The 72,089-nt window shown below is 33.2% G+C and overlaps 2 protein-coding genes, 1 long non-coding RNA gene, 1 other non-coding gene and 1 pseudogene across 8 annotated transcripts; 4 read left to right on the top strand and 1 right to left on the bottom strand.

The window, feature by feature from the left end:
• The first annotated feature begins 15,673 nt into the window (after positions 1–15,673).
• On the top strand, positions 15,674–16,950 carry LOC115991300 (annotated as a pseudogene).
• Positions 16,951–27,764: 10,814 nt separating this feature from the next.
• On the top strand, positions 27,765–29,393 carry LOC115991299 (LOB domain-containing protein 24-like). Its single transcript, XM_031115007.1, has 2 exons — positions 27,765–27,920; positions 29,037–29,393. Exons 1-2 carry the CDS (start codon positions 27,765–27,767, stop codon positions 29,391–29,393), a joined length of 513 nt encoding a protein of 170 aa, XP_030970867.1.
• Positions 29,394–53,396: 24,003 nt separating this feature from the next.
• Positions 53,397–53,468, top strand: TRNAK-UUU. Its single transcript has one exon. It is a non-coding gene; the product is annotated as a tRNA-Lys (tRNA).
• A 4,175-nt stretch (positions 53,469–57,643) lies between these two features.
• LOC115988632 (LOB domain-containing protein 24-like) lies at positions 57,644–59,381 on the top strand. Its single transcript, XM_031112212.1, has 2 exons — positions 57,644–57,826; positions 58,962–59,381. Exons 1-2 carry the CDS (start codon positions 57,671–57,673, stop codon positions 59,319–59,321), a joined length of 516 nt encoding a protein of 171 aa, XP_030968072.1. The 5' UTR covers positions 57,644–57,670; the 3' UTR covers positions 59,322–59,381.
• A 4,425-nt stretch (positions 59,382–63,806) lies between these two features.
• On the bottom strand, positions 63,807–68,903 carry LOC115988781. Of its 5 annotated transcripts, none has more exons than XR_004091642.1 (4): positions 68,632–68,903; positions 68,495–68,551; positions 67,868–68,378; positions 63,807–64,146 (listed from the first exon to the last, which is right to left on the bottom strand). It is a non-coding gene; the product is annotated as an uncharacterized LOC115988781 (long non-coding RNA). The 5 variants fall into 5 exon arrangements; XR_004091640.1 differs by lacking the exon at positions 63,807–64,146 and adding an exon at positions 65,684–66,129; XR_004091641.1 differs by lacking the exon at positions 63,807–64,146 and adding an exon at positions 67,477–67,788.
• Between the last annotated feature and the right edge of the window lie 3,186 nt (positions 68,904–72,089).

Here is a 72,089-nt window from a genome sequence, read left to right as displayed (position 1 = left end):
TAGACCTTCCAAGCCTAATCTACCCAGTGCACCTAAGCCCTCCAAGCTTCTTGCTCCAACGAGGTTGCGCTGAACCTTTTTCTTTTCTAGCTTCCCGGATTCCGCTACTAGACCGTAGCATCAACCAATGAAGATTGGTTCCTTCCTAACTGCTTCCTAGTAATCCAAACAGCTCTCTCACAGTAATGATAATGGTGAGAATCAGGTTTGGTATAATGCCTCTCAAAGATTTGACAATGGAGAGGAAGAGAGTTGAGGAATTTGAAGAGACTCTAATGTATAGATTGTGGGTGAATCAATCTTGTTTTTCTTTAGGGTTTCTCTCTCAAAATTCTCTCTGGAAGCTCTCTTACAATCGTGGGTAAAAGGGGTATTTATACTGGAGTGGTAGAGGAATGTGAAACGTCAGGTTTTACAAAACAGGGGTGGCTCGCGGCTTGACCTCGCGGCTTGACTAAGTTGCGAGATCCAGTCGCGAGATAACCGTATGGCCAGTTGTCCTGTTTTGTCCTGTAGTGCTCCAGCTTGCATGACTGTTCACCTTCCAGCATGTTTGGCACGTGTGCTGCGTCTGGCGGCTTGAAGCCGCGAGTCACCCGCGAGGCCCAGCCGCGAGTCTCTGTTTTCTTGCACACTCTTGAGCAATCTTCACTCTAACTCACTCACTACCCTTACATCAAACCCACCTAAATACAAGGTTACTAAATGCTAAATTACAAGCAAATTTGGCACGGAATAAAGCCAATTAGATGGTTGAATAAATTCAACCTTACAATAATATATTATTTAATCTTGGTTTATTTATTAACAATTATATATTATAAAAGAAAGAAAAAAACTTCTTGTACAATTATTATTATTATTTACAATGCATAAAAAAAAACTTATGGAATATAAATTTTTTTTTTTTTTTAAAAGTCACTTGGAATCAAATTTGTTGACGCACTTGGAATTGAATTTGTTCCCCAAAATATGCAGCTCTTTATCTAAGTTAAAAATAAAATCTGCAAAATATGAATTTAATACATTAAAAAAGTTTTATATCCCTAAACTTAAATTTGGGGGTTTCTATTGTAGCAACCACACTATCATTTGTTCTGAGAAATTTAGTTAAAACTCATAACTCTTATCCCATAACTGAAGATTCTCAATTAATAAAATAAATAAAACAGAGTATCAAACATATCAAATTCTATACACATTTAACAAAATTTGCTTCACATTGAATATTTTCTAAATTTTTTAACAAACAGACAATCCTCTTCTACAATAAACCTTAAAATAAGCCAAACTTAAAAATTTGGAATGGTGAATATTATTAGTGGATAGCAATAACCACAAAAATTATCTTTTCAGATTGCCTACAATAATAGGCTAAATGACTATAGTAGATCTTTGTATATAGAGAACAACCTTATTGTTTAAAACTAAATTAAATGAATGGGTTTACAATAGAGTTAGGTATATATCTTGGGCCTACACACATAAACCTAACACCTCTAAAAATATAAACATTCTTGCAAGGACGTCAAACAATGAATTACCCATAATAAGAAAACCACAGCAAAAGAAAAGAAAACTGAAAGTTCAAGTAGTGTAAAAACACCCTTGAACGTTTAGACCCCCAATTTACAAATTAACCAATTCAAGCTTTATGTCAAACAACTAGTGTGCGGAAAATGAACAAAAACTATAATATAGAATTGGAAAAACTATCTAAGCCAAATTAAAATCACAACCCACAGCAAATAATAAAAGGCAAAGATAAAAGGGAAGGAAGATGCAAACACAAAGACAACACGTGATGTGTAATCGAAGAGGAAACCAAAGCCCTCGGCGTAAAACCTCTCCGCCGCCCTCCAAGTGATAAACAATCCACTAGAAAATGTAGTTGAGATACATGGACAGCAATAGACCCTCCAAGCCTAATCTACCCAGTGCACCTAAGCCCTCCAAATTTCTTGCTCCAACGAGGTTGCGCCGAACCTTTTTCTTTTCTAACTTCCCGGATTCCGCTACTTGACCATAGCATCAATCAATGTAGATTGGTTCCTTCCTAATTGCTTCCCAGAACACCAAACAGCCCTCTCACAGTAATGAATATGGTGAGAACAAGGTTTTGGTAAAATGCCTCTCAAGGGTTTGACAATGGAGAGGGAGAGAGTTGAGGAATTTGAAGAGACTCTAATGTATAGATTGTAGGTGAATTAATCTTGTTTTACTCTAGGGTTTCTCTCTCAAAATTCTCTCTGGAAGCTCTCTTTTATATGTGGGTATAAGGGGTATTTATACTGGGGTGAGAAGAGAATGTAAAGCATTAGGTTTTTCAAAACAGGGGTGGCTCGCGGCTTGGCCTCGCGACTTGACTGAGTCGCGAGATCCAGTCGCGAGATAACCGTATGATCAGTTGTCCTGTTTTGTCCTGTAGTGCTCCAGCTAGCATGACTGTTCACCTTCTGGCATGCTTGGCACGTGTGCTGCATCTGGCGGCTTACAGCCGCGAGTTACCCACGAGATCAAGCTGCGAGTCTCTGTTTTCTTGCACACTCTTGAGCAATCAACACTCTATCTCACTCACTACCCTTACAACAAAACCCACCTAAATACAGGGTTACTAAATGCTGAAATACAAGCAAATTTGGCACAGAATAAAGCCAACAAGATGGTTGATTAAATTCAACCTTACAAAAACCATGGCCAAAGAAATAATTGGTGCCATATTAAAGTGTATGGGTTATGCAAAATATATGCAAGAAGTGGAGAGTTGGGACGAAGCAACATACCAAAAGCAATAGAGGTGGAAACTATTGAAATATAAGAAATGTAGCGTGGAAATGTAGCTCATATTGAAGTATACTACGCAGCCACCTTGAAGATTTAGGACGAAGCAACATACCCAAAGCTGTCCAATTCGGACTCTAATTCATGGTGAAGGGATTGGCTTGGGATGGAGGCAGAGAACATATAGAGAGTTGAGAGGAAAGCAACAACCTTTATTCTTAGAGACTCACATCTCTTTATTCACTTGGGACTCTAATTCATGGTGAAGGGATTGGCTTGGGGTGAAGGCAGGAGAACGTATAGAGAGAAGAAGGATTCAATAAACTTATAGAGAGAAGTTTTAACCTATTTGTTGTCAAGCTTGAATTGAATCTGGCCTACTGTTTAGCTTAAAAGCATTTGAGAAAGAGGAGTCTCATGAAGAAAGGTAATTCAAGAATTGTGTAAATTGGCTGGAACAAAAGAAATCATATCATATTATATTTAATAAAAATTGGGCTTAGACGCCGTGGTTGCGCCAAGTGGCTTCACCAAATTGCAGAAATTTTAATAAATTTTTAGATTTTAAGAATAGATATATACATATTTTTTGGATAAATATGACAAATCAAGTAATGAAAGAAAGTAATATTTGATTTACAACTATAACAGTTGTGTTTATCTAAAATGTTATCAACAAAGTCTAAAATCAATAGACTCTTCATCTAATCCTTTTTTTTTTTAATTTAAATTATATTATCACGTGTAACAAAAAAACAATATAGTACACGTAAAAACAAAATACGTACATAGTACACGTTAAAGTTGAAAAAATAATCTTAATTAAAAAAACAAAAAAAAAACCAACAACATAGTACATGTTTCTATGATATATATATATATATATATAAATAAATAAAAATAAAAATAAAAAACGAGATATAGCTACACTTAAAAAGAAAATAGCAAAAAAAAAAACATATAATAATAATACTACACGTAAAAAGAACCTTATTTTTTATAAAAACAAAAACCAACAACATAGTACACATTTATATGATTTTAACTTCTCCTATAATTTCTAAGTTGATAAAAATCATAATTTGATTACAATCCAAATTCTATCATAATTTGATTACAATCCAAGTTCTATCTTAATTTGATTACAATCCAAATTCTTCATCTAATCCTTTATAAAAAAATTCTTAATTAAAAAAAAGGTAAAATTTAAGTTGATAAAAATCATAATTTAATTACAATCAAAATTTTATCTTTATTTGATTTCAATCTAAATTCTTTATCTAATCCTTTATAAAAATTAAAATAAAAATTTACTTAAAAAAAACCTGCAACATAGCACACGTTTGAGTTGAAAAAAAAAATCTTATTAAAAAAAAAAAAGTTGAAAAACAAATCTTAATTAAAAAAAAAAATAGCAACATAGAGCACATTTTTATGATTTAAAAAAAAAAAATCGATATAGCTACACTTAAAAAGAAAACAGCTAATAAAAAAAATATAATAATACACGTAAAAAGAAAATAGCTCTACCAATTAAGTTTGAATTCAAGAGAAATTGAGTTGAACTAAAACTCTACTAAACCTACTCCACTCTACTATTTAAGAATGCTAAAATCAATACATAAAAAACCAAAATTAATTAAGTGAAGAACTACTAAATGAAGGATTTGGCTTCTTCAATGAGAATAGCTATCTTCTTTTTACTTTTTACTTTTTGCATTTTTCTATTAATGTAGTTCAATTATTGCTTAAATTCTATGCTTTTTTAAAAATATTTTACATAATGCAATTCATCTTAATTATTGATGTATTTTTTTGATTTAGTGTTCTTAATTGATTGTGCAGATTATTTCCTCACTTATAGCAATATCAAGATGGCTAGATACAAATGACAACATCAAAATAGTTAGACACGGGTAATTTATATGTAAACTTTTACACATTTACATTGCAATACAATTTTTCTTTTTTCTTTATGTACTTTCATTTATCTATTTTTTAAATTATTTTGATTGTGATACTCTAGAAGGTCTAGATACTTATATTTTTTTTTTGTAATTTATGGAATATTTGTTTCGGTCAAAATATTATCACTGAATCTATTTGGGATGGAGCTCATCTACAATATGAAATTATGAGATTTATGTGAGAAGAGCTATCTTCATTTTTTTTTTAGTTTCTATTTTTCTATTAAAGTAGTTCAATTATTGCTTAAATTATATGATTTAAAAAAAAATTAGATAATGCAATTTATCTTAATTATTGATACTATTTTTTTATTTGGTGTTCTTAATTGATTATACAGATTATCTCCTCCCTTATGGAAACATTAAAGTGGTTATGATTGGTAATTTATAGATAAAATTTTACATTTATATTGTAGTCTAAATACTTACATTTTTTGTAATTTATGGATTTTTTTTTTGGTAGTTTATGGAATTTTTTTTGGCCATATATGCAAGAAATTTATCTATAATTAGAATGGAAAGATTTTTAAGTGCCACACACACACACATAATCAAATTACAATTTTAATACTAAGATCTTTTAAAAATTTAAAACTTGCCATAATTTTTTTAAAATATTTTATAATATCTTTTTTTGCAAAAAAAAAAAAAAAAAATACTTACATAATATACATTTTCCATGTACTTAATTTTAAAAATATTTTTACCATTTTATTTATTATTAAATTTGATTATATTATCAAAAATAATAATAATTTATATATAAGTTTTTTTACTAAACCGTGCATCGCATGGGCATAATACTAGTTTTATATATATATATATATATATATATATACGAATATTAATCATCTTCTCTCATTGCGTTTCTCTTTCTTTTATTTTTCATTATTCCAGCGGTACTCTTTGGCTGCCCTGCTCTTTCTCTAACTACCTCATACGCATGTCTCTATTTATATAACAAAAGCAATGTTTATATATATATATATATATATATATATATATATATATATAAAAGAAAAAAAGAAAAAAGAAAAAAGCAGCAGCCATTATGCTTTACACTTCTTATTAATTCACTTGGGACTCCTGTTCCTTTTTGAAATAGAATACTAAATAAGTGGGCCTCTATAGTGATTCAATTTAGTCGTCTTTGTTTGCTTAATCTATATATATATATATATAAAAGTCTTTGAAACTCTCACAATTTTCTACATCAGTACAATATTTAAATAAAATTATCATTTTATTTAAATAAAATTAGTTTTGTTTAGTCCAGACTTAACAAGGAGTAAAACTCTATCTATCTAACAAGTCCAACTTAAACTCAAATTCATCATTTTTTTTAAAATAAAATTATTTTTATTTAGTTTAAACTTAACAGGGAGTGAAACTCTATCTCTTTAAGAAGTCTAACTTAAATTCAAACTAAAACTTTGATAAAATAAAAATAAAAAATAAAAAAAACTAAATAAATCTTATATTAAGATTATCATAAACGTGGCTTTATTTTGATAAATATAAAGATCATCATCTATTGATAAAGTTCAACTTCTTTGGATAATAGAAGAATTCTACTGCAACTTCTTATATAACAACATTGTAATTAAGATGCATAGCAGGCATCATTATCATTTTTTTTAAACAAAATTATTTTTGTTTAGTCCAAATTTAACAAGGAGTGAAACTCTATCTATCTAACAAATCCAACTTAAATGAAAACTCATCATTTTTTTAAATAAAACCGAAGCCTTGAAACTCTCAATTTTCTACGTCAGCGCAATAGTTAAATAAAATTATTTTTATTTAATTCAAACTTAACATGGAGTGAAACTCTATCTATCTAACATGTCCAACATAAACTCAAACTCATCATTTTTTTAAATATAATTATCTTTGTTTACTCCAAATTTAACAAGGAGTGAAACTCTATCTCTCTAACAAATCCAACTTAAACTCAAACTCATCATTATCATTTTTTTTAAACAAAATTATTTTTGTTTAGTCCAAACTTAACAAGAAGTAAAACTCTAACTCTTTAAAAAGTCTAACTTAAACTTAAACTCAAACGTTGATATAAAAAATAAAAATAATAAAAAACCCTAATTAAATCCTATATTAAGATTATCCTAAACGTGGCTTTATTTGGATAAATATAAAAGTCACCATCTATTGATAAAGTTCAACTTCTTTGGATAATAGAAGAATTCTACTGCAACTTCTTATACAACAACGTTGTAATTAAGATGCTTAGTAGGCATCATTATCATTTTTTTTAAAAAAAATTATTTTTATTTAGTCCAAACTTAATAAGGAGTGAAACTCTATCTTTCTAACAAGTCTAACTTAAACTCAAACTTTGCAAAGTTAATCATGACCACTATAAAAGCAATGCAAACCCCAATACTTTTTTTTTTTTTTAAAACCGAGTAGAGGTATGAGCTTTTTAATGTTATTTTCTTCTCCTCTACTTTGTGTGTGTGTATATATATATATATATATATTATGGTTTTTCATGTATTTTTTTAAAAGTAATTCACGTACATGAACCACCAAACTCTCTTTAGCCATTTTTTACAAGATAAAAAAGTTTACAATAATTAAAATTATTCTTTTGAATGTAACCTATCTTTCTTTTATATTTATCTATTATTTAGTCATATATATTTTTTTTTGTTTTAATAATTTCTAAGTAGTAAACCATCTAATTCTTTAATATTTTTTGGTCTTTCAGAAATTTTAATATCTGAATTTTTTAGTTATTTTTTTGCAATATCTGAAATTGTCTGACAAATTTTTTGTAAGTCATTACACATTCAAGCAATGGCTTCTTCATCAAATTGTAACACAAATTAAATTCATATAAGAGCAAATCATGCAATGATGTAATCTCTTAATCAATTTAAGATATTATAAAATTATTTTAGTCTACCGAACAAATAGGTAGGTTCTCATGTATAGCACGAGTTAGCGACTTGTATTACTAAAATAAAAAGGTTCTAAAAAGAAAAATAAAACATAAATAAATAATAATATGGGTGATGATGTGGAAAATTGTGGAGCAAGTCAACAAATGATAAAAGGTTTCGGTTTTATATATATATATATATATTTATAAAGAGAGAGAGAGAGAGAGATAGAGATTAACCCCCTACAATTGTGACTTGTACAATCAGAGATGGAAGATTCAAGAAACCCCTTATCCATCATTTGGTTCAAGAAAATCTTTAAGATTCCTGAGCATTTCTATGTTTGGTTATGCGATGGTCATATCTATTTTGTAATTGGCTAATCCTTTGACAAAACGCACATTATTTATAATTGGCTAGATCTAAGTTGGGTGTAATACATCAAGAAATATGTTGTTCAAAAATATCAAGTATTAGTATTAAAGACGTGAAGATTGATCTAAAAAACAAGTGAAGAAAACATGTTTCATTAAAGCTTGACAAATAGTTGCTATCGAGACTAAATGGGAAGTTCAACACAAGCTCGATCTATCGAGAATTACGATTTAATAATTTCTAGATCTGAAATTCGGCCCATGCTGTATTATTAGTTTAGGATTTCTTTTCTCACAACTCTAGACATATATAAGACTTATTTTAAGAGCCATCATAAGCGGATACAAAGACCAAGAGTTTTATTTTCATTGTGAGAAGTTACTGCGTTTATATGCCATAGAGTTTTGTAACCAAGTGTTTCTTGATCTTCATTGTTGATGAAGTGAAGAACTTTGCAGCCAACAACAATCATGCAAGTTGCTGGAGTGAGTCACGTATTGGGATCCATGCAAAGGAGTTAGTTATAGATTAGAGATTTGTGCATTAAAGAAAAGAAGGCTACTACAAGATCAAGTTCAATTGGGTATTGAAATAAAGATTCAACTATAGGTTGGTATTTTGGGATAGGCTAGGGTGGTAGTAAGATTCCTCATACTTGTAATAGCTTGATTATTGATTAGTGAATTCTTGGGAGTGGTGACCTCAAATTCATTCGGTGGGATTTTGGCCTCACAAGAGATTTTCCCCATTTGTCAACAAATCACTGAGTTATTTATTTTTAGTTGCATATTAGTTAATTGGTGATTGGTTGGTGCCTCCATGATTTGCATGTAATTTGACTTAATTAATCAACTTGGATAATTGAATTAATTAACCGGGGTCAATCTATCTTAACCCAACCAGTTACAATTACCACAAGAGATCCAGATGCCTTGGGAATGTGGATTCCCACCAAACCTCACTTTTAGCATTGGTACGGGAGAATCCACATTACTCCTAGCATCCAGATTACTAAAAATGTGATGCCTTAGAATCTAGATGCCTATAAATCTAACTATTCTTATGTTTGGTTTAATTGGGAATCTAATAAGATTCATAGGAATGTGAGATTATAATGTTTGGTTTATTCCTAAAAATCTTAACTAAATTATTTACTTTTCCCATTTTGTCCTTAGATTTGTAAATCCAATATAAGTCTTTTTTTTTTTTTTTTCAATCTTCCTCTAAATAAATAATGAAATACAAAATATAAACTAAATAAATAATGAAATACAAAATATAAACTATAAATTATGACAAATTCATTAAAACTATAGTCTAACATTCAAAATGACAAGTACAATACAAACATAACTATTTAAATTCTCAAATGCTTTATTCTTAATAATAATTTTTAAAAGAGTTTAATCCATAACAAAACAACCTGACAATGTTTAGGTCTATAAGGCCATAGAAGTAGCAATAAAAATAAAAGCAGTTTATCAACAATGAAACAAATGCGATCTATTACATATATAATGTATTCACCCCTGCATCTGTGAGAACTTGAATAACATGGTCATACCTAAACAAAACAAAACCAAGATTTGAGATACAAATAGATATATTAACAAATTTCCATGAAAATAGATCCATTAATAATTTGTTGAGCAACACACACACAACAATAAAAGTGAATACCTGGCAACAATGGAGGGTCCCCTTCAAAAAAAAAAAATTCCACATGTAAAACCTAAGTAGAACTTTTTTAATGAATATATCAACAAAGTAGTTTATCCTGTTTATGTTGTTTTGGCGGGAAGAGATAAAGACAAAGGAAAAGATATTGATGATTTGTTTTATACTTTATCTCAATTGTTTAAATGATAAGGAAAAAAGGGTTAAAATTGTCAATTTATAAAAAAAATACAATTTCCTTTAACTTTGGGAATTATAAAAACCCACTTATTTTAAAAGGAATCCACATTCCTACTGAAAGGGGGAATCTAGATTCCCCTAGTATCTAATTCCCTAGTGTGATTTGCAACCAAACATGAAAACTTTTAAAAGTATAATCAAATAAAATATATTCAGCTACAAAATATAATTGATGAACCCTACTTCCAAATAAAACAACAATTTATAGTTATTACCAAAAAAGTTGGATTCTTAATAAGGAAGGAAAATGAGGTAAATGAATTTCATAATGCTCCATCATGCATGCATAGTGAGCTCTACAACAATTGGGTTTAACTTTTGACATCTGTACCAAAAGTGTAATGAACTGATTGAGATATATTCAAGTTTTAAAAAGGTAGTTTACCGTTTTCATATCTCTCAGCTGCAAATGCAAAGTATTCACAGACTTAACAATTGCGGCCTACTAATTTGTATTATTTTTCAAGATCAGCGGATATGATTGAAAAACATTCTTACAGTCATAACTTTTTCCTGCCATGATTACAAAGAGCAATAGCATTATACATCAGAAATGTTTGGGAATCTTCAACCTAATTACCACCATTCACAATCTTCTTATAATAAGTTCATCCAAAACGAGGTAAAGAAAACTGACAATTCATGCAACACAATCATATAGTCCAATACATGTTTGTCACTCTCTCTCTCTCTCTCTCTCTCTCAGTTAAAAATGATTTCATTCAAAAAAAAAATGCTCAATACAAGACTTTCCCATAAACAGTAATCACAGTCAATTGCAAGCAAAGAACTCTAGGAAAGAACAGGAGTGATGTTGCCTAAGACAACCATCCACTAAAACAAACATATTAGCAAGGATTACTTGATAACATGAATTGGACACTCAAAACCATCAAAAGTACTACCATTACGCTCTCACCAAATCGCCACAAAGTAAATGCATAATGGGACAGCCTTCTAGGATTTAAAACTATGATGACGTTGAAACATCCATTGCCAACAGCTTGAAGCTCCTCGGCATGTTTCATTCTTTGTTTGAACTATAGCTTAGAATAAGATTCTTACAGGCGACAATTTGAGACTTGGAGCTTTGATTTTGTTGACTGATGCATTATGTGTCATAGTTGTGGGTAGACTATGGACTACTTTACTTCATTGTAAGAAGGCTCATCGGTTGTAGAGTTTTGTTTTTAAATCTTTTGAGATTTTGTGGGTCCTACCAAAAACCATTCCGGATCTACTTTTTGGATGGTGGAATTGGTTCAGGAAGCACTCATCTAACATTTGGAATTTAATTCCATTGTACTTATTACGGTCTTTGTGGAAGGAACGTAATCGGCGGACTTTTGAGAACTTGGATAGCTCTAGAGATCAGTTGCTTGCACTCTTTAGTAGTTCTCTATTCGACTAGTCTCGAGCTTGGGGACTCACATCTGGTGATTCTCTCCCTTCTTTCCTTTGTTCTCTCCTCTTTTATAATTAGTTTTATTCTTTGCTTTCGTTTCTTTTTGTTTTCATTTGTAATTTTTGATTTGCTTTATGCCATTCTTGCATAAAGTAGCTTTTTGAATATACATCTTTCTTACCTATCAAAAAAAAAAAAGCTTAATAACTGCCACTGTCTTTGGCATAACCCAACATGCTCCAAAAAATAGAATATAAAAGCCACCATATATCTCTTGCCATCTTGCAATGAAGCAAAAGATGATCAACAAATTCCCCACTATTTTTTTTTTAATTTAATATTTACAATGGGAAAAGAGGAATTTGAAACCTGAATATCTCCATTGGAAACACCAGAAGGTGCTAGTTGAGTTACAATACTCTTAGCATATTCCCCACCATTCTTGCACATACAACACCAGCCTACAATCATACATTTCAGTTTTGAAGAAAATCCACTGTAATATTTTATCCAATGCCAGTGCCCGAGTAAAGAATGAAACCTTGTGAGGCACCTTAACACACCAGATATTACTCCAAGGAAAATTAACCCCTATAGAACCCCTCAATCACCATACAAAGAACAGACACAGAACCTTCCTGCTTTTGAAGGTTTCCACAACATTCAATTCTCCCATTGTCCAGAAGGTAAGCTAGAATACAGCTGATCAAAGGAGTAACCACAAACCCCAACTCCCAATCATGAGGTGGCTAGCTAAACTGAAGATTCCAGCTATTAACACTACTCAAGTAAGAGCCTATGGAAACATTCTTGTCTACTACCAATCAAAACAGTTTAGAAAAAGCATCTTTTAAATAGGAGTCCCCAAACCACATGTCATGCCAAAATCAAATCCAAGTACCATCCCCCCATTGGAAGACTATTGATCTAGTAAATGATCCCATCCAACTCTAGTAAATTTCTAGAGACTTGCACCATGTGATCCCGAGGGCTCTTTTGAAGTCCCACAAACACCCCCCCCCCCCAACACACACACACACACACAAAATCTCTCTGAAGTTTTGCTAGTCTATTAGCAATATAGTCATTTATTCTCATGAAAGAAACATCAAGGACAATAATGCAAGGCATCTTGAGAATCTTGTTTCTTAATGTTTTACCTTCATATCAACAACATGCTTATATCATAAAAAGTTTTTAGTGTTCACTTTTTCCAAATAGAAGCTTTTAATGATTCGTAAGCATAAGGCCAAGGGTTTCTATGGTTGCTTTAGATTGCTGCTATTACCATTTTAAGCTCAGACAATCACCCTCCTTTCAATTTAATTGGAATAATAGTATGTGTGTTAATCAAATTATGGGTCAAAAAGACCATTGGAGTTATATTGATCAATACAGCCAAAACCATCTAAGAGCAGACAAGAATTGCTGGGCTGACATTTGGGTTGGGATAGCCAATCATAGTGAAATGATCAAGACAGTCCAACTGTGTCACAAAATGAGTTGTTGAAGCTTTACTCCAATCCCCAATTGGACTTGATCTTGTAGAAGACTTCTTCCTTTGCACGGATCCCAGTACATGACTAACTTCACTACACGAATTCCAATACGTGACTAATTTCACAATAACCTTTTGATTGTTGTAGTTAATTTGCAACAGCTTCACATTGAAATACCAATAAGATCTTCAATGTTGGTTTTAGAGACTTTGCTTGGTCACAGAACACAAAGGCTTACAAGAAATGCAGCAATATATCTTTCTTCTGAAGGAGGAGGTTAGGGTTTCAAAAAGAAATCCTTATAAAGCCTTTTAGGGTTAGGGTTTTCTTTCTCCACCTTGAATGTTCAAATAGTGTATAAAATACCTATGAACATTTAGACCTCCAATTTACAAATTACCAACACAAACTTATAATCAAACAATGTATGTGCGGAATATGATAATAAGCTAAAACAGAATTGGTAAAACAATCTAAACCATAATTAATTACAACCACAACAGTAATTAAAAGGCAGAGATTAAGGGAAGAGAGATGCAAATACAAAGACAACACAGCGATGTGTTATCGAAGAGGAAACCGAAGTCCTTGGCATAAAACCTCTCTGCCGCCCTCCAAGCGGTCAATAATCCACTAGAGAATAAAGTTAGGATACATGAATAGCAGAAGACCCTCCAATCCTAATCTACCTAATGCACCTAAGCCCTCCAAGTTTCTTGCTCCAACAGGATTACGCCAAACCTTGTCTTCTCCAGCTTATCGGGTCCCGAAATCGCCCATTGCATAAACCAAAATGAATTGGTCCCTTCCAAACTGCTCCCAAGCACCAAATAACCTTCTCACAGATATGGGTATGGTGAGATAAGGATTTGGTTAATGTACCTCTCAAGAATGTATCAATGGAGAGGGTGAAAGTAGAGGAATTTGGAGAATCAAAGGATGAAGATTGTGGATAAGTCAATCTTGTTTTTTTCTAGGGTTTCTCTCTTAAAATTCTCTCTAGAACCTCTCTACATTTCGTGAGTATAAAGGTATTTATAGTAGGGTGTGTATGGAATGCGAAGAGTCAGTTACAATCAAACAAGGTGTTTTGACGACTCGAGCTCGCGACTAGAACAAGTCGCGAGTTTGAGTTGTGACTGGAACGAGTTGCGAGTTTAAGTCCCAAAAGCTGGTGTGACCCTTCAAATCCCCATGCATGCATCACACGTGTGCCATTCTGGCGACTTGCTAGTCGCGAGCCAGTCGCGAGGCTCTTCTTGATTGCAGACTCTTAAACTTTTCTTCATACTCTCTCACACACTACCCTTACATGATTCCCACCTAAATACAGGGTTTCTAAATGTTGAATTACAAGCAAATTTGGCACAGAATAAAACCAACAAAATGATTGAATAAATTCAACCTTACTCACCTTTTTATTTAAATAGAAGTTTAATGGGTCTTTTGAATGGTCTCTCCTATATATTCCAATTAGGTTTGCTCTCCTAGTCTTATTAGGTTTACACAAACCAATAAAAAAATAGCCAATTAGAATAAAATGTTGCAGGCTATATCAGAAAACTCGTAGCTCAATAGATCAAGAGGTATCGAGCCAGATATCAAGCTTTATTAAATCTCGATAGATCGACATGTATCAAGGAGGTATCGGGACTTGCAGATTTAGCTTTTCTTGAGTACTTTTCATGTCTTTAATGTAATCACTTGTAATGATCATCTTGAACTCACTTAGATTTACCCAAATACAAGTAAAGTACATTTTTTCATAGAATATGCCAATCACATAAAAATATGAACCTAACAATCTCCCCCTTTGGCAATCCGTGACAAAACCATACGAGTACATTGAATGTCCTAGAGTACATTCTGCTCAAGTTTACAAAAAAATAAGTAAATAAAAATAAGCCTAATCTAAAAGATCTGAAACTTGGAAGTTGCTGCATGAAGAAGGCTCAAAATTTTAACTTGGCATTAACCTATCTATCCTGGAAGGCACTAAACATGATGAATCAAGGTACCATGTGAAAAATAATGACAAGTTAAACAAATAAGCTCAAGAAAACTTTTATTCAAAATGCTATCAAAATAAACAAAAAGAATATCTCAAACATAGCATGTGAACCAAAGTACAAAGATACACATCTTAAAATATATCAATATCAAAGTGTATCAAACTGACCCTCCCCCTAAGTTAGTTACATAAAAAAATTTATACCCCTTTAACATTAAGTTCTCCCCCTAAATCCATTACTCCCCTTGAGGAATGACATTCAAATCTCAAATTTCTCCCCCTTTTTTACATGGTTGTCAAAGGGCATAGAATGCCAAAATACTTGACTAAAGACAAACAAAAAACTAACACAAAGGGACCAAGGAGAACAAGACTATCAGGAACAAAGACTTTCAAACTTAGTAGACTTGCCCCCATCTGAGAGAGAGAGAGAGAGAGAGAGAGAGAGAGAGAGAGAGAGAGAGAGAGAGAGAGAGAGAGAGAGAGAGAGAGAGAGATTGAATATCATTAGGCTAGTCTTACCTCAGGATGAGTGGCATTAGGGCAAATTTAGCTGAACTCAAGTTCAATGCTTAGAACTTATCCAAGCTTGGATTGCCCTCAACACTCATATATGGATGAACTTTGTGTTAATATCTGTCCAATTTACTATTCCAACTAAGCCCCAAGTGTCCATTTAGAAATAGTTTATCTAGCTTTTTGCAGAAAGTACTGTAGATAAAAGATAAATGTTGAATAAAATATGTGACTCACATGGGACCCACAAATAGTAGTAAAAATTAGCAATAAGTTGACTTATAAGTGCTTCCCAAATGGGCACTAAGTTTCTCAAAAGCAATATCTTTGTCGGTATAGTTCCTAGTTACCTTACCTATGAATTGGGACCTGAGGAAAATCATTTTGGATATATTGTTTTTTGAAATCAAGTAATTTAGTTAGGCTGGATATTTTGTAATTGTGCCATCTTTTTCTTTTTTATTGGTATGCATTTCAAAAATAGGTTTCTGTGGGTAATTTACTAGGTTTTATCTTCGAAGAACTTTGGAGATATTTATGATGTTGAGAATTTTGTGAAAAGCTTGGATGGGGTGGTTAAAGTGGCAAAAGATTAGCCTTCTTAAATATCAACAAGAAATATTTCTGTTGTCAAAGTTCCTAATCGGGTGACAAAAGACTACATTGTAGAACCTGTTGAGCCTGTTTATAAGCAAAAGGGCAACATATGGCTTGTTACACACTTCCCTTCAGTGAACATGAGAAAATCAGTAAAAACAAGTTCTACTTCTTCTGTTGCATGCTTGGCCATGCTTGGAACTTTGTAGTTGCAACTAGAGATTCAAGAGGTTGTTGACTCAATGGTTGAGTGTCTAAGAACTTTGAGCCGAAAGCTAGATTGCCAATTTATAGCTGTGGATTTGAGGGTTGATGTGTTAGAGAAGAAGGGTTGCCATGAAAATGGTGATACTGGAAGAAAAAACTTGTTATAGTGCACAAGAGCTTGCTAAATTTTTGAAGAAGACCGAGTTTGACAGAGATACCCGAGTCTATTTGACTAAATCAAGGTGGCAAATCAGCCTTGATGCTCTAAAGGATCTCTTCCCTAAAACATATACAAAGGTGAGGGATCTCTTTTTTTCTTATTCAATCTTCTACTTGTTTATATACTTCAATTTTGTCCAACTGCTTACACCTAATCATTGTGTATAATACACTCAAATGCCCTTCTGCTTCCAAGTAGCCGATATCATTAACATCATAATCCTTAATTTGACTTGAAGTCTGATATTTTTTCTTGTATGGAATATTGCTGGAAAGCATAATACCTGTAGATAAAAAGGCAACATTCTTAGATTCTGAAGGCTCTAAATATGAAAAGGTTATTGACTTCTATGTATGTTCTCAGAGTGATGTTTTTGTACCAGCCATCTCTAGCCTGTTCTATTCTAATGTGGTTGGTAAGAGAATTGCTGCCGGTAGAATACAAACACTTGTTCCAGCCAAAATTAGAGGGTCTTCTCCTTCTGCCTCGGATTTCATCACTCCTTACGTGACTAAGAAGAATCGCTTGGCTTATTCATGTTTTTGCTAGTTACCATGCTAAGAAACCCAAAGAAAGTGCAGGACAGATGCATTGAATCCTTCAAAGAAGGTATTGCTTTACCATTACCTTAATCAAAATTTTCAAGTAAGCAGACTGGACAGTTCAATTATGTTATTTATATGCGATTTGGGTTTGAAGTACCCTATTTTTTTTTCTTTTTTTCTTTTTTTCCTGTTAAGGTCATTTCTAAAATATCTTCATTTATTTTTCTTTTTGATAGATAGGAAGTTTTTAAGCTGTCATAGTCGATATGTTGTGTGATATGATATGTTCACAAGAGTTAACCCTATTTATGTTCTTTGTAGAATTGATGTAACTTTCTCTTGTATTTGTTTGAATAAAAAAGGATTATTTGTAGTCATTGGAGATACTATATTGGTGTATGTATCTTGTCTTTAAGTAGTAGTTTTGTTATCAAAACGTGGATAAAACATACGTATAGTTTCTTAGGTATAGTACATTTGGTTCAAATATATCACTACATTGAAGTTAATTATTCTTGAAAAATATAAAATGATTGTGCTTTATTGGTTAATGCAAAAATGTGTTTGAATTAACTAGACGCTCTAATATATTGCACCAATGAACCGAACCTAAGTTTTACCAATATATTTGCTCATATGGATAGTAGTTTGAAAGGTTGCTAAAAAATATAGTTTTTGACAACTCAAAAAGCTAATTTATCAATTTTATCATTTCATTATACAATACATCCAACATCAATAATTCTATTTTAACATACAACATATTAAAATAATATAAACAATCTTACCAGACATAAAATAATATAACCAATTTCTACCCACGTACACCTACAAACCCCATTCAACAACCACAAAAAGCTCACAAACAGCCGTAGCTACTGCCAAACACCCAAACCCACAACCACAGCCAAACACCCATTTAACAAAACACACAAAAAACAAGAAAATCTCAGGCTTCAAGCCCTTATGAATCACCCCATGCTCATGGAAAAGCTACATAACTGAGTTCCATAGTGACCCACGACAAAACCACCGCACAAACCCAGCCACTCTGAAAATCCACCTCACAACCATGGCAACAAGCGACCCACGACAATGATCAACCTAGCCACATTGAAACCACCACTTGAGCCATTCACGGAACCCAACAACCCACTGCACCGATCAACCCAGCCACACTGAAACCCATCACACAAGCCGCCCACAGCACCAGCCAACCATGACACTGATCCACAACACCTACTGCACCGATCGACCCACTCACGGCACCCAACCACACTAAAAGTCACCACACAAGCCATCGGTGGAATGCCTTCCTTGTCTTGGATCTTGGCCTTGATGTTGTCAATGGTGTCGGAGCTCCCCACCTCCAAGGTGTGAGAGGAGAGAGATGACAAAGGAGAATTGAGGGAGGAGAGAGAAGATAGAGAAGACACTAGTTGAGAAAAAGAGAACACGTGAGAGGGAAAGATAGCATTTTACTGTAGTTGAGTGTAAAAAAAATTTTAAGCATGCCACTTTTGATGTAGTAGGTGTTTTTAATGTGTGAGTTGCTAAAATGAATTTTCAGTTATTTTAGCAATCTTGTTGTGAATGCTCTAAGTGCTTGCTTTAGTATTTAGTTGAATTTGTTAAATTTATGTTATACATTTTGTACACACGTATATGTACTAAAGTAATACCTGAATACTTTATTGAACATAATTAATGTAACAGTTGAATGCCTAAATTGAATATATTGAATGAACTTATAGTTTACCTTAGTCTTGTGCTAGCACAATGAAAAATTTTCTTATAACAAATCACTTGTATTGCAAGATTCTTATTCTAAGCAAATTCATATTAACTTGAATAATTTTCTTTCAAATCCTAGGTTAGGAGAAAATGTCTCATCTTTTCATGATGAAATAAGAAGAGCATATTTACAAAGACGTTTTTATCAACCTCTTGGTCATGGTTTACCTGAAAAAGAAATTAGTAGACCATTGCGTCGATTTAATCCTAACTAGTTTAAAGAATACAAAAATTGGTTGAAACAGATCATAAAAAAGGATGATGCATTTTGTTTATATTGTAACTTATTAAGGCAAGATATTTGCAATTGAAAGGGAGATCAAAAGTATAATGATTGCTTGGTTATGCACATTGAAAAAGATGTAGCTGATGGCATTTATAAGAGCATTCACATCAGTCTCCTCAAATTTTTAGGTAAACTAACCCAAAAAATTCTAATTTTTCTAGTTTAGATAGGATGTTTTGTATGCACACGCATCAAACTCAATACTCTGTTTTTTTTTTTTTTTTTTCTACATTTAAATATTAGTGAAAAAGAAAGTCTAAAAATACAACAAAAGGCTAAATATTTTTATGTGGTGAATTGGAACATAATATTTGATTATTTTATTTTAATCAAATTTAGCTATAGCTCAATTGTTGTGAAAATAATGTGTCATTTTGTTGTGTATTCATATTACTCATAGTTAAATTTTCAAAAAGAACAAATTTTATGGTTCCAAGAAATGTTACTGTTCATCTGTAATAAAATTATTATCAAAATATCAAAACCACACATCATGCTGGTGAGCAACTATTTTTAACACTACGTGTCAAAAACTGTATGAGAGAACATAACATAAAAAATGAGAGAGAGAGAGAGAGAGAGAGAGAGAGAGAGAGAGAGAGAGAGAGAGAGAGAGAGAGAGAGAGAGAGAGAGAGAGAGAGAGAGAGAGAGAAAATTTGATTTTATTGAAGTAGTGAGAGTCAATGACTCACTCCTAGTGAGATAAAACTCAGTGTTAAATTTTTTGGTAGTTTGTTAATATTGATGCGTAAACTTTTTTTTGGGTTTTTATCTATATTTTTAATCTCAATCTAGTTTACTGAGATTGATGTGAATGCTCTAATGAAGCTATCATATAACAATTTCAAAATATAAAAACTCGTAGAAGGAAATTTTAAAACTTCATATATTTATGTTTTTTTTTTTTTGGTGATGTCGATATATTCAAAATTTAATTTAATTTTTTTAATTACAACACTGAAAAAAAAAAAAAAAAAAAAAAAAAAAAAGTTCCTACAGCTACCATTGCTTAAAAAATGGTAAAATTATCTTTTATGAAAACTTCTTCATTTTAGCTCACGTGAACATTGTGAAGGGAAAAATTTTGAACTGTTAAATATATTAGCAATGCGATGTGTTATATTATATTGTATATGCTAAAGTGGATGCGGAAGGGGAAGTATAGAATAGGAACACTGAGAACACGAAGGTTACATGGTTCAACCTTGTATCCACGAAGGAATCCCTTAAGTGCTACATATTTATTATATAAGAGTGTAGTATAAATCCTGTATTACAATGAACCCTAACATGAGTATATATAGGCATCTAAACCCTAAACTACTAGTACAAGCAGGATTGGGCTTGGGCCTATTACATTGGGCTTATATATCTAATATATCACTAACACCCTCCCTCAAACTCAAGGCGGAAGCTCGATAAAGGCTTGAGGTTGGATAAGCATGAGTAGATCACTTGGAGATACCCTGAAGAGCGCCTTTAAAGAAACCACAATGAAGAATGTGCCAATTGACCAATTTTGGAGATTCAAATAAAGAAATGGAGTTCAAAATCAGAATCTGCGTGAAAAATTGAGCAAGATAAGCCTTATCTAAAATTTTAACTTTTGGTCAAAGATCAACGCAAAAGTCAAAGTCAGTGATCAGCCAGAGGTCAACGAGTCTAGGACAATCAACGGGCTACACTATCCAGGTCGAGTCACGGATCAAATTGCAGAGTCGCTAACGTCATACGATGACTTGTTAATGACGTAAACTGAGGCTGATGTGGACATGCTTGTGTGGCTATTGACATGGAGTGATGACGTCAGATGACATCAACAGGGGTTCTTCGGCGCATTGAGGAGAATCCAGAAACCCAGGCAGCATGTGTGAGCGTGTGTTAATGAGATCGACAGTTGGACTTCTCGGGTTTTGCAAATCGACATGCTATGAGGCCAACTGAGTGGCGCGTGTGATTATAATCCTATCTAGGATTCGAGAATTTTGGTGGTGCATGGGGGGAGGAGTGGGAGCCATTGTCCGCGTGTGGTGGCACATGCAGCTGCCGATGGAGGCCGAGTTCTTGGGCTTTGGTCTTGAGAGGTCGTGGAGCACGTCTGTTGTGTTGGTTTCATCAGGTTAAGCCTCGATTTGCACAAATCTAAGAAGGTAAGTCACAATTTGCTTAGTTGTTGGATTTTGACACAGCACAAAGCCATGGTGGCTACGAGATGCTGTGGATGTAAGATCCAGTAGACAAGCATGTGTGACTTTAGATGGTGGTGTGCACGTGAGAATCTTCTTTGCTTGCTAGAGATGTTTGTTTGATGCCAAGAACTAAGTTTGGTTCTAATACCATGTTAAATATGCTACAATGGATGCGAAAGGGGAAGCATAGAATAGGAACACCGAGAACACGAGGGTTACGTGGTTTAGATTTGCCGACTTATATTCACGGAAGAATCCCTTAAGGGCTATACATCTTTTTTGTATAAGAGTGTAGTACAAAAACTCGTATTACAATAAATCCTAACATGAGTATTTATAGGCTTCTAAACCCTAAACTACTAGTACAAGTAGGAGTGGATTTAGGCCTATTACATTGGGTTAATATGTCTAATATATCTCTAACATGAACCCCAAATATAAATTGCTGATGAACCTTTTTGTTATCATTCTGCGTGATGTGAACACATTAAACACGAATTTGGAAAAACAAACCAATCAAAATTCCATGCACGTTTACAATTGGGTTAATGGTCTAAAGGTGTATTTCCTTCTTTTTAAAAAGTGCTGATCTCATTTCCTGGTGCGAATATTAAATATGCTCAATGAGGCGGTCAATCTTACCCAACTGACTCACTTTAATCGGTAACGTCACGACATGCACGTGTTGGGCATAAGAAAATCTTACTTAACAAACTTAGTCCAATGACATTGAATATCATTTTATGAGGTCATGTGAAGTGTTTGCTTTTTTCTGACACTTGGGTTCTTGGGCGCATGTTGAGCATAAGTAAATCTCACTTGACGTTTACCAAAAAATAAAAAAAGAAATCTCACTTGACAAACTTAGTCCAATGACATTAAATTTCAATTTACAAGACAATTTTCCCGAACATCTTTCTCACAACATATAGGATTACACATGTTTTAAGAGATACCTTTTTGTTTTTCTCATGTATTCTCATTCTTTGTTCCCACCTAGTCACCCTATTGTCACTAACTCATTGGCAATTTGGCAGAGGATTCCTCCCCCTATTATAATATAATAAAAATGTTGACCCATTTTAGTGTTTGAGTTGTTAAAAATGGTTTATTGAGGGTTTTAACAACTCCAATGATATTTTTTAAAAAGCTATAAAGCTGCATTTTACACCTCAAATTACAAAAAATAATAATAATAATAATAATAATAATAATGCCCAACATCAATGGTGCCCAAAGCCAATTTTTTTTTCGCAATTTGCTACATTGAACTGCCAAGACTAACCGTTCATTGTGTTGGAAATATTTTAGTGAATAAACAAATTTTGATACAACAAATAATATACTAAATAATTAGTAAGAATATAAAATAAAGATAGTTTAGAACAATCTCACAATACTATAGAATCACGTAGCGAAAACGTTGTCCTTGAAGCTTGATTCATGCCACCCAAAGTAAAACTTGGTGTGACTGGTTCTCTAGGCCAAACAACCTCCCAGAATTAGATTATAGTGTCCACCTTTGTGATGGATGCACTTTCACTCATGAAGGTTCAAGAACAACCCTCTATTGTCTTTCCTTAGAAAAAAAAATATAAATTGTAGAAAAATATGTGGGAGAGAAATATAATAGAATTGTGTATAGTTAAATATATAGTAGTAAAATATAATTTATAGGAAAGGCTATGATGATGGATATAATTTTGGCTATTCATGAGTCATGACAATAATTGGTTACTAATAACCCATAAAATCTCAATGGCTATATTATCCATTATTACCCAATGACTATATTTCTCATAACCGCCCAACGACTATTTTACTTATAAATTCTCAACAATTAGAAAATAAATAATAATAAAAGTATTTGGAACACACACTCACAGCAACACATTGTAGCAAGAAGGGACAATTTAAATATATATATATATATATATATATTACTTTACTACATTTTTGTCTCCACTTCTCATTATTAAAAAAATTTCTCTTTTTTCTTTGTCGTGTGAGGGTCTCTTCTCTTCTTCTTCTTCTTCTTCTTCTTCTTCTTCTTCTCTCTCTCTCTCTCTCTCTCTCTCTCTCTCTCTCTCTCTTTATTTTTTTTTTCATGCCAACTCCTCCCTCTTCTCTCTCAATTGAAACTAATCCTCTCACTCTCTCTTTGTTGGATCTCGATGGGTCTACTCCATCTATTCTTCAACAAATTTTTCCAATGGTTTCACTGGTGGATTGGGTTCATTGGTGTTGACTAGGTTGTGGGTTGTTGTGGTGTGTGTGTTGGTTCATGGGTGTGGTTGGTGGGTCATGTCGAGTGGTTTGTGTGGTGGTTTTTAGCTTATTTGGGTTGTTGGGTTGTGATGTGGTGGTTGGTGGTAGTGTGGTTGTGGTATGGTTGGTGAGTTTGTGGTAGTTGGGTTTGCTAGCAGTGGGTTGTGCATGGTGGTTGTGGGTGGTTGTTCTTGACTTGCTAGTTATAACTTCAAAGGATAGAGAGAAACAGAGAAAGAGAGAGAAAGAGACATATATGAATAATAATAAAAAAGAATAAAGAAATATATATTTAAACGAAGTGGTAAATAAGGTAGCTAGGATTGAACATTTATAATGATTTACTCCATAATCATGTTCTACCATTAGATCAAGATATCAATTACTTTCTTTTTGGTGTAAGCAATATTTAAACACTTATCTCTTATCTGACGTACGCCAAAATGCTTTAGCAATTGAGTAACTTGAGTTAAAACCAAACTTTATGTAATTTGAACTAGAAGATCAAGCAGACCCCCCCCCCCCCCCCTTCCCCCAAAAAAAAAAGTTAATTTATAATACTCATAAAGTAAGCGTGATTGAAGATTAGATCACTCAACAAAGCAATTATTTATTTACTTTTCTTAAAGTGAAAAGATAGATATGCCGAAATTAGCAATTGAGTTAACTAGAACCAATCAAATCAATGTATTTTGAACTAAATATCAGACACCTAATTTTTTTTTTTTTTTTAAAGTTAACTTGTAATATGTATTTTGAATAAAAGATCGTGCACCCTATTTTATTTTTTATTTTTTATTTTTTAAAGTTACCTTGTAATGCTCATTAATTAAGTAAAGATGCAAAAAAAAAATAAATAAATAAATAAAATAAAATAAAAAAATCAAACTACTCAAGTCTCAGCAAAGCAATTATTTATATACTTTAATTAAAGTGAAAAAGATAGATAGGATATGACAAAATTAGGTGTAAATTAAGTACGGCCAAGAAGTGGTCACCATGCACATGAAGTGTTTGACCGAATAATTTTTGTTCAAAAGTCTCTTCAACTGTATAAAGCCAATTGATCAGCCCCGCAGCCCTTCTTGAATTTTAGCTTAAGAATATAAATGCACACATTCAGTTGCCACATGCAAAATAAAGTTGCGTAGGCCTAGGCTATGATCCAGGGCCCCCTTACTATGATAAAATTTATCGTGCATCTCTTGCGAGTATTCAGTCCCTCACATGGGATAGGTCCCATAAAAGTGGGGTTCACTTCCATGTGAAGGGTGTATATATATAATTGGGTTCAAGTTATATTTTGTGTAATTCTAAATAATGTTACTCCACTCAATAACTTATTATTGAATTCATATTTTGAAAATTCAACCATTGAATTACACATTCTATATGTACTTAACATGTATACCAATTTTCATATCAATAAGATATAATTTACCATTCGATCCATAAACTTATCTTTTATGCATTATTTTAAACTACAAAAACTTAAATTTAAACAATTGATTGATGACACGGCTATTGATTTTTTATCAGCTTTAAATTTTGTAAGCACGGAGAATATACGAAGATAATGTAATCTACCGGTGGATTTATCAAAATTCACATTTAATTAAAAAATATTGGGTTGTGTAACATTACTTAAAGTTACGCCAGGTGTAACTTTAACTCAACACACACACACACACACACAGATATATATATATATATATATATATATATGTATGTAATATCACCTCACCTATTAAAGAAAATTAGTGGCAAAACCGGGATTTTAGTCCAAAGGGAGCAAAATTAAAAAACAATCTTAAAAGTGAAATTAATCTTAAAAACTATTAATCGATTATAATAACAAATAAAATAAACAGTTGTAAGAAAATATGAATATATTTCATATCATTAAAATAACTATACAAAAATAACAAATTCATAGCTACAAAAATTTACAACAAAAAGTTTACAAACTAATGTGATAAAAATGTGATTAGTGTTAATTAATCAATATAATGAATAAATATTTGAAATTTTTTTTGTGATTGACGACATGCCAATTTATAAGACGTAAGTAGTAAAATTTGTAGTATCACTCAAAAATAAAGTACTCTAAAAAGTATCATGAATAGTGAAAATTGTGAAAATAATGATAAAAAATAATATAAATAGTGAAAAAGTTGAAAAACTAGGACAAGACAAAAGCTACTTATAACAATAGTGAAATGGACGAAAAGGTGATGTGGTTTGGTGTTTGAGATGAACTTTTTTTTACCTATCTTTTTCATGTGTCAAAGTGACTTATTTCTGTGTAACTTCACCTAAAATATTCATAACTCCTTTGAAATATAAGCATAAGCATATTTATCTAAAGCATTGTTATAAAAACACATCTTATAGAAACATGGGCTGCTAGACCCTCATGGCACATTACAATGAAATTTTAGGAGGAGTCGCAAGGGCAGGTCCCCTAGCCCTTGCCCCTTCTGGCTTCGCCCACGATAGAAATGCCCCTATAATGTGGGGGCCAATAAGTGATTTTTAATTTTCCCCCTCCACTCTTAAAAAATGAGTAATGTTAGGGATTTTGTAAATTTTACCGTATAGAGCTTACAAAATGATGTGTCACCAATTTCCAAAACACATTTCAAGCATCAATTCATTTATTAAGTAGTTGAAATAATCACATATATTGTCGCATCAATTTATAAGTTTTATGTAATAAATACCTTTAGCATTTTTCTTTAAAAAGACCAAAAAAATTTATTGATGCTAGAATTATTACAAATTTTATTACATGAGTCTTACAAATTGTTGCATCACCAATAATAAGAAGTAATTCAAATATTCAATTATTATCTTATTGAAGGGCCACCAATCACATTCTTTTTCACAGCATTTTTAATGCTTTTTGTAGTAAAATTTATTGTAGCTTAAACATTTTCCCAAAAATGTATATATAATAAAATAATAAAAATCAAACCAAATCACCATTAAGTAAATGGCAAATGTTAAAGTTACTACAAACTTTACTACATAACACTTACAATTTATTTGGCAAGAATAGACTAGAGCCACTTAAACAACATAATAAATTAATGTTTAAATCAATTTATTCTAATTCGTGACAAGTCAAATTATAAGGTATATGTAATAAAATTTGTAATATCTCTAGCATCAATCAAATGCTTTCATTGTTATAAAAAAAAAAAAAAAAAAAAAAAAAAAAAAAAAAAAAAAAAAGTAAGAATAATGAATTTTGAATAAATAAAAATTTATAGTAGAGAACATTAACTAAATTGATGGATAATAAATAAATTTAATTTTAAGTGATATTGAAATATACAATGCCCATTTAAGGTTTTTGGATAAAGCCTCAAATGGGCATTTGGATAAAACTATTTTATTTTCTTTTTACCTTTTGTTTCATAAGGAAATTATAAGGAATAGAATTTTTTTTTTTTTAAAGTAGTGTTTGACCTTTTATTGGTTCTGTAATTTATTATAATTTTTTTTAGTGGTCACCACCTTTGCTTTTCTTCTTTGATAAAGGAGAAATCTAAAGCTTCAACAAGTTTCCTTATTTGTGGAAGCTATTTTAGAAAAAAAGTAGCCGTTGGTAGCTTTCCAAGAATAAAACCACAAGCATATATATCTCTAGATGTCACCATTATATAAAGTATAAACCTGTCACCATTATACCAACTTTGCTTTTTTTCTTTGATAAAGGAGAAATCAAAAGCTTCACAAAGTCTCCTTATTGGTGGAAGCCATCTTAGAAAAAAAAAAAAAAAAAAAAAAAAAGTAGCTGTTGGTAGCTTTCCAAGAATGAAACCATAAGCATAGGTAGTGTTGTCCCTGTCACTATTATTATATCTCTAGATGTCACCATTATATAAACCTGTCACCATTATATAAAGGACAAAATTTATGTACAGTATCTTAGGTGTTATTCCTTATATTCGCCTCTTAAGATTCTTCCATGTGGCTATTTAATTAAAAAATACACTTCCATCTTATGAACAAAACTTAAGTACAGTACCTTAAGTGATGTTCTTTATGTTCCTCTCTTAGAATTTAGCCATATGACTACTTAACTAAAAAATACACTTCCATTTTATGAGAGAAAATCCATATAGTAGAATTTTAAGAGGGGAGCCTAAAAAACAACACCTAAGTACTGTACCTAAGTCCTGTCTTATAAATATATAGAAACCAAATCTCTTCTTGAGAATAATTAGAAGTTTTGAAAGAAGATCTTTGAGTAGATTCTCGAAAATTTGACAATGTCCCATTCAACTAGATGTGCAGCTTGCAAATCTTTGAGAAGGAGATGCCCTAAAGATTGTGTTCTTGCACCATATTTTCCTCCAACCAATCCACAAAGATATGCTTGTGTTCACAAAATCTTTGGTGCGAGCAACACTACCAAAATGCTAGAGGTATGAACAAATACATATATACACACGTTACTAGTAACATATTTTTCATTTACTAATTAGTTAATACAAAGGTATTAATACAGAGGAGGGATTAAAATTTCAGCTTGTTTGTCATTCACTAAAAAGCTATCTATCTTATAGAAATAATCACACTGATGGTGTTAATGATATCTTTAAGATGTTTCTTAATGGATTCTTTCTCTAATGCATCTTTGATTGGTAAATAAAGCCAAAGAAGATAACAAATGACACTGATATAGTTTTTATTTATTTAATTAATTACGTACTCTATGTTTTCGTTTAATCATTGATTTTTTTTTTTTTTTCACTTTTATTTCAGTATTAGTAGGTAAACAAATTTTACCCATTGTTTAGATATAAAGTACATTACAAAATCGACACTCGTGACTAAGAGCAAAAACCTTACTATAATAATAATTAAAAGATGATATGTATTGTACTATTACCACTATTGTTAGTGTTGTTCTTCTGTTCTTACTTTGTGCTAGGAAATGGAGAGAAGATTCAAGTTCGACACATACACATAAATAAAGCAGTCGCTTATATAATCAATATGAATGTTGAACGTTTTACTTCCCTCTTTTTTCCTATCATTGTAAGCTTTTAGTTCTTCATTTTATGTTAATATCAAATTTGTTTAATACCATTTCCTCCTAAATTTTCTTGAAACAACACTTGAGAAAAATCTTCATTATTATTTTAGAATTAAGTTATTTGAGCAACTAATTTAATATTTGACTCTACTCCTAATGGAATTTTTTTTTATTCTTGTAGCCGTTTGACATTTTCCATATATATACTCTTTGTCAACTTTGAATACCTGTCGCAACAAAGCATAAGGGCAACATCATTTGAAATAGATTCTTTGTCAAATTAAATTCCCTGAGTAATTAATGATTTTCATTTGACAAAAAAGTATTCCAAAATTATTTTACTTCGAAATTGATTAGTAGTGCATTTATAACTAAGCCACTTATACTTATTACTTCAAAATTTAGTCCCTCATAGCTGTTCGTCTCTCTAGTTTATTTACCCAAAAACAAAAAACAAAACAAGAAAGCTGGTTTCAATTTTTTTCATCATTTGGCATAGCAGCAACTTCCACTGCATTTACGAGCTGTGGCAGCGGATTGCATGTCTTTCGAAGCAAGTTCACGTGTCGAAGACCCAGTCTATGGAAGTGTTGGGATAATCTCTCAATTCCAAGAACAAATAATTGAGGCTCAGTCTGAGCTAGTGAAGACAAAGAGTGAAATAGCCTTTCATAATGCACAACTACAACTACAGCAACAACAAATGCAGCAGCTGCAAATGATTCATGCTAATGCCCAAGAAGTTGAAGATCAGCCCTTATGGCTCAGTTCAAGTCAACAAGATCCTTTCCCCAACGTAAATCAACAGCTACTTGAAGACTACAACTATTCCAGTACTTTTTGTGGCTTTGAATTTTGAGCAAATTATAAGTTTAGTTTTTCAATGAATGATGGTAAGGATATTACAAATAATTTAGATATTCGTGTATTATGTCATTGAGGTGGTACTAATTAATCACTTGAACTCTCTCTTTTGTATTATTTGTTTTCTTATTAGTTTTCGAGGTATTTGAAAATATTTAACTAGTTGCATTCAATTACCAACTGTCTTATAGCATATTAACCACAGAAAAAAAAAAAAAAAAAAAAATATTTACATCAATCTACATGCCTCTTAGGATAATGACAGTAATTATGAAGTGCACAAAACTAATAATACAAAAACAGAAAGTTCAAGTGAACTTTTTATATTTTCCATAAAAAAAGTTTTTAGAAAGAATCCAAAATCTATGTCCTTTTAATAGAATAAGAAAATTATTTTATGTTCCCCTAATTAGAGCAAAGTGGTCTCCTTCCATTTATAGTAAGGCCAAAGCACTTGCATCAGTAAGTGCGAAATGGAAAAAGTGTTGAGTTTTATATATTTTTGCTCAAAAACTACCCACATTAGTCTATCTATAACACTATTCATATGCAAAATTGCTATAGTAACTGTGCATATATCCATAGTCATTATTCATGTGTAAATGATTTTTTAATTCTTTTTTTTCTCTCTCCTTCGTCTTACTCTTCCCCTCTGTCTTCTTTTGACCACAAAACCACCCTTGCCCCAACCTCAACCATTGATCAAGGCAGTACCACCCAAATACAAAAACCCAAAAACTAAAATTAGCAATAACCCATCATAGAACCAGCAAAAACCAGATGAAATCAAACAACAAAATTAACCAAAACCCATATGAAGTCAAGTGAGGACCATGGCGGCACTACATCAAGGTCAGAGGTGGTGATGGTGGGTCGCTACAACTGGGGCTTGCTTGGGTTGTTGGCGGTAGTGTGATGATCGTGGCAGTGTGGTTGGTTCAAATTTGAGAAATTTGCCTAAAATCTACCCACATTAGCAAAGATCTCCACCCAATCTGCCCAAAACCACCACCCAAAATTAAATTGAAATTGCAAACCCAAAATCACTGCCCATAATCAAATCCAAATTGAATAAGAAGAAGAAGAGGGTTCAAAGAAAAAGAAGAAAGAAAAAGGAAAATGAGAAAAAGAAAGAGAGAGAAGGTTCAAAGAAAAAGAAAGAAAGATTTGGCATGTGTTTAAAGGTGGGTGGGGCCGGCTGGGTAGGTGTTAAATATTAAAAAAATGTAAGAAAAATATTACTGTATTATAAAAGAGGGTGTATGATAGATATTTTGATGTGGGTATTCTTCAAAGTAGTTGCGTAAAATAGAAAAAGTAGATTGTTATGCTAAAATAAATGAAAACTTTTAGACATGTAACGCCCCAAAATCATAAGCAATAAAAGTCTGTTTAATCTGAATAATCCATTAAAAAAATATTAAATAAAAGAAACCAGCAACCTAAAATCTCATCACAAATGTTCGAGCTCTAATCCACCAAAGACAAAACATCCTCAAAATAATTCTCCAGTACAATGTTTAATGCTATGAAAATAATAACAAAATCCTCAATTCCACAAAATAATTCGTAAATGTTGTCTTCCAAGAATCTCTACTCCAATACTCCCTCTAATGTATCTGTAAAGGAAAATAAAGACCCGGGGGGGGGGGGTGAGATAACTCAATAAGTGGAATTCACTAACATTGGGGTGTGGGAACAAACCTTTCAAATAAATAATTCTTACAACAAATTCATAACTTATAACTCATCAATATTTTATCATCAAATATTTCATATATAAAAAGAAAATATCTTTATATTGTGAGCCATCATAATATATATATATATATATATATATCAATACCATCATATAAACAATTTCCTAGACTTTTCTCACGGTCAACGTTTACGCCCTGTTGACAAGGTTATGATGTCCCCTTTTAGGACTACAACCTCATTTTCATCCATTTTCTTAAAGGTGGCTCCTTTGGAACCTAAAGGTGCACTCCCTTACTAAGGAGCTTCCTTTTTGGATCCTTAATAGTATACTCCCTTGCTAAAAAGCTATCAAATGAGCACTGTCCCCTTTCCTGGGACCGTCCCTTGCTAAGGACTAGTTGCAGTATAATTGTCCCTTACTAAGGACTAAATACAATACTGAGCTTTTAATCACGACTTGCCATAGGTTTTCAAAACATATTCAATATGCTCACAAAAATAATTCATTCATAATTCTCAAAAATATAAAGATATATTCACATATACAAGTTTAAATAAATTTAGGTTGTCCCACAAGTTTTTCATAAAATGAATAGTCGATGTGCACATCAAACATTTATAAAATAGCAATTTATATATAGAATATCAACATATTTCTTGGATATAAAATAGTTTAATAATCAACACTGTTTTGGGAAAACCCCCAAAATTAGTAAACACCACTTACCTTTTATTTGCAAAAATATGAAATCAACCACCCTTAAGTCACACTAAATCAGTAGAATTAGAACCTAGCAACACCAAAGATAGGTACATCAATACACAATTTCCTACTTAAAAATCTGCTTTCACGCTTAAACAATTCTATCCCACACAATACTGATATATCCAAAAAATTTCATTTATTCACTTAAATATCCAATTCACTTTCAGTCTTTGATCAGCTTGTTCTATTTCACATATTCTCATTATCTATTAATTGGCATGTTTGTACTACAACTCTATGGAACTCTAGGATTTTATTACGTGTCTAGCCATCATATAGACTACTACAATTCTTAGAATACACGTAATATAACCTTGATTAATCAATCCAAACTAATGGCAGAGTCAAAATTATGGAATAGATTCAAGTAAAATAAAACTTCAATATAGGTTGAATAATGGATATCTGATCCATCTAATAATAGAAGCCATATATTATATATATCTTAGTTCATCAACCCAATGACCCATAATTCTCTTGATGCCACAAAACATAAAGACATTGCTGGACACGTATATGGACAATGACAATGGCGGTGAATTACTGAGACTATAAACAATTATACATAAACCACAAAGCACCCTTGTTCTAATATAATAATCTTAGCTATAGATCCATAACAACAACCTCTATTTTTTTCTATTAGGTACGCCAATAACAGATGCTATAAGAGTGGGAACAAAAACTAGCCATTGAGTATTCCAACCTTCCTAAGTTTAGAGCAGAAGAGAGTCGTACTTGCAATCTCCACTCACAGCCACAATGAAGCAAAGCAAGGTTCAATAGTGTGTTGCCGTAGAAGTAAAAAGGAAGCCCCATCAACAAATACACGTGTAGCTTAAGAAGTAAAAGACTAGGGTTTTTTTAAATAAATAAATAAAAAATAAACCTTAACAAGGACCATATATTTACTTATGCCACCTCACTTTGGGCTTCATATTCCATAGTATTTATCTTATTTTTAATATCTTAGGCCCAAACCAATTAAATCCATTTAATTGTGGGCCTCCTTTTTAATTTACATATAAGAATTAAATTAGTATCAAAATTATGGGGTGTTACATCCTTCCCCCCTTAAAAAAAAAAAAAAAAATTCGTCCTTGAAATTGTACATACTTTCGTTAACGAACAACTCTGGATAATTTGATTTCATCTCATCTTCTCGCTCCCAAGATGCCTCCTCCACTGTGTGATTCTTCCGAAAGACCTTAACCAAAGATATGGTCTTGGTGCATAGCACTTGATCCTTGCTGTCAAGAATTTGAATTGGAACTTCCTCATAAGTTAAATTGTCTTTGATCTTGAGTGGCTCATAGTTCAAGACATGTGAAGGATCTGGGATGTACTTCCTTAGCATGGAAAAATGAAACTCATTATGCACTTCTTCAAGTGTAGGCGGTAAGGCCAACTTGTAGGCAACTTTACCAATGCATTTTAGCATCTCAAATGGACCAACAAATCTAGGACTCAACTTCCCCTTCTTCCCAAATCTCATCACACCCTTCATTGGGGTGACTTTCAAGAATACCATACCCCCAACTTCAAATTCAACTTTCCTTCTCGAGTTGTCATAATAACTCTTCTGTCGACTTTGTGCTATTTGCAATCTTTTACGAATCAAATCAATTTTCTCAGATGTCATTTGAATGATTTTTTATCCCAACAATTGTCTCTCACCAACCTCTTCCCAACACAATGGGGACCTACATTTTCTACCTTACAAAGCCTCATAGGGAGACATCTCAATATTAGAGTGGTAGCTATTATTATAGGCAAATTCCACTAAAGACAAGTATTTTTCCCAACTTCCCTTGAAATCCAACACACAAGCCCTTAATATATCCTCCGAAGTACAAATAGTCCTTTCTGATAGACCATCTGTTTACGGGTGGAAAGCTGTACTAAAACTAAGATTAGTACACAAAGCTTTATGTAGGCTTTCCCAAAACTTTGAGGTGAATCTTGGGTCTCGATCAGACATAATTGATGCTGGAACTCCATGAAGACTCACAATCTCATCAATATATATTTGTGCTAGCTGATCAAGTGAGTAATTCATCTTAACCGGAATAAAATGTGTTGTTTTCGTCATCCTATCCACAATTACCCAAATGGCCTCATGTCCCTTAGGAGATCTTGGCAAACCAGTCACAAAATCCATACATATGCGCTCCCATTTCCATTCAAGAATGGGAAATGGTTGCAACAATCCTGAAGCTTTCTTGTGTAGTGCCTTAATTTGTTGACAAGTCAAGCGTTGCTCCACAAACTGAGCTATCTCTCTCTTCATGTTATTCCACCAATAAGTTTCTTGAATATCACGATACATTTTAGTGCTACCAGGGTGCACTGAGTATGAGGTACGATGGGCTTCTTCCATAATCTCCTTCTTTAATGCAAAATCATTAGGCACACAAAGTCTATTTCAAAACCTCAAAACACCATCATTAGACACATTAAATTCTGGTCTCTTCCCTTCTTGTACTTCTCCTATGATCTTTACAATTTGTGCATCATCAACCTGTGAACTCTTAATTTTCTCAATCAAAGTAGGTTGTATTGTCAAACTGGCCATAAAGACTTGGGAATCACCCATGACAATTTCAATTCCCATCCTCTCCAAGTCCTTAATAATCTCCTTTTAAGTAGTTAACAAGGTAGCTGAGAAACCAGAAGACTTCCAACTAAGTGCATCAGCTACCACATTAGCCTTACCTGGGTGGTAATTGATTAAGCAATCATAATCTTTAATCAACTCAAGCCACCTTCGTTGTCTCATATTCAATTCTTTTTGAGTAAATAAGTACTTCAAGCTCTTATGATCTATATAAATCTCACACCTTTCACCATACAAATAATGTCTCCAAATCTTCAATGCAAACACCACTGCAACCAACTCCAAATCATGAGTGGGATAATTTTGTTCATAACTTTTTAATTGGCAAGAAGCATAAGCTATGACTTTACCATGCTGCATCAACACACAACTAAGCCCTTTTCTTGAAGCATCACTATAAATGACAAAGCCTCCCAAGTTGCTAGGAATGGTTAATACTGGTGCAGTGACCAACCTTTGCTTAAGTTCTTGAAAACTCTTTTCACATTCTTCTATTCACACAAACTTGGCATTCTTATGAGTTAGTTAAGTCAATGGGGCTGCAATACGGGAAAATCCCTCCACAAAACTCCTATAATAGCCAGCAAGGCCCAAAAAGCTTCTAACCTCACTCACATTCGTCGGTCTTGCCCAATCAACCACAACTTCAACCTTACTAGGGTCTACAGAAATCCCTACCTCAGATATCACATGCCCTAGGAACACCACTTGGTCAAGCCAAAATTCACACTTCTTAAACTTTGCATATAGCTTCTTCTCCCTCAAAATTTGAAAAACAATTCTCAAGTGCTCTTCATGTTCTTCCATGCTTTTGGAGAAGATTAGAATGTCATCAATAAAAACAATAAAAAACAATAACAAAGCGGTCTAAGTACTCATGAAATACCCTATTCATCAAGTCCCTATATGCAGCAGGAGCATTGGTCAATCCAAAAGGCATTACCAAGAATTCATAGTGCCCATTCCTAGTCCTAAAAGGGTATGTCTTCACTCTTGATTTTCAACTGGTGATACCTAGAACGAAGGTCAATCTTAGAGAAGAATTGTGCCCCTTGCAATTGATCAAATAGGTCATCAATACGAGGGAAAAGGTATTTGTTTCTCACAGTAACCCGGTTTAACTCATGATAGTCAATACACAACCTCATAGTCCCATCCTTCTTTTTCACAAATAAAACTGGTGCACCCAGAGGAGATGCACTTGGTCTGATGAACCCCTTATCAAGGAGTTCTTGTAACTGTTCCTTGAGTTCCTTAAGTTCAGTTAGTGCCATCCGATATGGTGCTTTTGATATAGGAGAAGTTCCAGGTAGAAAATCAATGGAGAATTCAATCTCCTTAGCTATAGGTATCCTTGGTAGGTCTTCAAGAAAGACATCAGGAAACTCCCTCACAACAGGGATATCATCCAACTTCAATACCTCTTTCCTAGTGTCCACCACATGAGCTAGGTACCCTTGGCATCCTTTCCGTAATAGACGCTTAGCTCGAAGGGCTGATATCACCCTAGGAAAAGCATGCATCCTAGAGCCCTTAAACCAAAATTCAAGTTCTCCTATAGGTTGAAACACTATTTCTTTTCCAAAACAATCTACACTAGCATGATAAGCCACCAACCAGTCCATTCCCAAAATTACATCATAGTCATACATGTCCATCAAAATTAAATCTGTTGGTGTGCTATTGCAGGCAACCAAAACTAAAACCTACACTCCTAAAAATATATGTAGTAGTGCAAGTAATGATTGTTCCCACAAAGAGTATCTAGCCTAGATTTATGCTACATGAACAAGGAGAGGGAGGGGGGGGGGGGTTGAGTATAATGAAAGCAATTTTAAGAGAGAAAAAAAAAAACAACTAAGGAACAATTCAAATTAAAGTATTGAAATCAATCAAAAGAACAAACCTTGGTCTAAGTCAACATCCACCATCAGAACATTACAACTGATCATCGATGCAAATATATATTAATTCACACTTTAAATATTCACCGTTGGAACTCTTTTCCTATCTATCCTTAGTCGTAGTTAATTAGAAAACAAGCGATCTAATAAACCCTAACTACTAAACAACCGAAGACAAGCGCTAAAGGTTTAATTTAGTAAGAGCCTTAAGAATTAGAGAGATAGGAAAAACTAAACAACACAAGCATAAGTGGTTGTATTTAATTTAGTCGAGCGTTCTTCCTAAGATCTAATAATTTCTAAAGCCGCAAATCATTAAATTTTGGTTGCTTCACAAGTTAGAGAGATCAAACAATTACGGATTTGATATCTAACCTAGCAGTAGATTACAACGAATAATAAACTAGTAGGCCTCCTAGTAATTAAACGAGACAATCATGAAAATAGGGACAAAAAAACATCCGATATTCAAAGCATAAGTTGTACAATAAAAACAAATTAGATCTCACAATTTTATTGATTCCGAGGCTTCAATTTCCTTCGACCAAGTATAAAAGTTTTAGCCACGCTGGGCCATGATGAAAACTCAAAGGAGAAAATCAGAGAAGAGGGGAGAGAGAGGCGTGTCTGTCCAATTCTAATTTCTCCTCCCCCTTTTACACGTTAATTCCCCCTTTCCGAAGCCTACAAAATCTCCTAAAAATATTCTAAATAATAATATCTAAATCTAACTAATTAAGGAAAAATATTAAAAATAAAACAAAGTCCTAATATAACTAGGAAAGTGGTGTTTTTCAGCTGGAATTTTCATGCATCAGATCTGGAAGCTTCCAAAAATAAACAGCATCAGATCTACGTATTAGAATTGCAAGCAAAGGAACATTCCAAAACGTCAAAAGTGCAGGTGTAGCAACTTCAAGCCCAATTTCAACCTTTATGCATCCCGTATCTCTCAAAACCCAAAACATGAAAGTTGTAAATCTTTTTCTTGGCGTTCCATTGCATCTTGAATCATCTCAATCGGAGCTCGGATAAGAGAGTTATGCCCAGATTACGAAGCAATGTCAAAGCTGTCCGGAATCGCCCAATTAGCTACGTTTTGCACTTAATGCCTTCATTTGCATCCTAAATCAAAATATAGAATAATGAGTACATTTAAGCACCAAATAAATATAAAATACTAAACATTAAGGTAGAAAAATATGACATTTTGCATTCTCATCAAATTCCCCCACACTTAACTTTTGCTCTTCCTCGGGCAAAACTCAAATTCACTTTCCCAAAAACACCAAGGTTGCAACACCATCAGCAAAGAACAACCAAGCTCTTCAAAACTCATGACATATCATGAACAAACATTCTTAAACAACTTACAATTACTTAGTAAGCATTTTCACTTGAAGATGGAGTAAACTAAATGTGTAGACCCTCACAAAAATAAACACTCGAAACTCATGTGTTTGAAGGGTATGTGTTTCGCTCAAATTCATTCTAATGGAAATGATCTACCATAGGCTTTCATATCTTCTCATTCTCCACCACTGGGATCACATGCATAACACGAATCATAAGGACTTTTCAAGGGTTGTAATGGAGTTTAGGATCAAGGTGGGAAATATTTAGGAATGTAGCTAAAAAGCCATCGAAACTAGTGGAGCAAAAATGAATCAACTCAAGCTCGAATATATAAGACATGTAAAACCAATCACTCCATTCAGCAGTTTCTACCTTTGTATATATCAAGTATAAATAGACCCCTTTCTTGGAATTTTAGGAGGAATTATGAACATAGATAGTTTGTAACATTAAAAACAATTTCCTCCATCACTTCCCTTTTTTTTTTTTTTCTTTTTTCAAAATTATATCAACAATGGAACTCACGAATTGAGAATGAAAACATGTTCCATTTCACCAGTCATAGCCATACCACAAATCTAGACACCCCCACATTTATTTCTTGCACACCCATACATATCATAATGATAAACAAAGCATTATTTTTCGGTAAAAGCTCTACAACTTGGGTAAAAGCATTATTTTTCGGGTTTAAAGCTTGTAGCATGGGTTCACGATGAAGGAAAAATAAATAAATAAAAATAAAGCTTAAAGGGGTTCAACAAAGGGAAAAATTAATTACAAGGTAGGCTATTTGGCTTATGTAGCTTATAACAAAGAGAGCCTTAATCATGTTCATGCATGCATGTGTCAATATGATCTCGAAGAGAATCAAGGCAAGTTCTAGATAAAAAAATCCATGGAAGAATATCTCACATGAAAGAATAATGAGACTGATATGGATGTGTTAGTCTAAAGACTCAAAATCTCACTAGCTTTTGTCTACTAAATTTAGTCACTATCATTCTCAAGGAAAATAACTAGACCAATTAATTCTAAGATGGAAGATCACTTATTCAATCATGTTATGAATTTTTCAAGCTTAATTGAATCTTGCTCATGACATACACAACCAAAAATGTTTGAAAACCACAAAAACAAAGAGCAATTTTTTCAAAAATACAAAATTAAAACACAACCTAAATCCCCTCCCCCACATTTAAAACTTACATTGTCCCCAATGTAAGGTGAAATGCGAAGAAAAGGAAAAAATAACCAAAATATAAATGCAAAAATAAAGAGAAGAAAAAGAACGAACTCTCCTTAGGTTGCATCCCAAGCAACGCCTTTGTTTATTATCATTGGCTCGACTCAATGCTTCCTTCTTCAATCAGTATAAATCGGATCCTCAAGGTCCAATTTTGCCACATTCTCTACTTGTAAAACTTCATAGAAAGGCTTAAGTCTATGGCCATTCACCTTGAACACTTTGGAAGTTGCTAAACTTTGAATTTCAACTGCACCATGGGGAAAAACATTAGTAACAACAAAAGGTCAAATTCAATGAGAACGCAACTTACCTAGAAACAAACGAAGTTGTGAATAGTATAGAAGGACTTTTTGACCAACTTTAAACTCCTTCTTAGAGATCATCTTGTCATGAACAACCTTCACCTTTTCCTTGTAAATCCTTGCACTCTCATAGGCATCATTGCGAATTTCCTCTAAATCTTGTATTGGCAACTTCCTATGTTCTCCACTTTCATCCATCTTCATGTTGAAACTCTTAATAGCCCAATAAGCCTTGTGTTCTAACTCAACTGGAAGGTGGCATGGTTTCCCAAACACCAACCGATAAGGTGACATACCAATGGGCGTCTTATATGCAGTCCTATACACCTACAAGGCATCATCCAAGCGCAAAATCCAATCTTTTCTACTTGGATTGACCGTCTTTTCAAGGATGGACTTGATCTCTCGATTTGACACTTCCGCTTGTTCATTAGTTTGCGGATGATAGGCAGTTGACACCTTGTGGGTCACATTGTACTTTCACAGCAAAGTCTCCACAGTTCGGTTGCAAAAGTGGGTGCCTTGATCACTTATTAGAGCTCTTGGAATTCCAAACCTGGAGAATATGTTAGACTTGATAAAATCTGTAACAACTTTAGAATCATCAATCTTGGTAGCTTTAGCTTCCACCCATTTCAAGACATAATCAACAGCAAGCAAAATATAAACATAACCGAAAGATACAGGGAACGGACTCATGAAATTGATGCCCCAAACATCAAAAATTTCACAAAATAGTATGGGGGTTTGTGGCATCTCATTCCTTTGGGATATATTACCTGGCTTTTGACTATGTTCGCATGGCTTAAAAAAAGAATATGAATCTCGAAATAAAGACGGCCAATAGAAACCACATTCTAGCACTTTTCTCACTGTCCTCTTAGCTCCAAAGTGACCTCCACAAGCATAAGAATGACAAAAGGTGAGAATAGAAATAATTTCATGTTCAGGAACACACCTTCTTATCACTTAATCTGCACAATTCTTCCATAAGTAAGGGTCATCCCACATAAAGTATTTGGCATCTAGCCTCGAAAATAGTGGAATCTAGCCTCGAAAGGGTGGGGCAAGTAATCCAAAGGATTAACTACTCTTGCTCAAAACGTCGTTTACCTTCAGAAAACTAAACTATCAAGGCCTAGTTCTACCACAATCAGAATTTTGCCAAAACCGTAGCTATCAAAAACTAACAATTTTTTTTTTTTTTTGAAAATTTCTAGAATGAAATAAGGTTCACAAGAAGCACAAAAAATCAACTAAAATCATTCCCCGACAATGGCGCCAAAATTTGGTGTGCTGTCGCAGGCAACCAAAAATAAAACCTATACTCCTAAAAATATATGTAGTAGTGCGAGTAAGGATTGTTCCCACAAAGAGTATCTAGCCTAGTATTATGCTACATGAACAAGGAGAGGGGGGGGGGGGGTTGAGTATAATGAAAAAAATTTTAAGAAAAAAAACAACTAAGGAACAATTCAAATTAAAGTATCGAAATCAATCAAAAGAACAAACCTTGGTCTAAGTCAACATCCACCATCGGAATATTACAACTAATCATCGATGCAAGTATATATCAATTCACACTTTAAATATTCACCGTTGGAACTATTTTCCTATCTCTCCTTAGTCGTAGTTAATTAGAAAACAAGCGATCTAATAAACCCTAACTATTAAACAACCCAAGACAAGCGCTAAAGGTTTAATTTAGTAATAGCCTTAAGAATTAGAGAGATCGATGAAACTAAACAACACAAGCACAAGCGGTTGTATTTAATTTAGTCGAGCGTTCTTCCTAAGGTCTAATAATTTCTAACGCAACAAATCATTAAATTTTGGTTGCTTTACAAGTTAGAGAAATCAAACAATTATGGATTTGATATCTAACCTAGCAGTAGATTGCAACGAATAATAAACTAGTAGGCCTCCTAGTAATTAAACGAGACAATCATGAAAATAGGCACAGAAGAACATCTGATTTTTAAAGCATAAATTGAACAATAAAACAAATTAGATCTCACAGTTTTATCGATTTTAAGGCTTCAGTTTCCTTCAACCAAGTATAAAAGTTTTAGCCATGCAGGGCCATGATGAAAACTCAAAGGAGAAAATCAGAGAAGAGGGGAGAGAGAGGCGTGTCTATCCAATTCTAATTTCTCCTCCCCCTTTTACATGTTAATTCCCCCTTTCCCAAGCCTACAAAATCTCCTAAAAATATTCTAAATAATAATATCCAAATCTGACTAATTAAGGGAAAATATTATTAAAAAAATCCTAATATAACTAGGAAAGTGGTGTTTTTCAGCTGGAATTTTCGTTCATCATATATGGAAGCTTCCAAAAATAAACCGCATCAGAACTGCGTATTAGAATTTGAAGCAAAGAAACATTCCAGAATGTCAACAGTGTAGGTGCAGCAACTTCAAGCCCGATTTCAACCTTGATGCAACACGTATCTCTCAAAACACAAAACATGAAAATTGTAGAGATTTGTCTTGGCGTTTCCATAGCATCTTGAATCATCTCAATTGGAGCTCAGATGAGAGAGTTATGCCCAGATTACGAAGCAATGTCAAAGCTATTAAGAATCGCCCAATTAGCTACGTTTTGCACTTAATGCCTCCATTTGCATCCTGAATCAAAATATAAGAATAATGAGTACATTTAGGCACCAAATAAATATAAAATACTAAACATTAAGGGAGAAAAATATGACATTTTGCATTCTCATTATCTACTAACATTTCCCTATCCTCAATTTGGATGACACAAGACTTAAGCATAGAATTACACACCAAAGAATCACCCATAGGTGTGGCCACAGACAAGTCATAATCCATAAGTCCAGGTTTCTTATCACATAACTTAGCATATCGAGAGGAGATAAAAGAGTATGTAGATCCAGAATCAAATAGACTTTTAGCAAAGTTTGAGAATAATGGGAGGATACCTGTAACCACAGTATTTGAAGCTTGAACGTCTTATGGTGTGAGTGCAAACACTCTCCCTTGTGCCTTCCTCCTCTGATCATCCTTTCTAGGTAGTGCCATTGAGTTTTGTTGAGGAGATGTATAGCTTATAGCTAAGTGTCCTGTCTTCCCACAATTATAGCAAGCCTTTTCTTTAAAGAAACATGGCTTATCTCCATGAAACCTTCCACATGTAGGGCAAGCATTCGAACTTCTACCTTGAGCATTCTGGGGTGGATTCTTTTTTTCTGGCATATCTGATGATGAATTACTCCCAGACCTCCCAACAGATCCTTTCTTGTTCCAATGACCTTGAGCATTGCCTTGTTGAAAGCCTGTCTGTCTAGTGTTTCTAGGTGAGTTCTCATTCCTAACATTGTTCTTGAAATCTTCCTCTAGTCTCATAGCTCTCTTAACTGACTCTGCACAATTATCAACCCCCTGATGCAATCAAATGGTGTCAAAGTCTCTCATTCAACCCCTTTTGAAATCTGCTTGCTTTCTTCACCTCAATAAGGATTAAGTAGGGTCCAAAGCGAGATAACTCAATGAATTTAGCTGCATACTGCTCAACAACCATACTTCCTTGCACCAAATCAGCAAATTCCCTCTCTTTTCATTCTCGAATCACCTCAGGGAAGTAATTATCATAGAAAAGCACTTTAAATTTCTCCCAAGTGATGGGGTTCTCTCAGTGTCCATTCCCTCCAAAATGGCTTTAGTGGATCTCCACCAACTCTTAGCTTCTCCAATATCAACTTGAAAGTTGCAAACTGCACCTTTTGAGAGTCAGTGCAATCTAAAGCTAAGAGAGAGAGAGAGAGAGAGAGAGAGAGAGAGAGAGAGACAGAGAGAGAGAGAAAGCTGGGTTTTCAGCCACAAAGAGAGTTGGGTTTTTGGCCAAAGGTTAAAGAGAGAGAAAGCTGGGTTTTCGGCCATGAATTTAGAGATAGAGCGAGCAAAGAGAGTTGGGATTTTGGCCATGGAGAGAGAGAGAGAGAGAGAGCCTTCAGTTAACCCTTTCAATCGAAACACACCTTCAGTCACCTCCACCTCCACCTTCACCCAAAACCCACCTTCAATCAACCCCACCTTCACCTTGAGCTTGGAGGCTTTTGTAGAGAGAGATAGCTTGGAGAGAGAGCTTAAGATTTTCATATATACATATATATATATATATATATATAGAGAGAGAGAGAGAGAGAGAGAGAGAGAGATCTCAATCTTGGAGATTGTTTTTGAGTTTTTAAGATTTAACTTTTATGTTGTGTTTGGTTGCAAAGAAAGTTTAATAAAAATTGAGAAAGTTACTCAAAAAAGATCTCAATCTTTAAAATTCAAAAGATAGATTCGTTTTTATTTTTTATTTTTTCAATTTAAGGTTGGCCATATTATCTTTGCATGACATGCCTATGTACCTTGTTTAGCTTGGATGAGTTTATTTTTCTGCACTTTGCTAGTATTAGCTATATAGTGCTTGTTTGTGTGAGTATTTATATTTTTTGATCATATGCTCTTGATTTTGAAGTCACTTGCTTTTAATTGTAAGGACTAAAAAAATCCTAAGAGAAAGGCATAAATAACCATCTCACCACTGTTTACTAGCAAATCATGAACACCTTAGTGCATATCATAAGATTTTGTGCTCAAGAAAGTGTAGCACATGCACAAAAAGAAAATAAGGTGTAGCCTTAAAATAAATAATAAATAATAAATAAAAATAGAAATAAAAATTTATGTATATACTAAGGCTAAATAAAATGCATAATTGCAAGCTTGTTTTCTAGGAGATGTAGGAGTTATATGATGTAACTCTTTAGGTGATGGTCACTTTCAAATTTATATGATGAATACTGTAGAAATTGTGATTGATTACTATCTACATATCACCTCACATGTATCTCATGTTATTACTAGTTGCACACACTTTACAAGTTATTCTTTGCTAAACTTAGTACATGAAATTGTGTGTGAATTTGGTTTAGCCATCCAAGATTATATATTCTATGATTTTGATACAAAATATGTTCAAGAGTTGAAAATTTAGGGGTAAAAAGTTTGAAAATCTTGTTTTAAAGTTCTGGGTTGAAAACAAATGTGTTTGAAAAACTTTTAAACTCATTTTCTTGCATTTCATTCATGAAATTTTTTGGGTTGAGTGGATCTTGCATAATCTTCTGCAGTTTTCCAAAAAAAATTAGTTTTCTAGAATTTAAATCTATTGAATGTGTTTTTTTACCAATCGAAAATCCCTTGATTTTTTAAAAAACTTGGCCTCGGGTTGGTTCAATTGATCCTCGATTGGTACTCGATCAATCGAATCTGTTTTATTCAGATTTCAATTGATCGAAGCCATTTTTCGACTGATCAAAATTTTAAGTGGTTTTAAAGGATACATTCTGTCTGGTTTGATTGGTACCTGATTGATACTCAACCGAGCAAGTTTAGAAAAGAAAGAAAAATAAAAAGCTTTTAACATCACGAGTTCTTCACAATTTCAAAAAGTTTTTTCTTCTTTTCGTCTTTTTCTCTCTCAACTGATCCAATCCAAGACTTTCTTGTCATTTTCCTCCTCAAATCTTCAAGGGTTTTTGTCCTCAAGTGTAGGTAAGACCTAAATACCCTTCCTTTTTCAATTTATTTACATTTTTCATGCATTTTTCATGAAATATTTTGAAAATGTCGAACAAAGAGGGTTTTGTGATTTTGGATTTCTAGGTTGTTTTTGTTCTTAGATGATATATACGTGATTCCCATGTATTAATTTGATCAATTTTGTGATTTGAGAAGAATTGGAAAATCTAGGGCTTAAAATTTTTCAAAATTGGGGTTTTTGTTCAATTAAGCTTAAATTGTTGAAATTGACTTGAGAAATTGTTGGATTAAGCCATTATATGATGTTTTCTAACTATTATAATGTTTAATTGATCAATCTAATTTGGTTTTGAAATGTGGTTTTTCAAAATTTGGGTTTTTGGTTAAACTATTTTGTTCAAGTCAATTGTTGGTGAAATTTGGTAATTTTGAACAAGTTTTTATGCATTAGAGCATGCATCATATGTGCATTCATTACATACATCATATAGTTTGTCATTTGTTGATATACATTGTGCTCTAATCCTTTCTAATGCAGTCTGCCCTTGGTTTTTTGTGTTTTGTTTTGTTTTTTTTCTTCCTATTCTTAGAGTCATGGTTAGGAAAACTAGAGCAAAGAAAAACACTACCTCCTCCTCCTCTTTTGACTTTGAAAGGTCTAGATTTCAGTTTAAGTCTAATCAAGAAGCTTATGAGAAGTTGAACATTTTTAGGTTTGTTTGGGCTGAGAGAAAAGTTATCCTAGATGAGATGAATCCTGAGATTCGTAGGAACTTTGAGAGTCGAGGTTGGTTACCTCTTCTGGATGTAGAGCATCCTCCTCCGGCTACATGGATTAGAGAGTTTTATTCAAACCTCTCTATTCACTCCGATGAGTCCAATATTCACTATGTGAAGACTTGGATAAGGGGTGAAAATTTTGTCATTACCCGTGAGGTAGTGGCTATAGCTTTCAATGTACCTCTGGTACAGTAGCCTGTGTATCCTTACTAGGGGTGTCCACAGGTCGGTCCGGGTTGGGTTTGTGCCCAACCCGGACTCGACCCGCTCAGGTCGGGTGGGAGAGAATCAGACCCACAACCGACCGCCGATCACCACGGGTCGAGTCGGATCGGATTCTAAAAAACGATCGGTCGGTTCGGTTGAAACCGACGAACGGCGGCAACAGCGGAGAAGAACGAACCGTCGTCGGATTTGGTCGGAGGAAAGCGAAACCTGACCGATCAGAGCTTAAACATCGCCAGATATAAGCCAAAGTTACCGATCTGAGCTTAAATGTCACCGATCCGAGCTTAAACATCACCGATCTAAGCGATTTTTGAGCTTAAACGTCACCGATCTGAGTGATGTTTTGAAAAATATCGCCGGATCTAAGCCAAAAATCGTCGGATCTAAGTAGATCGGAGCAAAATTGTCGCCGGTCTAAGTGAAAGATGGCAAATCGTCGACGGATCTGAACGGAGGAGGCTTTCTTCTGAAGTGGTGGTCGGGCGGGTCGGGTGGCTGCGGTTTTAGAGGAGAAAACCCGCCACTCGACCCGCCGGAATCGGGTTTAGAGGATTGAGACCCGCCGCCGACCGCCAGAGTCGTCGGGTCGGGCGACGAGCGGGTCGGCCCGGGCGGGTTTCTCGGTTTGATCGGGTGTACAGGTTGCATGGACACCCCTAATCCTTACACAAAGTTTCCTCCTATTGACGACATTATGTCTCTTCTTACCAGTACTACCATTAGTGGGGGTATTGGTCCTAGGATTACCACACATGAGCTTACTGACCTCAGTTATTTCTTCTTTAGAATTTCTTGTCATAGGATCTAGCCTATCTCTCTTATACATACCATTAACATTGAGAGATGGGCATTTTTGTACGCTCTCATCACTGATGTTGCTATTAGTTTTCCTACTCTTTTCATTCATTCTCTGGTAAAGGTTCATAGGAGCAGTGCTAAGTCTCATCGTTTGTTTTTCCCTATTTTTATTCAAGAGATTCTTTTAGATTTAGGTTTAGAGGACTTCCCCACTTCTGAGCCTGTACATATCATCGCTTCTATAGGTGCCACCTTTCTCAAGCAAAAAGCAGCTCAGCTAAAAGCTAGCTCTAAATGCCCTAGAGTTGAGTCTTCTACAGGTGATGCATCTAGAGGCCCTCCTACTAGTGATCCTACTGTTGAGGAGTTTGCGGATCCCACTGCTATTGTGGATCCTTCACCATCTACATCATCATCTTCTTCTATGCATACCATGCTAGAGACATGTCTCCCAGTTCCAGCAGCACATGGACAACTTTTATTGGATTTGCACAATGAGGTTACAACCTTATGAGAAGATTTAGCTGACGCTAGAGGTGCTTCTCCATTAGCTCCACCCTTAGATCAGCCATGATTGCCCTTTGGCAATACGTCACAAAAGGGGGAGTGCATAGTGATAAGGGGAGATAGATATTTTTTGGTTGTAGATTGTATTTAGGAGGAGACATGTTTTGATGATGTGATTGTACATGTTTGGGAGAGACATGTTTTGATTTTTTACATGCTTTTGTATTTTTCATGTTCTTGTTTTCTTATTTATGTTCTTGTTTCACAAACTATGGTATATTGAGTATGATTTATATAATGAGGTTATTCATGGTATATGCCTTTTATTTCATGTTTTGTGAAAACAAGAAATTTATTTCTGTTTACTTGTATTTTCCACACATGTGTTTATGGTTTGTTTACTGTTTCAGGAATTTACAGGTTGATTCATTCGAAGCTGTTGTCTACTCTTGCAACTAATAGGTAGTAGTTAGGTTAAATTGTATTTTGGGCAACAATGTGTAATTAGGTTGTTTTTACTTTGAGCATTTTATTTCTTGTAAAGTGTTTTGTTATGGATTGCCAAAGGGGGAGTTTGTTAGGTTCTAAGACGTTAGGAACTAAATGTATTAGAACTTCATTTTGTATATGTTGGCAAACCATGATCAAAACAATGAGTCTAGGTTTAGGCTTGCTCAAAGTTTGTTTTAATGTAAGTTTGGAATCGAGTAATTGCTGGAAATTACTGTTCAATTCTGCAAGGCTCGATTGATCGAAGAATAGACTAGATAGATCGAGAATCGTAGATCAAAAATTTTCTGCAGTATTTTCAAACGCAGCCTAAGCCCATGTGACGTGTAGGGTTAAGTGTTTCACTCCTAGTATAAAAGGAAAAACCCTAGCTATGTTTTAGAAGTCTTTTTTGAGTTATGTGTTGCGTTTTTTGTGAGATTTGAGAGGTGTTTACCTTCAAACACACACATAGAGCTATCAAGATCAAGATTCACATCAAGAACTTGATGGTTGTTTCAACTGTTGCATAAAGAACATTCAAGAAGATCTAAAACCTTTGAGAGGTGTCTCAAAGTCACAAGTAGGAGAATTTGTCCTAGTGCAGATTCAAGGAAAAAAGTAGTTTGTGTTCTCGGAACTGTCAAATAGTCGTGGTAGTAAGTTTTCTACACGAGGTAACATTAGGATGTTAGTGGTCTAAGTCCTATTGTACAAATTTCAATTCTTTCATAGTGGATCTGTTTTTACCTTGAGGATAGCTAGGTTAAATCCTCCCTAGGTTTTTTACCGATTTGGTTTTCCTAGGTCATCAGGTCTTTGTATTCTTTACTTTCCGCATTATATCTGTTTTGCTCACAATAGTTTAACCTAGATTTGAATAACAAACTTGTTAATCAACTTGGCTTAATATTAGGTTAAACATATTGTGTTAAGGGGTCTAAAAACCTAACAGCTTCCCTTAACCCAAAATGGAAGGAATTGTAAAGAGTAATAGAGATTATAGAACATATTGCTCTTTCAAACCCAACAGAACAAGAGTTTGACAAAGAAAATTTTGAAGTAGAAAATGGCATTACTACAAAGAGAAGAAACATTTTGGTCAAAATGAGAGTTGTTTAAGTTCAAAAAGGTTGTAGACGATCAATGGGTACAATATTTTCATGGGGAAATTTGAAAGACCTGGAGCCTACCATGTTTGGCCAGGAAAGAATATGTGCTTCTCTATTTACCAAGTTATGATAGTGAGCATATTCTGGACCACAAAATGGAGAGAATGGGAGGTGAGTTGAGCCCAGAAAGTATCAATCCATAGTATTTAACAAATTATAAGCAACAACAAACAAGACGCAGTAAAAGCAACCTACTTTTTTCTTTTTCTTTTTTGATGACATGGAACCTCACCAAGGCAAAACCCTTTAGGTCCACCCTTGAAGAGTAAATCACAGATACACGACCCCACTAGTCAGAACCGTGTATCAGGTAATCCAGGAGAACTCCTAGTGGGGATTGAACCCAAGATGTTTGGGTTTACAGCTCATCCCAAGCCTCCAATCAATAGGCTCACCCTAACGAGTATAAGAGCAACCTACATTTATAAAAAATAAAGCTAATGGCCATAATGTGTACCATTGAGTGAAAGGAATACTACAAAACTTGAAGAGCACTGAATGCAAATATGATACTGCACAATCAATAGGGATTAGTGGTGCAAACCTTCGGCCAATTGGTGTTCTATACATAAGGTGGTCCGTTGGCGGTTCTATAGCCAAAGCAAGTGCTCAAAGAGTGTCCCTGATAAGGTTAACCCATAGAAGTTGTACCAAGAAGACATACACATCAACTTCATATTTGGTAACAATAAGGGACAGTTAAATGCTATATTCCTAAACTTTCCCAACTGCTAGCAAATAATTAATCCAATGTCTTGATGGCATAGACAACCCAGAAAATACTGAGTCCTAATCTTTTCAAATATTTGATTGATGGTTCAAAACTTCTCCCACAGAAGAGAAAAATTCTTGATGCTTAAATAATTTTCTCAAAACTTTATCATTTTCACCTAGAAAGATCCAGAAATATTTGCCTTCATCTAGGAAGAGTTTGGGTAACATAAACAAATTTAAAATGTCAACTATTCCATCCTTATTACATCAATGCAGTAAGATTAAGAAATCATCTTACAGTTGAGAAAATGCAGTAATGAAGGAGAAAGTATCTCATGAGACGGTCTCATAAGACATCTCTCTGACCCACACATGTTGTGAGAGGGATGTCTTCTAAGACCATCTCATAAGATAATTTTTCATAATGAAGGGACCAATTGAGTATTAAAGCCCCATGATTATGTATCAATAATGCAATGGTAGAAAACCCAAGAATGTTTTGTTAGTTTATAGAAAACAATTCATGAGAAACATCTATATATATCTAAAAGTTGAAGCGTAGCATTTATTGTTACTAAGCTCGTAGACTAAGGTTGACGTGGACATGCTTGCGTGGCTGCTGAAGTGGAGTGATGATGTCAGATGACATCAACAGGGGCTCTTCGACATGTGGAGGGGAAACCAGAAACCCAAGCAGCACTTGTGAGCTCATGTTGGTGAGATCGACAGTTGGACTTCTCGGGTTTTGCAAATCAGTGGGCTACGAGCATGGTTTTAAAAACCGGTACGGTGAAAGAACCGAAATAGGGAGTGTTTACCGGTTTTATGGTCCGACCGATGGTCGAACTGATGATGTCATAAATAATAAATAAATAAATATTAATTATATAAATAAATAAATAATTTTATAACTAGTAATTTTAACTAAAAAATTAAATAATAGTCAAACATTAAATATTAACTTACCAACTTTTGGACACTACTTAACAAAATTCAACCAAAAGAAAAAAAAAACCATAAAAAGGTCAAGTATAAGAATTACAAACCATTTTTAGTTATTCCTTAATTTGTCAAATAACAAAAAGTAAGTCACCAATGAGTAACAATATCATTGCCCACTTGATTTTTTCTTCCCCACCTATCCTACACTTACACGTGTATATCACCCCCACCACTCATCTTGAAAATCTACTTCATCCACACTGGACCACACGTTTATTCAAACTTTCAAACCAAATATCTGAACTTATTCTTTTGGTCTTTCCTATTCTACTTTTTGCTAAACTTTCATTTCCCTCTTCAATATTCTTTCCCTCTGTGTCTTTCTCATCAGTATGGGTATGTGCAAGTGCAACTGTGCAAGAGCAGCAAACAAAGACTGAAACGGACTAATCAAATCATTGTAAATTTGCTTGGTTTTTGGACTCCTTCCTCACCACAAAGATAGGAGATCTAATGTTTTTGGGGTAACTGTTGGTGTCTTAGGCTTCACCACTTTAGTCTTGATAGCATTTTCAAAAGCAAAAATCTCTCTTCTCAACTCTGAAACAAAATCTCTCTCTCTCTCTCTTTTTATTTTATTTTTAACACAGCATCTGAAGTTTTAATGAAGAACCGCTAAAAACCGATTTAACCGTACCGGTTTTCGATTTTTAACGGTTTTTCTTCTATTTTCGGTTTTTAACAATAATCGGACTAGATTAATATCCTGTTGTCAGTTGAACCGGTCGGTCTGGTCCAGTTTTTAAAACTATAGCTACGAGGCCGATTGAGCGATGCGTGTGACCATAATCCTATTTGGGATTCAAGAATTTTGGGGGTGTGTGGGAGAAGGAGCCGAAGCCATTGTCCATGCGTGGTGGCGTGTGCGGCTACCAATGGAGGCCGAGTTCCTGGGCTTTGGTCGCGAGAGGTCGTGGAGCACGCCTGTGGTGTTGGTTTCATCAGGCAAAGTCTCAATTTGCACAAATCTTAGAAGGTAAGTCACAATTTGCTAGGTTGTTGGATTTTGACACAACACTAAGCCATAGTGGTTGCGAGATGCCGAGGATGCAAGATCTCGCAGACAAGCATGTGTGACTTCAAATGGTGGTGTGCACGTGAGAATCTTCTTTGCTTGTTAGAGATTTTTGTTTGATGCCAAGAACCAAGTTTGGCTCTGATACCATGTTAAATATATTAGCAATGTGATATGTTATACCATGTTATATATGCTAGAGTGGATTTGGAAGGGGAAGCATAGAATAGGGAGATCGAGAACACGAGGGTTATGTGGTTCAACTTTGTCAACCTACATTCACGGGAGAATCCCTTAAGGGCTAAACATCTTTTTTGTATAAGAATGTAGTATAAAACTTGTGTTACAATGAATCTTAACATAAGTATTTATAGGTATCTAAACTCTAAACTACTAGTACAAGCAGGAGTGGACTTAGGCCTATTACATTTAGTTAATATGTCTAATATATCTCTAACATAAACCCCAAATATAAATTGCTGATGAACTTTTTTGTTATCATTCTGCGTGATGTGAACACATTAAACACGAATTTAGAAAAACAACATAAAACCTGTGTTACAATGAATCTTAACATGAGTATTTATAAGCGTCTAAACCCTAAACTACTAGTACAAGCAGGAGTGGACATAGGCCTATTACATTTAGTTAATATATCTAATATATCTCTAACATAAACCCCAAATATAAATTGCTGATGAACTTTTTTGTTATCATTCTGCGTGATGTGAACACATTAAACACGAATTTGGAAAAACAAACCAATCAAAATTCCATGCACGTTTAAAAGTGGGTTAATTTCCTTCTTTTTAAAATGTGCTGATCTCATGTCCTTGTGCGGATATTAAATATGCTCAATGAGGCGGTCAATCTTACCCAACCGCCTCACTTTAGCCGGTAATGTCACGACATGCACGTGTTGGGCATAAGAAAATCTCACTTAACAAACTCAGTCCAATGACATTGAATATCATTTTATGAGGTCATATGAAGTGTTTGCTTTTTTCTGCCATTTGGGTTCCTGGGCACATGTTGAGCATAAGAAAATCTCACTTTTGACAAACTTAGTCCAATGACATTAAATTTCAATTTACGAGACAATTTTCCCCAACGTCTTTCTCACAACATATAGGATTACACGTGTTTTAAGAGACACCTTTTTTTTTTTTTCTCATGTATTCTCATTCTTTGTTCACACCTAGTCACCCTATTGTCACCAACTCATTGGCAGAAGATTCCTCCCCCTATTATAATATAATAAAAATATTGACCCAACGTTTGAGACGTTAAAAATGGTCTATTGAGAGTTTAAACAATTCCAATGCTATTTTTAAAAAAGCTATAAAGCTACGTTTAACACCTCAAACTCCAAAAAATGCCCAACATCAACGATGCCCAAAGCCTTTCTTCCTTTCTTCTTTTTTTTCTTTTTTTTTTTTTTTTTTTTTTTGCAATTTGCTACGGTGAACTACCAAGACTAGCAGTTCATTGTGTTGGAAATATTTTAGTGAATAAAAAAATTTTAATACAAAAAAAAAAATCTTAGGTGTATTATAAAGTGTAGTGTTAAAATAAATAAAGTAGATTTTTGATTTCTAAAAACTAAATTTTTTAGGACCACCATTGAGTGATGCAAATTGAAAATACACAAAGGATCATGAAACTACTAAATCTACTTGTGAGTGATCATAGAGACGGGAAGTGGGGGATTATGAAACCACTAAATCTACTTGTGAGTGATCATAGAGACGGGAAGTGGGTTTATAAGTGCAATTCAATTCATTCAGCAAAAACTAAAAAAGTGCAATTCAATTCATAAAGTAATAAGAGAAACAGAGCCGTCTTAGCTCAGTGGTAGAGCACGTGGCTTTTAACCACGTGGTCGTGGGTTTGATCCCCACAGACGGCGTTTCCTCTCTATATTTTCATTTGGATGTAGTAATTTCTTTTTGGTTTTTAAAATTTAAAATTAGTATTCTACAATAAATAATCAATTGGCTATGTAAAAAAATGATTCTTCTTGCATTGCAAATTAGCAACAATCCCTTCGTCATTCACACTTACCTATCCAAATATTGTCTATGCATCACCATCAAAAAGAGTAGTCAAAACAAAAACAAAAAAATACTCAATGGCAAGAATTAAGCTTTACAATCTTTTCAGTATTCCATTTCAACGGTTCAGTTCAGTGGGCACAACTCAATACAAGACCTAGAGACAACAGCAATTTTTCCTATTGATCTCTTTTTCTTTTTTCTTTTTTCTTTTTATTGCTAAGTATTGAGCAACATAATTTTCCCGTAAACCACGAAACCCTCTTAAGTTTTGAGAGTAAAACTTAACCTCTTAAAGTTTGTTTTTAAAGTCTAAACTGTTAAAAAGTTTTGAAATTTAAGTTAATAAACAACAAGTTGTTCACAAGATGAGACATGCCCATTTTTTTTATTTTTACATCAAACATTAATACAATGAATCTCAAAATGCATCTCAACCATGTTATAAAACACATTCATTTTAATTATTTTTCCTAATTGATGTTCTAAGTAAGACCTAAACATAGTTTGAACATGAATGGTTTGCAGTCACATAAATTAGTAAAGTAAAAGTTCTTTTTTTTTTTTTTTTTTTTTTTTTGGATAAATAAGGTAGCTAGGATTGAAAATTTATAATGATTTACTCCATAATCATGTTTTACCATTAGATCAAGATATCAATTGTTTTCTTTTTGGTTTAAGCAATATTTAAACACATATCTCTTATCTGACGCCAAAATACTTTAGCAATTGAGTAACTTGAGTTAACTTGAACCAACCAAACTTTATGTAATTTGAACTAGAAGATCAAGTACCCCCAAAAAAAAGAAGTTAATTTATAATTCTCATTAAGTAAGCGTGATGAAATATTAGATAACTCAACAAAGTAGTTATTTATTTACTTTTCTTAAAGTGAAAAGGATAGATATGCCGAAATTAGCAATTAAGTTAACTGGAGCCAATGAAATTAATGTATTTTGAACTAAAATATCAGACACCCAAAATTTTTATTAATAAAATTAAAAAAAAAAAAAAAAAAAAAAGGTTAACTTGTAATATGTATTTTGAATAAAAGATCACGCACCCTATTTTATTTTTTTATTTTTTAAAGTTAACTTGTAATGCTCATTAATTAAGTAAAGATGCAATAAAAGATTAAACTACTCAAGTCTCAACAAAGCAATTATTTATATACTTTAATTTTTTGTATAAAAAAATTAAGAGAAATGATATGTCCACAACATTTTTACAATATTTTTACAATAAATCCTAAGTGATAGGTTATTACTAGTTATTATTGTTGGGGCAAAAAAGTAATGTTAGTGTTAGGTTCAAATTTAAACCAATAACAACTAACTACTTATAATTTGTTGTGAAAATATTATAAAAATATTGTGGACATACCACCACTCAAAAATTAAAGCGCAAAATATACATAGGATATGACATAAGTAGATGTAAATTAAGTACGGCCAAGAAGTGGTCGCCGTACACATGAAGTGTTTGACCGAATAATTTTTGTTCAAAAATCTCTTTAACTGTATAAAGCCAATTGATCAGCCCCGCAGCCCATCTTGAATTTTAGCTTAAGAATTCATACAATCAGCAGCCACGTGCAAAATAAAGTTGCGTAGGCCTAGGCTATGATCCAGGGCCCCCCTTACTATGATAAAATTTATCGTGTATCTCTTGCAAGTATTCAGTCCCTCACATGGGATAGGTCCCATAAAAGTGGAGTACACCTCCATGTGAAGGGTTTATTTATATATATATATATATATATATAATTTACATGTAATATCACTTCACCTATTAGACAAAACCAAGGTTTTAGTCCAGAGAGAGCAAAATTAAAAAACAATATTAAAAGTGAAATTAATCTTAAAAACTATTAATCGATTATAATAACAAATTAAATAAACATTTGTAAGAAAATATGAATATATTTCATATCATTAAAATAATTATACAAAAATAACCAATCCAAAGCTACAAAAATTTACAATAAGAAGTTTACAAACTGATGTGGTAAAAATGTGATTAGTGTTAATTAATCAATATAATGAATAAATGTTTGAAATTAATTTTTGTGATTGGCCAATTTATAAGACGTAAATAGTAAAATTTGTAGTATCACTCAACAATAAAGTACTATGAAAAGTATCATGAATGGTGAAAATTGTGAAAATAATGATAAAAAAAGTAAATAAATAGTGAAAAAGTTGAAAAACTAGGACAAGACAAAGCTACTTATACCAATAGTGAAATGGACGAAAAGTTGATTTGGTTTGGTGTTTGAGATGAACTTTTTTTTTTTTTTTTCCTTTCTTTTTCATGTGTCAGAGTCACTTATTTTTGTGTAACTTCACAAAAAAACATGCAAAATTCCTTTGAAACATGGGCTGCTAGACCCACTTGGCACATTACAATGAAATTTTAGGAGATAGCGCCCCCCCCCCCCCCCCCCTTGGCTTTGCCCATGAGAGAAATGCCCCCATAATGTGGGGCCCAATAAGTGATTTTTAATTTCCCCCCTCTATTTTTAAAAAATGAGTATTGTCAAGAATATTGCAAAATTTATCGTATGGAGCTTACAGAATGATGTGTTACCAATTTCCAAAACACATTTCAAACATCAATTCATTTATTAAGTAGTTGAAATAATGACATATATTGTCACATTAATTTGTAAGTTTTATATAATAAGTACCTTTAGCACTTTCCTTTAAAAAGACCAAAAAAATTTATTGATGCTAGAATTATTATAAATTTTATTACATGAGTCTTACAAATTGTTGTATCACCAATAATAAGAAGTAATTCAAATATTCAATTATTATCTTATTGAAGGGCCACCAATCACATTCTTTTTCACATCATTTTTAAAGCTTTTTGTAGTAAAATTTATTACGGCTTAAACATTTTCCCAAAAATATATACATAATAAAATAATAAAAATCAAACCAAATCACCATTAAGTAAATGGAAAACTACATAACACTTACAATTTACTTGGCAAGAATAAATTAGTGCCACTTAAACAACATTATAAATTAATGTTTAAATCAATTTATTCTAATCCGCAACACATCAAATTATAAGGTCTATATAATAAAATTTGTAATATCTCTAACATCAATCAAATGTTTTCATTGATATAAAAAAGTAAGAACAATGAATTTTGAATAAATAAAAATTTATAGTACAAAACATTAAGTAAATTGAAGGATAATAAATAAATTTAATTTTAAGTGATATTGAAATACACAAATGCCCATTTAAGGTTTTTGCATAAACACTCATATTATATTGGGCTGGCCTTCTTTAAGAAAAACTATTTTATTTTCTTTTTACCTTTTGTTTCATAAGGAAATTATATGGAATAGAATTTTTTTTTAGTAGTGTTTCACCTTTTATTGGTTCTGTAATTTATTAGTAAAATTTTTTTTTTTTTTTACTGGTCGCCACCTTTGCTTTTTTTTCTTTGATAAAGGAGAAATCTAAAGCTTCACGAAGTTTCCTTATTTGTGGACGCTACTTTAGGAAAAGAAGCCGTTGTTGGCTTTCCAAGAATAAAACCATTATATAAACGTGTCACCATTATATAGAGAGTACAGAGAGGAGAAAACTTATGTACAGTATCTTAAGCGTTGTTCCTTAAATTCCCTTCTTAAAATTCTTTCATGTGGCTACTTAACTTAAAAAATACACTTCCATCCATGAGAAAAAAACCACATAGCAGAATCTTAAGAGAAAATCCAAAGGAACAGTACCTAAATACTGTACTTAAGTCTTGCTCTTATATAAATATGGACAAAACTTAGGTACAATATCTTAGATGTTGTTCCTTAAGTTCTCCTCTTAGGATTTAGCCATGTGGCTATTTAACTAAAAAATACATTTCCATCCTATGAGAAAAAATTCACATGGTAGAATTTTAAAAAGGAGAACCTAAAAAACAATACCTAAACACTGTACCTAAGTCTTCCTCTATAAATATATAGAAACCAAATCTCTTCTTGAGAATAATTAGAAGTTTCGAAAGAAAATCTTTGAGTAGATTCTCAAAAATCTGACAATGTCCCATTCAACTAGATGTGCAGCTTGCAAATATTTAAGAAGGAGATGCCCTAAAGATTGTGTTCTTGCACCATATTTTCCACCAACCAAACCTCAAAGATTTGCTTGTGTTCACAAAATCTTTGGTGCTAGCAACACTACCAAAATGCTAGAGGTATGACCATATGTGTATATATATATATATATATATACACACATGTTACTAGTAACATATTTTTCATTTATTAATTAGTTAATACAATGGTATTAATATAGAGGAGGGATTAATATCTCAGCTTGTTTGTAGTTCACTGAAAAGCTTTCTATCTTATAGAAATAATCACATAGATGGTGTTAATGATATCTTTAAGATGTTTCTTAATATCTTTGATTGATAAATATAGCCAAAGAAGATAACAAATGACACTGATTTAGTTTTTATTTATTTAAGTAATTCGTACTCTAGGTTTTCTTTTAATCATTGGTTTTTTTTACTTTTATTTCAGTATATTAGTAGGTAAACAAATTTTACCCATTGTCTAAATACAAAGTACATTACAGAATCGATATTCATGACTAAGAGCAAAAACCTTACTATAATAATAATGCATGCAAAGATGATATGTTTTGTGTTATTATCAACTATTGTTAGTAGTGTTCTTCTTCAGTTCTTACTTTGTGCTAGGAAATGGAGAGAAGGTTCAACACATACACATAAATAAAACAATCATTTATATAATCAATATGAATGTTGAACATGTTTTACTTTCCTCTTTCTTCCTATCATTGTAAGTTTTGAGTTCATCATTTTATGTTAATATCAAATTTGTTTAATACCATTTCCTCCTAAATTTTCTTGAAACAACACTTGAGAAAAATCTTCATTATTATTTTAGAATTAAGTTATTTGAGCAACTAATTTAATATTTGACTCTACTCCTAATGGATTTTTTTTTTTTTTTTTTTTAAGTTCTTGTAGCCGTTTGACATTTTCCATATATATACTCTTTGTCAACTTTTAACAAGTGTAATTTTAATACCTGTCACAACAAAGCATAAGAGCAACATCATTTGAAATAGATTCTTTGTCAAATTAAATTCCCTGAGTAATTAATGATTTTCATTTGACAAAAAAGAATCCCAGAATTATTTTACTTTGAAATTGATTAGTAGTGCATTTTTAACTAAGCTACTTATATTTATTACTTCAAAATTTAGTCCCTTATAGCTGTTCATCTCTCTAGTTTATTTACCCAAAAACAAAAAACAAGAAAGCTGGTTTCAATTTTTTTCATCACTTGGCATTGCAGCAACTTCCACTGCATTTACGAGCTGTGGCAGCGGATTGCATGTCTTTCGAAGCAAGTTCACGTGTGGAAGACCCAGTCTATGGAAGTGTTCGGATAATCTCTCAACTCCAAGAACAAATAATTGAGGCTCAGTCTGAGCTAGTGAAGACAAAGGGTGAAATAGACTTTCATAATGCAAAACAACACCTACAACAACAACAAATGCAGCAGCTGCAAATGATTCATGCTATTGCCCAAGAAGGTGATGAAGATCAGCCCTTATGGCTAAGTTCATGTCAACAAGATCCTTTCCCCAACGTAAATCAACAGCTACTTGAAGACTACAACTATTCCAATACTTTTTTTGGCTTTGAATTTTGATCAAATTACAAGTTTAGTTTATCAACGAGTGATGGTAAGGATATTACAGATAATTTAGATATTCGTGTATTATGTCATTGAGGTGGTACTAATTAATCACTTGAACTCTCTCTTTTGTATTATTTGTTTTCTTCTTAGTTTTCAAGGTATTTGAAAATACTTAACTAGTTGCATTCAAATTACCAACTGTCTTATAGCATATTAACCAAACAAAAAAAAAAAGAAATATTTACATCAATCTACATGTCTCTTAGGATAATGACAGTAATTAAGAAGTGCACAAAACTAATAATACAAAAAGAGAAAGTTAAAGTCAACTTTCATAAAAAAATTTCTAGAAAGAATCCAAAATTTATGTCCTTTTAATAGAATAAGAAAACTATTTTATATTCCCCTAACTAGAGCAAGTGGTCTCATTCCATTTATAGTAAGTCAGAGCACTTGCATCAGTAAGTGTAAAATGAAAAAAGTGTTGAGTTTTATATATCTTTGCTCAAAAACTACACACATCAGCACAGCCGGCTCTAGCATATAAGTAATAGAGGCAGTCGTCTAAGACCCCAGGTAAAAAAAAGACCCCCTAATTTTAACCAATAGAGTTATTTTTTTCATTTTAATATTATTAATTAAGCCCAAATATTAGCCAATAAATAAAATAGTATTTTTTTACAAAAAAGAAATTCTACGTTCACAATATTTTTCACAATAATTTCACAATAAATTCTAAGTAGCAGGATGTTACTGACTATTATTGGTGGTTAAAAAAATAATTTCAATGGTGGGCTCAAATTAGAACTAGTAACAACTTAATATCTAGAATTTGTTGTGAAAATGTTATGAATTTAGCACTTCTAAAAAAAAAAAAGTAATACACAAAAAATTTCACAAGATTTTTCACAACAATTGAGTTGGCAAGTTTTTACTTATTCTCATCCAAGTCCACCACTAATGTCATTATTTTACTTACCATTATTAATCTGCCATATCAACAGGCGTGAAATATTGTCAAATTTTGTGCATCTACAGACATTCTAAAAAAAATATTCTAGGTGGTTCATATTAATTAGTAATTTTGAATCTAACAAGAGAATAGATTTTAAGCAATATTTAGATTATTTTTTTAAAAAGTCATTTTTAAATATATAAAAGGACTCAATTCTTTTTTCACCTTAGGCCTCTCAATGCATCAAGCCGCCTCTGCACATCAGTCAATCTCTAACATCTTCATTTGCAAAATTGTGTAATTGTGCATATATTCACAGCCACTGTTCATATGTAAATGATTTTTTAATTCTTTTTTTTTCTCTCTCATTCGTCTTACTCTTCCCCTCTGTCTTCTTCCGACCACAAAACCACCCCTGCCCTAGCCTCAACCACCGATACGATCAAGGCAATACCACCCAAATACAAAAACCCAAAAACTAAAATTAGCAATAACCCATCATAGAACCAGCAAAAACCAGATGAAATCAAACCACAAAATTAACCAAAACCCATATGAAGTCAAGTGAGGGCCATGACGGCGCTACATCAAGATCGGAGGTGGCGGTGGTGGGTTGCTGCAACTGGGCTTTCTTGGGTTATTGGCGGCAGTGTGATAATGGCAGCAGTGTGATGATGGTGGCAGTGAGGTTGGTTCAAGTTTGAGAAATTTGCCTAAAATCTACCCACAACAGCGGAGAGATCCACCCAATCCGCCCAAAACCACCCCCCAAAATCAAATTGAAATTGCAAACTCAAAATCAACGCCCATAGTCAAATCCAAATTGAAAAAGAAGAAGAAGAACGTTAAGAGAAAAAGAAGAAAGAAGGAAAATGAGAAAAAGAAAGACAGAGAAGGTTCAGAAGAAAAGAGAGAGAGAGTTGGCATGTGTTTAAAGGTGGGTGGGGCCGGCTGGGTAGGTGTTAAATAATAAAAAAAATTGTAAGAAAAATATTACTTTATTTAAATAAAAGATAGTGTATGATAGATAATTTGATGTGAGTATTTTTTAAAATAATTATGTACAATAAAAAAAAGTAGATTATTATGCTAAAATAAATGAAAACTTACAGACAATGCTCTTGCTCAAACAAGTAACAATACAACAACAAACATTCGGCTCCCTTTCTCTTTTGGCAAAAATTATTTTATTAGTTTATTTCCATAAGAGTACTATAATAATACTATTACAAATAATTAGACATATTTTTAGAATAAAACTTCATTTTAAAATTAGAAATCACTCTACTAATAGTATTAATAATTTTTCTTTTCTAAATTAGATAATATCTTTTCCTTCCTTTGTACTCTCTATCAAGCGAATTTTGAAGTAGCAGTTTTCTCAAGCCAAGGTTTAGATGGTATTGGCAACAATGCTATTGCAGTGCTGACTGCTGAGTTGCCTAGTGTATCATTGAAATTCACTGTACTTATAAACCAATGAATTTCCCATGAATATATTATGTAAGCTAAACAAAAATAAAAAAATTTACATCATTATTTTTTATATTTAGAATCATTTAAAGAATTCTTCTTATATTTTATGTTCTCATTTTTAGATTTTTTTATAGGTAAAAAAAAAATATAAATATGACTATATTTATCTTAAATCACATATCATGTGCACAATGATTTCTTCTAAAAAAAAATGTGCACAATTATTAGTAAGCCACATGAATATTATATAAAACATTTTTTCAACAATTTGTTTACAACAAATTAGTCCAAGACTGTGATTAAATAAAATCTAAATCACAGATATGTTATCAAAACAATTGAACGCTAGATGTAATAACAAAAAAAAAAAAAAAAAAAAAGGAATTAAATTTAGACTTTATTACATTTTGTAATTAATGACACTCAATCTCTTTGGATGCTGCGTGTCCTCAATCAATTTTACTTCTTTTTTTTTTTTTTATAACCCTTGTGCAAAAATATTTATCTATATAATCATATAAGAATCTATTTTTTTTATTGGCAAAAATACTATTTTGATCTCTACATTTTTTGTTCCTACCATTAACTCAATAAAAAAATTAGAAATAAAAATTAAAAATTACAAAAAAAATAATAATAATAATAATTCCTCATTTAAACAAAAAATAAATAAATAAATAATTGTATGGATTTTTTTGTTTGTTTGGTTTTGTCACTTTCTTGCTAACCAATCACACAATACATCCAAAACAAATTAATCTCTAATTCATTTTCTTTCTTTTTGTGAACTTTCTTGATAACCAAACACAACACACCCTTCTTATATAGACAACAAATAACCCCAAAAAAGCAACACCATCTGTGTATTGAAACACATAGATCTAATGATGTTGGTGATGTCTTTTTCTATTTTACAAAATCACTTTTCAATACTCACATCAAATTATCTATTCTAAAAGTAATTTCAATAAAATTTATAGTAACCTTAACTTTTTTGAATTAAATTCAATATAGCTATATTAATGAATTTGACTGCACAAATTTAATAATGCTTTTCTGTGAAAATTGGCTCAATAAATGTGTCTCAGTCACTTTCTTTTTAACAAACAAGTATTATATATCAATACATTTTGCACGTGAAATAAGCATTATATAAAAAATGACATTCGGCGAATGGAAACAAACACAACCTTATATATCATTATATGACGTGCTATTAAATCAAAATTGTCCATTCTTGTGTCTCGTCAAGCAAGAAAAGAGCTTTAACTTTAAGAAACACATTTTTCTAAAGAGGTCACATAATTTCTTGGTTTAACGACAATAATCTACACATTTTTCTAAAGAAGTCACATTTGGATTGTACATATTTATTCTCATATCATCTTGTACTGGTAGTCTGGTCTAGTAAGGGGCTGACATTCTGCAACAAATTCTCTATTTCGCCATTCTTTTTGGTTCATTTCATTTTACTTTGGTTTCTCACTTTCAATTCTTCTCACCCAACCCAGCTACTTATTTCTGATCTCTCTTTATCTATCTTTCTTCCTCACCTATATTGTACGACCAAGAATCCTCAAGAAGCTAAGTTCTTCCCACCAAACCACCTCTCTCTATTCTCTCTACACACACACCTGGCCATAATCTCAAGCCGAAAATGTTTCACTTCTCTTTCACTTTCTTTGTCTCTTTCACTTCTAAGAAGGGTTTTAGGGGAATGAATAGACATGACAATATGGGTCGGAATTTTCTGACCCGACCTGACCCGAAAAATACCTGACCCGAACCCTTTTTTTTTTACCCAAAACAAAAATGGATTGACCCGTGACCCGACCCGATTTTTTTGCGGGTCAACCCGACCCAATCGGGATAACCCGTGACCCGACCTGTTAAAAAAATTTGCTAAAAAAAAAATTTAAATTACATCCTGATACTAAGTGCATAAAGCACAAAGTACCAAAACTAATAATCAATATATATTATATATTAGAGAGAATGACTACCAATAAAAGCTAGCTAGCCTAGCTTCTTCTTTTTTTTTTTTTTTTTGAGAAGCTAGCTGCTAGCCTAGCTTCAATGCTTGCCTTGCCAAATCAATTGCCATCAGACAAGACAAAAGGTCCTCAACACGTTACACAACACAAAGGCCAAGGCTGTCAAGTGACTCAAGAGTCAAGACAAGTAGACAACCATTAAAAAAAAAAAAAATCTCATTCAGCTGAGCTGAGCTGTAGTCTATTGTCCAAACTCCAAAGCCAAAAGCACAAACAAATGAACAATGTTACAATGCACAAAGCAACAAACGGCAAACTTGAAAAAGTTGAGTCAAACCAAACCAGTGAACCACAAAGCTTCCTTTCCCAGTTGGAAAAAAAATTCTTACTCCATATCGATCACATCTTGTACCTGAGAATGTGGAAGCTACGTTATGTACTAAAAGTTGGTTATATGGATTTGAAGCTACATTTTTTATAGTCATAATTATACAATTTTAATTCTTTATTGATTTGCTTTCATGGTACATTAAGTTATATTAAAATATTGTATTGTAGATGAAGATGTTGACAAAATTGGCCAACTTGAGCTACAATTTGCAAGTATGAATATTTGCAATGCTGAATCTACTACCAACGTTGAGTAGATTGAGATTGAGGTATAATTCTTATAAAATATTTACTTATTATTCTTTACTTAATATGTTATGTTTATTTTTAAATATTTTTTTTTTAATTTATCTTTCTAACTAATCTAACTTTACTATTATTTTAAATACAACAGGAACATGTGCACTTAAGAAGACCGATAACTTGTTACTTTGCTGGCTTGTTTTGTTTGTTTTAAGATCTATCTCTTTTTGAATAAGTAAACTTATAATTATATGCATTTTGATAGTGAACTATTAACATTGAAAACTTTTTCCATTATAAATTTATGATTATAAATAATTTTTGTCATGCTCAAAACTATCAAAATTGGAAGGATATTAACAAGTGGCATTAAGTGCAATTCATTTGCTTAATTAATTTTATTCATTCTCTCTAAATAAGTTGTCATTGATTTGTTTTTGTAATTGAAAAAAATAAATAAAAACTTGTTTGAAAAATACGGGTAAACCCGACCTGACCTGCAACCCGATTAACCCGTTTAAAAATAACCCGTTTTGACCCGCAACCCATTTGACCCGCAAACCCGTTTGACCCAACCCAACCCGCCCGTTTTGCCACGTCAATGAACAATGTGAATGAAATTATGGTGGATGATAGCAAGGATTAGATGGTTCTTTTGGGTGACAGAAGAGGTGTGGTGGAGGATGTTGTTTGTATAGATATCGATGAGGAGGATGATACAAGTGAAAAAGATGTGACTGAAAACAATGACCTAAATTCTGATTGGAGGAGGGATAATGATGAACTGGTTTCATTTTGAAAAAGAAAGTGTGAGACTAGTAATAGAAAAGAGGGTGCTCAAAGTGATGGCTAATATCTATTATTTAAATCCCCTTTCCTTATATATAAAAGAGAATAAATGAATAAGATATAGTTAGAGAGTTTAAGTTTTATACAGAGTTAATATAATTATGAAGATCCTAGTATTCAAACTAGGATTTGAATTTTTTTAGACTATTGATAATAAAGATCGCCAAGAGCCTTGCCTCGACTAGCTAGTTAGTTTTTCCAATGAAAATATCTCGAGTTCGAATCCCCCCTCTCCTATTTATCAAATTATCAAAATCAAAAATTTAAAATAAAATAAAATTCAAGGAAGGTTTATATGATTTCAAAAGAAAATAAGAATTACTCCATAATATTGGAGCCCTATTCAAAGTTTTTCTCCCCTAGAACAAGTGGTCCCTTTCCTTCATAGTGAGTAACAAGTAACAACAACAACAACAACAAGTGGTTCTCTTCCTTCTTTTTTTTTTTCTTTTTTTTTTTAGATTATTTTATTTTAGTTTATTTCCGCAAGAGTATTTTAATATTACAAATAATAGGAAAAATTACATTTTACCCCCCTAAACTATACCCTGAATTACTCTTTACATTCTAAACTTTTTGAATGCACGTTTTGCACTCTAATCTATGGTCTTTGTTATACTTTGCACCTTGAAAATTTTCTCACTTTCTCTAATTTCTCTCTCTCACTTTCTCTAATCTCTCACTCAAATCCCTAACCTAGCCTTCTTGGTGCCGCCATCACCAAGTTGGTCCTTGTCGCCGCCTCTAACTCTAACCTCCTTGCTGACATTGCCCAGTCTGGCGTTGCTAATTCAAACTCCACAAGCCTATTTTTGACATTGTCGTGTCTTCGTTGCACTCGCCATCCTTGGTTGAGTCTCAAACCCCACAAGCTTCCTCTGATCAAGTTGAAATCTCCTCTTAATATTCTGATCTGTGCATTTTGATGGTGGGTCAGTAGAAAAAAGTTCTATCTTTTTTATAAAAAAAAATTTGTTGATCTTGTGATGGATGTGTTGGTGATGGGGGAGGGAGTGGTGGTGGTGTTGCTTAAAACTGAAACCTAGAAGAGACCCATCGTAGTGGTTTTTCATTTTAAAAATTCTGGGTCGAGCAAGTCAGTTTACACGGGTTAGAAGTTAAGGGACTCGAAACTGACCCAAAAAACCGAATATTAAAATTAATTGACCCACACCTGACCCGTATCGACATTCGGATCTGTCCGTGGGCCTTCGAGTCAAATTAGGTAGGACGAGTGGGCCGGGTTTGGCCAAACGGGTTGATGGACAGCCCTAACCCTGACATCAAGTTTGCTATTAACTTGGATGAAAATCCAAAGTTTATAGTGTGAAGTGTAATAAATAGTATAGTTTATGATCCCTTTATGATTTGTAAATTTGTAGAGTATATAATTAAGTGACTAGTTTGAGCAAACTAGAAATTTATTTGCAATTCTCCTTAAGCCATGCCATATGCTACAACTTAATGATGTGATGAGTGATGGATAATCATTTTCATATTGACTCAAAAGTTTTCCCTATCACTCACAATTAACCACTTTAGAATTGTGACAAAAATTGTAGCCAAACAATTGTATTCTTAGACTATCTCAATTATTTATGATATTGGCTTACAATGTAGCATTAGGGAAAACATATTCTGTTGTTTAAAAGCACATTAAAAATGGAAAACAAATTCCTATTCATTGAGCTCTATTTTTCTGTTGAATGTAGAATATGTTTTCCATTGTTTCTATTGACTTACATTTTTCACACCAAAAAAAAAATATGAAACATTTTTCATTTTAATAAATAACTGCCTTGTAAACGTCCCATGCTACCAAGAGTTTGGAAATTGGAACCCCACTTCGAAAAGAAAGTGCAGCAAATCCATTCTATATTATGAGTTTATGACCTGAGGGTTTTCCATTGGAAACTCTAAAGTTTTGTGGACCCTGCCAATTTAATCTTTGTTTCTCTTTAGGACAGTTCTTATTTGCTTTGATGCATGATAGTGCTCTCTAATAACATTTGGGGCCAAATAATAATAATGGGTCATGCTAACGAGTGCCCTTAGGGCACTTGTTAACAATCCATTTTAGGAAAGTTCTGACATCACTTTTATGGGAAATGAAAAAAACTGTCGAAACATTAATTTTTTTTTTTTTTCCCATAAAAACTTTCTTTAACTGGATTCTTAACCGGTGCCCTAAGGGCACTCGTTAGCATTTCCCATAATAATAATAATAATAATTATTATTATTATTATTATTTTATCATACTTTGAAAACATTACTCTCCAATTATTGAATAATTACACCAAGAGTACAAAAACAAACAATTAAGCTACAAATAGCAATACAACCAACAGTAGCATTACTCCAATTCCAAATATGCTAAGCTTCTCTAAGTTGCCAATAAATTTAGGAAAACAAAAAACCAGCAAAACAACATGTACCAAGGAGAGAAAATATCATACTCTAAAGATATTCAAATCAAGAAAATTCAACCCCATTATCCAAAACATAAAACAGAGACTAAGACGCAATTAAAAATTTTCTCATTTCTTTTCTTCCCTTTCCCCTCCAATTCCTCTGCAAACAAACAGACCTAAATGTGGAAAAAAATAATAATAAAAAACCAACACAATCTATCAATTCATCAAACAGTTACCTTTGACGAAGACTGCAAGAGCTTCCCTCGCGTAGCAAATCTCGAAATCAAAAACGGTGGGGGACATATCCATCACAATATGTTAAACAAATTTCCGGGCGATCCACCCTATAATATAAGTCAATAAAAAGATAAAAAAAAATATTAAATGTAAACTATAGTCTCTTCAGATGTCTTTATTGCGTATCATTTTTTCTTGGATGAACTCTTTGTTGAATATCATGAAGCTTAATGGTGGACAAAAAGCTATAAATGTTTCTTTTCCATAATACTCCTAACAGGTCCACATAATCAATATCAAAATAAAAATCTCAAAAATTAGCGGCATAAATCCAACTTAGAGCTTACTCACACATATCTAGCCAAATCAAAATCAAATCTACCGTCAGTGTCACAAAGTCAAAATCAACCTCTCACACCCATAAGAGCTTACCCACACATATGCAGCCAAATCAAAATCAAACCTAAATTTCTGATCCGCCTGATTAACAGGCCTAATTCTCACCGCAACCTATCCAAAAATAGAAATAAATATAAATTTTAAAAATAAAAATAAAAATCAGAAAATTTATTTACAAACACAATCCCTAACACTAAAATTTAAGGCTAAGCTCAGAAATCATGTACCTTCACCGGTGGATCTGGAGGCGCTGATACTTCACACGGACCGTCCGATCTGATAATCTGAATGAATGTGATTATTATATATCAATGAATGTGATATTTTTAGTGATGAAAAGAAAATGAGAACTGAGAAACTGTACTTGTGGTTTGGACGGTGGCGGTAAGGGACGTTGGGATCGGAGGGCGGAGTGTTCTTGGCGTTGAAGAAGAGAAAGCCTGTGAGAAACAAAAAATTGGAGAAAGTTAGGAACTAATCTAAAAAAACCAAACTTACCTGTGGGGAGTGAGAGTGACAGACGGAGGTGAGGGCTTGAGATCGGAGAGTGAAAGAAGCAAAAAGGGTGATGTGCGATCGGAGAGTACTCTAAAAGGGAAACTAGTGAAAAAAGCAAAGGTCAGCGTTTGAGAACAAAAAAAGGGCTGATCAGATTTTAAAGGCACTATGAATTGGGTTTCTTTTTAGGGAAACTGAAAATATTGTAACAAAATAATTTTTAAATGTGTAAATAATACTGTGAGATTTATTTTTAATGAAAAAATGGCTGAAAAGTGTAATTTATGAGACTCATGAACAGTGCACGGATGCACTGTTCACAGTTGACTTGTCAACAATTGCGGGCTGAATAAAAAAAAAAAAATGCAGATTACGAAACCCAAATGCCAAATTAATCTGAATCCAAACGGGTTGAACTATAGCTGCATTTAAGAAACGTGGCTTTAGTTTTCTTGTAGTTGTGTTTGTTAAATGCAGTTTCAGCTTTGCTTATAGCTGCAGGTTAAAAACGCGGCTTTAGGGTTTGTAATATAAATACTATACTTAAGGTCAGTTTGGATTCATGTCCACATTTGCACTTTTTTTTTTTTTTTTTTAAACTAGCATGTTATGCCACTGTTCATTGGCCTTGAACAGTGAATTTAGGCCAATGAACAGTGCCAAACAATAATAAACAGAAAAAAAAAATTTATTGTTTTCAGTTTTCAACAAAATAAGCTGTATTCAAACGCACACTAAAACAGAATTAAAAATCAACCACACGTGCATTCAAATCTGACATCCTCTTCATCAAGAACACAAGAAAATCAAACTCAGAAAAATCATAAATGAACATCATACAAAACAAAATCAATCCACATATATACATAAACCAAATTATCCAAAAGAAAAAATAGATTTAAATTCGTAAATTTAATCAATACGATCATGAACAAAATACCCACAAATTCTAACAAACCTAGCTTAATCCCTCAAGCATACCAACGACAAACACAACTCTCACCCAAATTTGAACAAAATTCCCACAAAACCATTAACCCAGCACACCTCACTCTTTCTGTCAAAAAACCCCTTTGACCGAACCTTAAACCTCCTCACCAACCTAGATTTGAACAAGGTGAAAACCCAGGTCAACAAAAATCATAAGCCACAAACACAAAGGCATGCCCACAATTACATAGGCAGAATTTCGAAACCCAAACCCAAAACTTAACCCAGTTTTTTTCAACAATTACACAGAGACAAAACCCAAAGACATTCAACAATTACACAGGCAAAATTCAAACCCAGATTTTTCGGCCCCAAACACAAACCCATATATTTTTGGACCTACACCTAGTTTTTTTCAACAATTAGAGAGAAAGTTGTGTTTTCAACCAAGGTTGAGAGAGAGAGAGAGAGAGAGAAAGGGCTGAGTTTTTGGCCAGAGAGAGAGCTGGGTTTTTGGCCAAGGGTTAGAGAGAGAGAAAGCTGGATTTTCGGCCATGAATTTAGAAAGAGAGAGAGTTGGGATTTCGGCCATGGATTTAGAGAGAGAGAGAGAGAGAGAGAGAGAGAGCTTGCCTTCAATTAGTCCCTTCAGCCGAAACCCACTTTCGGTTACCTCCACCTTCACCTTGAGCATGGAGACTTTTGTAGAGAGAGAGAGAGAGAGAGCTTGAGATTTTCATAAAGAGAGAGAGCTTGGAGATTTTGTTTTGAGTTTTTAAGATTTGACTTTTATGTTGTGTTTGGTTGCCAAGAAAGTTTGATAGAAATTGAGAAAGTTACTTAAAAAATCTCAATCTTTAAAATTCAAAAAGTAATTTTTTTTTTGTTTTTTTTTTCAATTTAAATTAAAATTGATAAATTAAAGCACTTTCATCAAGTGTGTCAAATGCCAAATATTTGGCATTTGACACACCAAACACCAAAAAACCACTCTCATGAGGTGTTCTAAATACCAAAAAATTTGGCACGAGTGAACAGTAACGTCTCAAAAATAGAAGCGTACAGACAAAAATTCTATAAATTTTATTATTTTTTTATTATCTTTTCTCTCTCCTCTCTCATCACTTTAATCTTTTTTAATTCTTTTTTTTCTCTCTCCCATCCGTCTGAGTCTCTCTTCCTCACTCATTCTCACTCTCAGCTTCTCCTTTCTTCCTTTCTCTAGAGCACACTACCGTCCTCATCAAGCCGCCGTCGATTTCACCAAGTAGCAGACCTCACCAAGTTGCCACCTAGCCATGACCCACGAACCCGACCACCAACACAGCCACACCGACCCATCCCAACTGCTACAAGCCCACCACATCCACAGCAACCCATGGCCGGAGCTTCAAGCCAGGCCGATCTCTATGGCAGTGGTTTCTTTTTCTTTTTCTTTTTTGGTTTTGTTGTGATTTGATGGTGGATTCGGCACCGACTGGTTGTGGGTTGATTTTCATGGGTTGTGATGGGCTGATATTGGTGGGTGGCGACGGTTGTGGGTTGATTTTGGATTTTGGTTATGGTGGGCGGTGGTGGTAGATCTCTCTTCCCTCTCCTCTCTGTTCCCCTTTCACTCTGCCTCTCTCTGGTTGTGGAGTTTTTTTTTTTTTTTTTTTTTTTTTTTTTTTTTTTTTTTTTTTTTTTTTTTTTTTTTTTTTTTTTTTCTTTTGGTTCTTTTTTTTAATAAGGTGGTGTTGGTGGATGTGGGTTTTTGCTGGTAGTGGCTGTCGGTGTTGTTGCGGCAGTGTCTGTTGGTGGCTGTTGTTGTGGCAGCGATGGTTGTGCCGTTGTTGATGATGATGATGATGGGAACTGGGGAGGAGTTTAATGTATTATTTTAATATGTTGTAAATATTATTTTAATATATAGAAGTGAAGAATAAAACATCTATAAATGAGATGTTGTAAAATGATATTGTAAAATAGTAAAATAGGTTTTTGATGTGTCAAAATGGCATTTTTTATAGAAGATCTGATGGGAATGCTCTAAGAAATTCTTTGTTTATAAAATTTTAAATTAAAATGCTGATGTGGAATATTTTAAATATCAAATAATTTTTTAATACTATTTTAATAGTCACGTTAGTATTTACTATGAAATAATACACTTCATTTGTCATATCAACAATTTCTGTTCGTGGAATGATGAGAGACCAAAATGAAACGTGTTTTTTCTTTTAGAGACTAAGAGCAATTACATTAGTTGATGTAAAATTGTGCAAAATGGAAAAAGGTGCTCATTTTACACAATATGAGCAAAAAAACACCCACATCAGTGGGTGTAAACTTGTGTATAAATACAAGTTGCTACAGTATCCATGCAAATATGCACGGGTACTGTAGCATGTGCAT

Source organism: Quercus lobata, chromosome 5 (genome assembly GCF_001633185.2).
Source record: "Quercus lobata isolate SW786 chromosome 5, ValleyOak3.0 Primary Assembly, whole genome shotgun sequence".
NCBI lineage: Eukaryota > Viridiplantae > Streptophyta > Magnoliopsida > Fagales > Fagaceae > Quercus > Quercus lobata.
This window is presented reverse-complemented; position numbering and strand designations above follow the sequence as displayed.

Excerpts from the sequence above, each read along its gene's own strand:
- LOC115991299 (XM_031115007.1), top strand. The coding sequence starts at position 27,765 with ATGTCCCATTCAACTAGATGTGCAGCTTGCAAATCTTTGAGAAGGAGA. Across the intron at positions 27,921-29,036 it reads ACACTACCAAAATGCTAGAG|CAACTTCCACTGCATTTACG; the intron begins GTATGAACAAAT and ends TTGGCATAGCAG.
- LOC115988632 (XM_031112212.1), top strand. The coding sequence starts at position 57,671 with ATGTCCCATTCAACTAGATGTGCAGCTTGCAAATATTTAAGAAGGAGA. Across the intron at positions 57,827-58,961 it reads ACACTACCAAAATGCTAGAG|CAACTTCCACTGCATTTACG; the intron begins GTATGACCATAT and ends TTGGCATTGCAG.